Below are 68,014 nucleotides of genomic sequence, written 5' to 3' on the forward strand. Positions count from 1 at the left end.
TCTAGGGCTCTGGAACCCTTTGCAAGTGGCTTCTCAGTTTCAGAGTCCTCTGAGTTCTGTCTCAAGACACCTTGCACAGGATCCTTTTGGTCTTCAGGAGAAGCAGCTGTTGCAGGGTCCAGTGAAGCCTTTGGATTGGAAGTATCCTGTTGTTCCTGAGGTGCAGAGAGAGTTGGCAGTGGACTTCCAGTTGAGGCAACCTGTGACTCCCAGCAGTGTCGCTGTTCAATGCAGTGAGAACCGGGTACTTGTAGAGGTCCAGCAGGACTTGTTCAGCAATGGTCAGTTGATCCAGCCAACTGGTCTGTCTCTAGGTGGATGTCCTGTTGTTGGTCAGGACACTGCATCTAGGGTGCTCATCTTTGAGTATGAACTACAGGACTGCAACAGCGTGCAGATGGTAAGAACTTTTTAATCCTAATGGGTTGTTTGTGGCAGAGGATAGCCAAAGTCTTTCAAGGAAAGTCTGTTCAATTGTTGCAGTATCAGCAGTGCCAGGGCAGCAGAGACGAAGTCCTATCAGTGCACCATCTTTGGGGTGATCTTGGTAACCCCAACTTTTTTTTTCTCTTTTACAGATGACTGAGGACGAGCTTGTCTACACCTTCTCTCTCACCTACACCCCTGAGGCACTTGCTGGTACTCCAATCACCCGGGCTGATGGTGCAGTTGTTGGCATTCAATGCCATTATCAAAGGTAAGCAGTCTTTTGACTTTCTGCATGCTGCTTGTGCAGCTTTGAGACCATTTAATGGGTACTTTCATGAACCACAGACTTCAAAATGTAAGCAGTGATGCCTTGAGGCCAACATGGGTCCCTTATGCCTCAGCGGAGGTTGGTGAAGAAGTCTTGCTGTTCTCCCTGAAGCTCATGATGGGTTAGTACAGGTTTATATCTCTAACCTTGTGATTGTGGCTCTGCCTAAAATGTTCCCCTTTTTTTTTTTTTTTTTGTAGATGACTGGTCCTATCAGAGGCCTTCAAACTCTTACTTTCTGGGTGGCGTTATTAACGTTGAGGCGTCTGTGAAGGTGTACAATCATGTGCCTCTGCGCGTGTTTGTGGACAGCTGTGTGGCCACTCAAGGACCAGATGTGAACTCCCTTCCGAGATATTCCTTCATTGAGAATCACGGGTAAGGTCATGGCACTTGATTCTATAGGACTCTTTTGTAACGCTGTCAGTCATGGGTTAGGTCAAGTTGCTTGATACAGTTTATATTCATGAGTTCTTTGTAACCACTTCTCAGGTGTTTTGTGGATGCCAAGGCTACAGCTTCCAGCTCCCGCTTCATGCCTCGGTCCCAGGAAGACAAGATCCAGTTCCAGCTGGAGGCGTTTGTGTTCCAGGAGAGCTCCAGTCCTTCTGTATGTACTAAGAATATGAGTGAGATTGACTTCTCTTCCAAGCTTTTTTTTGTGACTTCTGTCATCCCTTGCAGATCTACATAACCTGTATTCTGAAGGCCACTATTGCTTCTGTACCAAGTGATGCTCAGCGCAAATCCTGTTCCTTCGCTAATGGGTAAATTTCACCCTCTTAACTTTTGACTTTAGGTCTTTGACTTCGAAGTTGACTTTGCTCATGTTGAAGCTGGCATGTCTACTGTTACAGGTGGTTTGCTGCTGATGGAAACAACCAAGTTTGTGGTTGCTGTGACTCTACATGTGGTCCTGATGGTGGATTTGCTGCTTCTCCCTATGGAGGTTGGTAGCTTCTGCACTTCCACTTGCTCTTGACTTTCAAGTCCTCAAACTTGTTTTGGTTTTCTTCTAGGCATTCAGTGGGAAGGCAAGGCATCACTTGGTCCTGTAATGGTTCAAGAGCAAAAGGCTGTTTCTCAATAAATCTGACATTGATCCTTGCATGTACCTGACTAGTCATTTTGCTTCATGTCTGGGTTAACTGCTTTTGACTCAACTGTTTCCTCATTCTGCCAATGTGAAACTCTCCTACTGAACCTTTGCAGGTCAGGAGTTTAAACTACTCTATAGGCATCTTTAAGATATTGTTCTTTAAACAACTTCCACTGAAGCTTGATCACATTGAGCCCTAGTGGCTGTACAAAACCAACTTGTTTCTGATCTGTAGTCATAAATATTTATGACTGGACTATAATTTGCTCTCAGGGGCTTTGTAGATGACAGCTTGTCCATGATAGAAGCTGTCAGTTTCTTGATGGGGGAAATTGGGAAAGAACATGGATTAAAGCATTCTAGTGAGTTCTCACTTGCTAATGCAGAGGTTTTCAGTCCTGGTATATCCTTGTATTTCTCACTTAACACTGATTCAGATAATCGGCTCATTAGGTGAGTGCTCCATTAACTGAACTAATCATGGGTCTCATTCAGCTCCCTAGTTCAGTAGTCGGGGCACTGATAAGGGGGCTAGCCACATTAATTTACACTATACTGATTTGTGTCCTAGTGGAAAAGTGAATTTTTGAATCAGTTAATTTAATAAAAAAACTAGGTAAGGCAGTTTGGCACGTGTGTGTACATTGTGAAACTGTTTTTGTCAAGTTGAGCAAAGGCTTTACTCATTGAAAAACACCATTATAAAACCCTCTAGGAAAACAAGCAGCGAATTAGTCTTACAGGTTCTGACGTAATGCACATGTCACCACTTTCTGAAATAAATACTTTGTTGCGATCCTGTCAGACTTATGATAGCAACCTGATTGTAACAAAGCACTGTTCACCAGAGGAGAACTGGCCCCCTGACTAAGCCTGGTTTCTCCAAAGGTTTTTTTTTTTCTCTCCATTTTAACACCTATTTGCCACTTGTTTGGAGTTTGGGTTCTTTGCCGCTGTCGCCTTTGGCTTGCATAGTTGGGGACACTTGACATTTGATATTCAATAGTATTCTTGACATTTATTCAACAGTGCTTCTGATCTGCCTGCATTGACACTATTAAGAGCTGCTGAGCAGCCAAATTATGTATCAGTTATCAATGTAAAGCTGCTTTGACACAATCTGCATTGTAAAAAGCTATGATTGATGTTACATTCCACCATAATGGTGCTGTTCTTAAACCCAAACGTACCTGCAGTGTCCCATTCAAACATTCACTATGGCAGTTTATTGAAAGTATCCAGTGTTTCTGTGCAGAAATTTCGCCATGGGTGAATTTCACAAAAAAAAGTTATCCAGGTCATATTTCGCTTAAAAAAAAAAAAAAACATGCAAAAAAATAACCCTTGTGCATCAATTAAAAAAAGTTACACAAGGTCCATAGTGGACAAAAATGTCCGTGTCAAAAAACGGTCATCAAAATTTGAAGCTTGGGAGCACAGACTTAAGCTTGGTCTCATTTTAAAGGAGACCCATGGCAGATTATTGTTGATGTAAAAAAAATAAAATAAGTTTCTGAAAATGATTTATGAACATTATTTTATATAAAATACATTTTATGAAACATATTGAACTCTAAAACTGCTAGAAAATCAAAGCCATAAATCTAAACAAGTTGTGTTCCAAATTTGAGGATATCATCTCTTTCAATAAGATTTTGTTCGGGCGCAGTATCACATTTTCCCCATTAGATACCAGCAAAACTCCACTTGTGCACACAAGCAGTAGAGTTTTTCTCTCTCAAATATTACACACACACACAGTTTTTTTTTTTTTTTTATTACACACATTTAAATATTGCATAATTTAAAACTGCATAATTTATCCAACTGGCTCTGTGATATGCAGAAGCAGAAAACAGGAATAAAGCGAGAAACCTGAGAAAATCTGGTAATTAAAAATGTAAATTTTGAAGCCTTGCCAACAGAATTAAAGCCTGTTAACAAAGACTGCTTCATTTTATAGTTAAATGACCCTGGGGTTAAAAATTGCAGTTTCAGTGGAGACATTTTTGTCCTTAAGGTCCCGAGAGGAATTATTTTGTGTTACTAGTGTAAAATAGATTTATTAAAGGAAATGAGGGTGCAATAGTAAAATTCCAATAAAAATACACACCTGTGCCAAATTTTATGCAGTTGGCATTAACACATGAAAAATTAAAAAAAAAAAAAAAAAAAAAAACAACTGAAAAAAAACAGGGTTAAGTGCACTGAATTGGATGTTTTACCGGATAAGATTTTTTCACATGAATATGCGTGATTATAAAAATGTTGCAGAAACTTTTAATTGTCCCAAAATATACTTTATATATTAAATAATTATAATATTATATTTTTCCTTTTGATTTTGGGCTGAAATATGACCGGAAATTCACTCTAAAGCTCTGAATGGTGCATAAAACAATAGCAATTTCCTTGTTTTTGCTGTTTTTTTGTTTTTTTGTTTTTTGTTTGTTTGTTTGTGAAGGACAATCACTTTGTTTCACCATTATATTGAGCATCTGAATTCTGAATATCACTTCATAAATGAACTAAAACCTCTAAAGCTTAAATTGATCTGAACATATCTACTAGTCGAGTTCCTCCATCAACACGATGGCTTGAAATCGACATTTATCCGTCAGTACTCTATGAGGTAAAAGTCATTTAAGTGTTTTGGAGTAAATGGTTGTAAAAGCACAATGTCCTTTTCATAATTCATGTTGAGTTTTATTGCTCTAGATTTAGGCAAACTGCTGCGAGGTTTGCTCATGTTACTATGCGAGCGGACCGGGATCAGTGTTCATCTGAACTGGAAAACGGAAATTCAAGACAATTTATGAACAAAGCTAAAAACTGGACTGTTAAAGCCCTTCCCAGAGCTGCTTTTTTGGAATACATGTATATTAATAGCAGATACTGTTTATATTGCTGATTTTAAGTGTTATTAACTTTTAACCACATTAAATTTGCCGCCGTCGTCATGAGTGCGTGTTCTGATGATGTACAGCTGTCAGAAGAGCTAAATTATATCCCATTGTAAACAACTATATTTTTCATTCAGAAAATAAATATTTGAAGTTGTTAAAGTTGTTTGAAGTTGTTGTCTCTCTATTTCATTTTACATTGGTGGAAGGAGTTGTTGATATGCATAAATTGTTTTGCTCTAAGGAGTACAGATATGAAGGCATTGACGAACTTCCCTTATAGTAACACAATGTTATTTATTTTCATATTATTTATATGCATTATAGTTTATAATAATTTTATGTTTTTATATATTCAGTTTTCACTTTAATTGGTTAAGTTTTAGTAATTTTATTATGTGCTCATTTTTACTTTTGTTGTTGTTGTTGTTGTTGTTTGAAATTTATTATATATTGCTTTATTTTTATTCAAGTTTTTGTAATTTTAGTACTTAAATGAAAATTAGAAATGTTGCCTTATTATTATTATTTATTAATGAATAACACTGCAGTAAAATACTGTGGTATTACCATCTATTCCATCACTTTACTACAGAAATTTATATTTTATAAGGGAAGTTTGTCAATGCATTAATGTCAAGTTAAGTTGATGTTTGTTGTTGACAATTCTTGTATTATTAAAATGTGACTACATATGCAGGTAAATGTTTCTATAAAGTCCTGGGGGTTAAAATTGGCTGATTCTGGCAATTATCACATGTTACTGTGTGAATGTGAAACAGTAAATTATACATGTATGTACAATGTATCCCATCAGCCACAAGATGGCTCCATGTTACATGTGATGCATTAAAATAACCTTGTTGGGAAAAAAACATGGAAAGATATTAAGTGAATTGCAATGTTGTCTCAGTATTTCTAAAATGGTTTCGGTCATAAAATGTTTAGACTTTACCTGTGATCAATGCTACAAACCTGATCCTTTCCACCTCTTAACACTAATAAAATGTTTTAGCAATATGTTGATTAATTACTCTCACTGTGGAATTATATTAGAAGTCAAGTAATACAGTGTTTTTTACGCAGCCAATGAATTAAAAAATACACAGGCGTTTATCATTTAGGATCACTTATTGTACCAATTAGAAATAACATTCTGCTTAGTTTAAGGTGCCAATTTAATGATTTTTTTCCTTACGACTCATATGTTGCATCAGTCTATATGCATAAGATGTTCACAATGAGCTAGTAGTGATTATACTAAACTAACAACTTGTCTATGTAATCTGTTTTTTAAAGATGTTGAATGAATTAATTAATCTCTATTTGTGTGAGTTCAGGTGCTTTTTAGATTATATAAAGTTTCTATAATAGGCTTGTTTGAGATGCGCCTAGCCTCGCCTGAAGTTCAGCCGAGAGTAGGCGGCTGCAGTAAGGGGAGGAGTGAAAAAAGTGCAGGCAAGACGGACAGTTCTCTGTTCTCGTAGTGGATCAAGAGGATCACACACCTACGAGATCAAAGGCGGATATCGCGGGATTCACACTCGCGCTTTTTTGCTGATAAACTTGATGTAATTTAAGTTCTGTTTCTTTTTATGTATAAACATAATGAACAATACACCCAAAGTACTTGTTATTTATTTCCATTCGAAAGATGTGTGGATCAATCATTTTTATTTTAATTACAGACATGTTTTTATATATTTTTATAAATCTGATAACTATCACATAATACCCACAGAGAGATCGCACTGTCAGAGACTTTAGGACTATTCACACATAAGTTATACACATAAAAACATGATATTATTGTTTTAAAATCAAACATTTTAAAACAGATCAATACATCACGGTTGTTTAAACCAATAAGCTTTAAGCTGTGTCGTCATCAAGTCGTTTCCCATCGTGCTTTTGGTCAGCGCAGTCGGTGGAGAGCAACTGCGCTCGACTGCAGAATCCGACACGTCCGCCTCGCCCTCGCGAGAGGTTTTTGACACACGTCAGCATGACATCAGAGCACGGCGGCCCACCCTCGGACACATTTCTAACCGGCATGCATCTCGCGGTGATCACCGGTGATCGGTTCTGCGCAGAATTTGCTCATCTCAAACAAGCCTATGGACAAACTCGGTTTCTTAATTGTCAAATTACTTTAGATTAGGCTTGTTTGAGATGCGCCTAGCCTCGCCTGAAGTTCAGCCGAGAGTAGGCGGCTGCAGAAAGGGGAGGAGTGAAAAAAGTGCAGGCAAGACGAACAGTTCTCTGTTCTCGTAGTGGATCAGAACCTACGAGATCAAAGGCGGATATCGCGGGATTCACACTCGTGCGCTGTGTTGCTGATAAACTGGATGTAATTTAAGTTCTGTTGCTTTTATATGAAAATAAACATAATGAACAATAAACCCAAAGTACTTGTTATTTATTTCCATTCGAAAAATGTGTGTATCAATCATTTTTACTTTAATTATAGACATGTTTTTATATATATTTTTTTTTATAAATGACAATGTTCGCATAACCCATAAAGAGATCACTGTGTCAGAAAGTTTGGGAATATTCACACATTATTTTTACACATAAAAACATGATATTAGAGTTTTAAAATCAAACATTTAAAATCAGATCAATACATCACGGTTGTTTAAACCAATAAGCTTTAAGCTGTGTCGTCAGCAAGTCGTTTCCCACCGTGCTTTTGGTCAGCGCAGTCGGTGGAGAGCAACTGCGCTCGACTGCAGAATCCGACACGTCCGCCTCGCCCTCGCGAGAGGTTTTTGACACACGTCAGCATGACATCAGAGCACGGCGGCCCACCCTCGGACACATTTCTAACCGGCATGCATCTCGCGGTGATCACCGGTGATCGGTTCTGCGCAGAATTTGCTCATCTCAAACAAGCCTATTAAAACCTCAAGCCTTCAATTGGCTAGTGACATTAGGCTTGTTTGAGATGAGCAAATTTTGCGCAGAACCGATCACCGGTGATCACCGCGAGATGCATGCCGGTTAGAAATGTGTCCGACGGTGGGCCGCCTTGCTCTGATGTCATGCTGACGTGTGTCAAAAACCTCTCGCGAGGGCGAGGCGGACGTGTCGGATTCTGCAATCGAGCGCAGTTGCTCTCCACCGACTGCGCTGACCAAAAGCACGATGGGAAACGACTTGATGACGACACAGCTTAAAGCTTATTGGTTTAAACAACCGTGATGTATTGATCTCTTTTAAAATGTTTGATTTTGAAACACTAATACCATGATTTTATGCGTATACATTATGTGTGAATATTCCAAAAGTCTCTGACAGTGCGATCTCTCTGGGGGTTATGTGATTGTTATCATATTTATAAAAATATATAAAAACATGTCTGTAATTAAAATAAAAATGATTGATACACACATCCTTCGAATGGAAATAAATATCAAGTACTTTGGGTGTCTTGTTCATTATGTTTATTTTCATATAAAAGCAACAGAATGTAAATTACATCCAGTTTATCAGCAACACAGCGCACAAGTGTGAATCCCGCGATATCCGCCTTAATCTCGCAGGTGTCTGATGCACTACGAGAAAGGAGAATTGTCCGTCTTGCCTGCACTGTTTTCACTCCTCCCCTCACTGCAGCCGCCTACTCTCGTCTGAACTTCAGGCGAGGCCAGGCGCATCTCAAACAAGCCTATTATAGAACGTTCTCATTTGCTAATGCATAAACTCTACAGGTCTAGGGGAGAATCAAAGGTAATCAATTAAGCTAAAAGGGGAGGAGCCACCTTTATTCAAAGCTGTACAAAATGGCCAAGCCAAGCACTGGTGTGTGTTGTGGCATTTGTGTTAATGTTTACTAGAATGGAGCTTCTGCAAGGTGTGTTAGTGGTGGTTGTGCTTGTTGCATTTGATTTGTCTGATGCATGGGGAAGTTTGAGGTACAGTCAAAGTCCAAGAAGCATGAGGCCAAAATCAGATCCAGCTTCCAACAGTCCTGCCCGTTCTCCTCTAGGGCTCTGGAACCCTTTGCAAGTGGCTTCTCAGTTTCAGAGTCCTCTGAGTTCTGTCTCAAGACACCTTGCACAGGATCCTTTTGGTCTTCAGGAGAAGCAGCTGTTGGAGGGTCCAGTGAAGCCTTTGGATTGGAAGTATCCCATTGTTCCTGAGGTGCAGAGAGAGTTGGCAGTGGACTTCCAGTTGAGGCAACCTGTGACTCCCAGCAGTGTCGCTGTTCAATGCAATGAGAACCGGGTACTTGTAGAGGTCCAGCAGGACTTGTTCAGCAATGGTCAGTTGATCCAGCCAACTGGTCTGTCTTTAGGTGGATGTCCTGTTGTTGGTCAGGACACTGCATCTAGGGTGCTCATCTTTGAGTATGAACTACAGGACTGCAACAGCGTGCAGATGGTAAGAACTTTTTAATCCTAATGGGTTGTTTGTGGCAGAGGATAGCCAAAGTCTTTCAAGGAAAGTCTGTTCAATTGTTGCAGTGCCAGGGCAGCTGAGACGAAGTCCTATCAGTGCACCATCTTTGGGGTGATCTTGGTAACCCCAACTTTTTTTTTTTTACAGATTAATGAGGATGAGCTTGTCTACACCTTCTCGCTTACCTACACCCCTGAGGCACTTGCTGGTACTCCAATCACCCGGGCTGATGGTGCAGTTGTTGGCATTCAATGCCATTATCAAAGGTAAGCAGTCTTTTGACTTTCTGCATGCTGCTTGTGCTGCTGAGACCATTTAATGGGTACCTTCATGAACCACAGACTTCAAAATGTAAGCAGTGATGCCTTGAGGCCAACATGGGTCCCTTATGCCTCAACGGAGGTTGGTGAAGAAGTCTTGCTGTTCTCCCTGAAGCTCATGATGGGTTAGTACAGGTTTATATCTCTAACCTTGTGATTGTGGCTCTGCCTAAAATGATGTTGTTGTTTTTTTTTGTTTTTTTTTTTGTAGATGACTGGTCCTATCAGAGGCCTTCAAACTCTTACTTTCTGGGTGGCGTTATTAACGTTGAGGCGTCTGTGAAGGTGTACAATCATGTGCCTCTGCGTGTGTTTGTGGACAGCTGTGTGGCCACTCAAGGACCAGATGTGAACTCACTTCCTAGATATTCCTTCATTGAGAATCACGGGTAAGGTCATGGCACTTGATTCTATAGGACTCTTTTGTAATGCTGTCAGTCATGGGTTAGGTCAAGTTGCTTGATACAGTTTATATTCATGACTTCTTTGTAACAACTTCTCAGGTGTTTTGTGGATGCCAAGGCTACAGCTTCCAGCTCCCGCTTCATGCCTCGGTCCCAGGAAGACAAGATCCAGTTCCAGCTGGAGGCGTTTGTGTTCCAGGAGGGCTCCAGTCCTTCTGTATGTACTAAGAATATGAGTGAGATCGACTTCTTCTCTTCCAAGCTTTTTTTGTGACTTCTGTCATCCCTTGCAGATCTACATAACCTGTATTCTGAAGGCCACTATTGCTTCTGTACCAAGTGATGCTCAGCGCAAATCCTGTTCCTTCGCTAATGGGTACATTTTCACCCTCTTAACTTTTGACTTTAGGTCTTTGACTTCGAAGTTGACTTTGCTCATGTTGACGCTGGCATGTCTACTGTTACAGGTGGTTTGCTGCTGATGGAAACAGCCAAGTTTGTGGTTGCTGTGACTCCACATGTGGTCCTGATGGTGGATTTGCTGCTTCTCCCTATGGAGGTTGGTAGCTTCTGCACTTCCTAAGGTTGCTCTTGACTTTCAAGTCCTCAAACTTGTTTTGGTTTTCTTCTAGGCATTCAGTGGGAAGGCAAGGCATCACTTGGTCCCGTAATGGTTCAAGAGCAAAAGGCTGTTTCTCAATAAATCTGACATTGATCCTTGCATGTATCTGACTAGTCATTTTGCTTCATGTCTGGGTTAACTGCTTTTGACTCAACTGTTTCCTCATTCTGCCAATGTGAAACTGTCCTACTGAACCTTCAAGTCCCATATAGGATGCTGTTGCATTACAGGAGTTACTTTCTCTATAGGCATCTTTAAGATATTGTTCTTTAAACAACTTCCACTGAAGCTTGATCACATTGAGCCCTAGTGGCTGTACAAAACCAACTTGTTTCTGATCTGTAGTCATAAATATTTATGACTGGACTATAATTTGTTTGCTCTCAGGGGCTTTGTAGATGACAGCTTGTCCATGATAGAAACTGTCAGTTTCTTGATGGGGGGGGGGAAATTGGGAAAGACCATGGATTAAAGCATTCTAGTGAGTTCTCACTTGCTAATGCAGAGGTTTTCAGTCCTGGCATATCCCTTGTATTTCTCACTTAACACGGATTCAGATTATCAGCTCATTAGGTGAGTGCTCCATTAACTGAACTAAGCATGGGTCTCATTCAGCTCCCTAGTTCAGTAGTCAGGGCACTGATAAGGGGGCTAGCCACATTAATTTACAATATACTGATTTGTGTCCTAGTGGAAAAGTGAATTTTGAAGCAGTTTTAAAAAAAAAAAAACAGGTAAGGCGGTTTGGCACATGAGTGTGTACGTTGTAAAACAGTTTTGTCAAGTTGCTTAGCAAAGGCTTTTTTTTACTCCTTGAGAAACCCCATTATAAAACCCTATAGGGAAAACAAACAGCAAATTAGTCTTACAGGTTCTGACATAATGCACATCACCACTTTCTGAAATACTTTGTTGTGATCCTATCAGACTTATGATAGCAACCTGATTGTAACAAAGCACTGTTCACCAGAGGAGAACTGGCCCCCCGACTAAGCCTGGTTTCTCCCAAGGTTTTTTTTTCTCTCCATTTTAACACCTATTTGCCACTTGTTTAGAGTTTGGGTTCTTTGCCGCTTTTGCCTTTGGCTTGCATAGTTGGGACATTTGATATTCAATAGTATTCTTGACATTTATTCAACAGTGCTTCTGATCTGCCTGCATTGACACTTATTTAAGAGCTGCTGTGCAGCCAAAATTATGTACCAGCTATCAATGTAAAGCTGCTTTGACACAATCTGCATTGTAAAAAGCGCTATATAAATAAAGGTGACTTGACTTTCACTAATTCATGTTTTTATAGTTTACATGGAGACAATAATTGTATTGTTTTCAAAAACGTGCACTTTGAAACCCATTTTCAAAAATTTGTGTTATTAGATCCCCAAAACACTGCTGTTCTGTAAATGAATGACCAGAATGCATAAAGAGTGTTCAGTTTAGTCATGTAAATGCCCTCTCAATGTATCAGATAATGCTGGGTACACTAAAAGATTTTTGAAAATGTATAAGATTTTCAAAATTTGAGACCACAAATATAAGGACAAAAAAAAAAAAAAAAAAAAAAAAAAATTCCTAGATTTAACAGTTTTGCTCCTACAGTGTGTGGTGTGACAAAGACAGCACACCACATGAACAGATTTTCAACCAGAGTCCTGACTGTGGACAAGGGAAGTCTTGCAAAATCTATCAAGAATTCAGAGTAAACATGACATATAAGCAGGAATAAATTGCATTGATAGTGTTTGGAATGATTTTGGTATGTTTTACGGGACACGTTGTATAAACACTCATGCTGTTGCCACATATCAACAAGCTGATCCTCCATATTTGCTGTCCAAATCCATTTAACTTTGTGCTGCGCCATGACTGTGTTTGTTATGCTTCTGTCAGCTCGCTTTCTGATTGGATATCGTTTCATTTCATGTGATAATCCCTAGAGCGTGCATGCGTTTGTCCTCGGGATTTTCCCCAAACGCATCAGGATTTCTGATTGAGTATTTATGATTTGTGATCAGGGCCTATGCGTCTATTCGTCAACGTGCTTTTTACATTATACAATGTTTCTATAATGGTCAAACTCAGTTTCTTAAATGTCAAATTACTTTAGATTAAAACCTCAAGTGTTCTGTTGGCTAGTGACATTATAGAACATTCTCAGTTGCTAATGCATAAACTCTACAGGTCCAGGGGAGAATCAAAGGTAATCAATTAAGCTAAAAGGGGAGGAGCCACCTTAACTCAAAGCTGTAAAAAATGGACAAGCCAAGAACTCTGGTGTTTGTTGTGGCATTTGTGTTCATGTTTGTTAGCATGGAGCTTCTGCAAGGTGTGTTAGTGGTGGTTGTGCTTGTTGCGTTTGATCTGCCTGATGCATGGGGAAGTTTGAGGTACAGTCAAAGTCCAAGAAGCATGAGGCTGAAATCAGATCCAGCTTCCAGAAGTCCTGGTCTTTCTCCTCTAGGGCTCTGGAACCCTTTGCAAGTGGCTTCTCAGTTTCAGAGTCCTCTGAGTTCTGTCTCAAGAAACCTTGCACAGGATCCTTTTGGTCTTCAGGAGAAGCAGCTGTTGGAGGGTCCAGTGAAGCCTTTGGATTGGAAGTATCCCATTGTTCCTGAGGTGCAGAGAGAGTTGGGGGTGAACTTCCAGTTGAGGCAACCTGTGACTCCCAGCAGTGTAGCGGTTCAATGCAATGAGAACCGGGTACTTGTAGAGGTCCAGCAGGACTTGTTCAGCAATGGTCAGTTGATCCAGCCAACTGGTCTGTCTCTAGGTGGATGTCCTGTTGTTGGTCAGGACACTGAGTCTAGGGTGCTAATCTTTGAGTATGAACTACAGGACTGCAACAGCGTGCAGATGGTAAGAACTCTTTAATCTTAATGGTTTGTTTGTGGCAGAGGATAGCCAAAGTCTTTCAAGGAAAGTCTGTTCAATTGTTGCAGTATCTGCAATGCCAGGGCAGCTGAGACCGTCCTATCTGTTTGACTGTGTAAACCTTGATTTCTTAAACCGCTTTCCTTTTTAAATAACTCCTCAAACCAAAAACAATCTGACATGACCTATCCCATAAATGTTATGAATGGTGCTTAAACAATAACTTGTTCTAGTAGTGTCTAAAGCAGGTTTTAAACCTGGAACAGCAAATTTTTGATCCCAAGTTTGAGATGTGCACTGCTCTATAGCAACCCCAACGCTTCTAAGGGCAGGGTTTTTTTTTTTTTTTTTTAAATGACCAACTGGCTCTTGAGTTATTCCAACATGTTGCACAATGCACTTTCTCCCAAAGTAAGATTAGTGCACTGTCTTTGGGATGATCTTCATGGTAACCAATCTCTTCCAGATGAATGAGGATGAGCTTGTCTACACCTTCTCTCTTACCTACACCCCTGAGGCACTTGCTGGAACTCCAATTACCCAGGCAGATGGTGCAGTTGTTGGCATTCAATGCCATTATCAAAGGTAAGTGGACTCTGACTTTCTGCATGCTGCTTGTGCAGCTTTGAGACCATCTAATTGGTACCTTCATGAACCACAGACTTCAAAACGTAAGCAGTGATGCCTTGAGGCCAACATGGGTCCCTTATGCCTCAACGGAGGTTGGTGAAGAAGTCTTGCTGTTCTCCCTGAAGCTCATGATGGGTTAGTACAGGTTTATATCTTTAACCTTATAATTGTGGCTGTGCCTAATTTTTTTTTTTTTTTTTTTTTTTTTTTTGTGTAGATGACTGGTCCTATCAGAGGCCTTCAAACTCTTACTATCTGGGTGGCTTTATTAACATCGAGGCATCTGTGAAGGTGTACAATCACGTACCTCTGCGTGTGTTTGTGGACAGCTGTGTGGCCACTCAAGGACCAGATGTGAACTCTCTCCCGAGATATTCCTTCATTGAGAATCACGGGTAAGGTCATGGCACTTGGTTTTTATAGGACTCTTTTGTAACTCTGTCAGAGTCATGGGTTAGGTCAAGTTGCTTGATAGTTGATATTCATGAGTTCTTTGTAACCACTTCTCAGGTGCTTTGTGGATGCCAAGGCTACAGCTTCCAGCTCCCGCTTCATGCCTCGGTCCCAGGAGGACAAGATCCAGTTCCAGCTGGAGGCGTTTATGTTCCAGGAGGGCTCCAGTCCTTATGTATGTACTAAGAATATCATGTGTTAACTACCAATCTGTGTATGTGACTTGTCATCCCTTGCAGATCTATATAACCTGTATTCTGAAGGCCACTATTGCTTCTGTACCAAGTGATGCTCAGCGCAAATCCTGTTCCTTCGCTAATGGGTACATTTCACCCTCTTAACTTTTGACTTTAGGTCTTTGACTTCGAAGTTGACTTTGCTCATGTTGAAGCTGGCATGTCTACGGTTACAGGTGGTTTGCTGCTGATGGAAACAACCAAGTTTGTGGTTGCTGTGACTCAACATGTGGTCCTGATGGTGGATTTGCTGCTGCTCCCTTTGGAGGTTGGTAGTTTTTGTGCTTCCTAAGGTTGCTCTTGACTTTCAAGTGCTCGAATTTGTTTTGGTTTTCTTCTAGGTGTTCAGTGGGAAGGCAAGGCATCACTTGGTCCCGTAATGGTTCAAGAGCGAAAGGCTGTTTCTCAATAAATTTAACTTCATTGATCCTTGCATGTATCTGACTAGTCATTTTGCTTCGTGTCTGGTTTAACTGCTTTTGACCCTGAAACAGTGACTCATTCTGCCAATGTGGCGAAATTGTCATACTGAACCTCTGCAAGTCCCATATATCATGCAACCGTAGCATTACTGAATTTTAAATATTTCTCTATAGGTTCTTTTTTTTTTTTTTTTTTTTTTTTCCCTCTCCTCCACTGAAGCTCATATTGAGCCCTAGTGGTTGTACAAAACTAGATTCCTTCTGATCTGTACTCTGTACTTTATGAATATCTAGACTAGTGGTTTCAAACTCAATTCCTGGAGGGCCACAGCTTTGCACAGTTTAGCTCCAGCTCACCACTTGGAAGTTTCTCGTAATCTTGAAGACCTTGATTAGCTGGATCAGGTGTTTTGATTTAGGGTTGGCGCAGAGCTGTGGCCTTCCAGAATTTGAGTTTGAGACCACTGCTCTAGACTATCATACTTGAGCTTTGGTGCTTTAGAGTTTCTATCATGGACAAGCTGTCAGTTTCTAGATTGGGGAAAGAACCTGGATTAAAGCACTTCTAGTGACTTCTCATTTGCTAGTGTAGTGGTTTTCAGTCCTGGCATATCCCTTGTATTTCTCACTTAACTCCTTATTCAGATCATAAGCTCACTAGGTGAGTGCTCCATTACGTGTGGGTCTCAGTCAGCTCCCTGGTTCAGTAGTCAAGGCACTAATAAGGGAGCTGGCCACATTAATTTACACTATACTGACCTAGGGTGTGGATTGAGACGCAGGGTAAGTGTTTACACAAATGTACTACAATGGACTTTCTTTTTTTTTACCTCCTTTTGAAGTGTTTCATGTCCAGACAACATTGTCAAACACTGTTCACATCTGTGAAAATGACTGTTTTCTGCTGCCAAGCCAGTAGTTGGCAATGACGTGTAAAACACTGTGTGCCTATAGAGTGGTGCAGGTATGACATCAGAACCCAGGAGACTAATTCCCTGCTGTTTCCTTTGAGTTTTTTCCTGTGGGGGTTTTTGTGTAAAAGCTTGTGGTAAACGCAACTTGACAATACTTTGACAATTTGTTCTACAATGTAGATTACACACCCATTGTGAGGTGAATTTTGAAGCAGTTCATTTTTTAAAACATTTTAGTAAGTAATTAGGCAGTTTGGCACGTTGTAAAACAATGTTTTGTCAAGTTGTTTAGCACAGGCTTTATTTTTACTCATTGAAAAACCCTGTTATAAAACCCTACAGGAAAACAAGGAGTGAATGAGTCTTACAGGTTCTAAAGTAATGTGCATGATGTTACCACTTTCACTAATTCATGTTTTTATAGGTTAGAGACAATAATTGTACTGTTTTCAAAAACTTGCACCTAAACCCATTTTGAAAAGTTTGCATTATTGGCCCCCCAAAAGGCTGCTGTTCTGTAAATGAATGACCAGAATGCATAGAGCATTCGTTTTTCAGTTGTGTAAATGCCCTCTCAGTGTGTCAGCAGAGGTGTCAAGTGACAAAGTACAAACACTTTATTACCTTAAGTAGAAATTTTGGGTATCTATACTTTACTGGAGTAATTTTTCAGCTGACTTTTTACTTCTACTACTTACATTTTCATGCAATACTTTCTACTCCTTACATTTTAAAAATAGCATTGTTACCCCCATTTCATTTCAGCTTGTTTTCATTCCAGCTTGTCATTTAAATAATAAAAAAAAAACTATCCAGATAAATCGTGCCATCTGGATAGAGTGAATTTTATTGTGGTTAGATGAGAAGTAAAAACATATACCATTCCGGCACCCTATTGGTTTGTACACTATCCATCACACCTGCACATGACACAAATCACATCACACTCCAGCAAGGAGGACATAGCCAGTGTTGGGGTTAATCAAAGATTATTTCTTTAAAAGTTATTTCTCCACTACTGGCTCATATATCAAACGGGTGCTTTCTCTTCATCCTCCACAAATTAAGCTACAGTACGCAGTTCAGTAGAGAGATGTTTGAATAAATTAGTGTTTGCGATTGACAACATTGTGATAAGTAGGCTATACTAACTTTGTAACTCGTTACCCCCAACACTGGTCATAGCAGATATCTGTGTTTGCGTGTATTTGACTATTCAGGTGCAAAGAGAACTGATCACGTGAGAGGGCGCTTTTGTTGTGTGCCATTCAGCGCAATTCCGGCTATCCCGCCTTTAATCGATTAAAAAAATTGTAATTGAATTGTAATATTGTGATACAACGATCTTCAAAGATCATTTGGCTGTAAGCTGAAATTAAATTCCTCACAGAATTCTTGCAGCTAAGTTTGACTTTTTGCACTATTACAATACTTACAGGCATGTAGACGTCAAATCTTCTGCTCCATGAAACACATGTTAATGCTTAGTAGTACACATATATTGTTCTTTAATGTATTTGCATTGTAATAAAATGCATTCATTTTCAATGGGCATATATGCGGCTGAAACAGGTAGCCTAGTGCTTCCCAAATTTTTCAACATTAACATTTTAAAGGAACACTCCACTTTTTTTGAAAATAGGCTCATTTTCCAACTCCCCTAGAGTTAAACAGTTGAGTTTAACCGTTTTCGAATCCATTCAGCCGATCTCCGGTTCTGGCGGTACAACTTTTAGCATAGCTTAGCATAGTTCATTGAATCTGATTAGACCGTTAGCATCGCGTTTAAAAATGACCAAAGACTTTTGATATTTTTCCTATTTAAAACTTGACTCTTCTGTAGTTAAATCGTGTACTAAGACCGACGGAAAATAAAAAGTTGTGATTTTCTAGGCTGATATGGCTAGGAACTATACTCTCATTCAGGCGTAATAATCAAGGAACTTTGCTGCCGTTCCATGGCTGCAGCAGTGCAATGATATTACGCAGCACCTGTGAGCCCCTGCTTGCACAGGGAACGTGCCTTGCAACCATGGAGACGTTTGTGAGAGACGCTGCGTGATATCATTGCGAGAACGCGAAAACGGTAAAACTCAACTGTTTAACTCTAGGGGAGTTGGAAAATGAGCCTATTTTCAAAAAAGTGGAGTGTTCCTTTAATAACATTATAGTCATTTAAGCCTTTAATTTTTTTTTTTTTTTTTTTTTTTTTGAGGAGGTGGGATTGTTCTCAGATTATGCTGGGTACACACTAAAAGATTATTGAAAACTTATACGATTTTCAAAATGTGCGAGACCACAAATATGAGGACAAAAAAAAACACCTACAGTGTGTGGTGTGACAAAGACAGCACACCACATGAACAGATTTTCAACCAGAGTCCTGACTGTGAACAAAGGAAGTCTTGCAAAATCTCTTGAGACTTCAGAGTAAACATGACGGACGATAGGCAGGAAGAAATTGCATTGATAGTGTTTGGAATGATTTTGGTATGTTTTACGGGACACGTTGTATAAACACTCATGCTGTTGCCACAAATCAACAAGCTGATCCTCCATCCAGGGGGCGCATGCGCAAGTGCTGACCCCAGACACTGGTGTGCTCGTGTGTTTGCTTGCTTGTTTGTTTTAAATTGTTTAAACAGTCCACGTTTTAAAAGCAATATGCTTTTTAAGATAATCGTTGTGTTCTGGATTCTAAAATGCGCTATAGACTGTGTGTCTGCGTTGGAAGATGGAGTGGATTTGGGAAATCTAAGGAACAATGGATTAATGAGGACAATGTTTTACAGCCGCGAAGATCTGTTGAGATTCCGACACAATGTTAGAACCCCACCAAAGTTCTTTCATGAACCTTCCGAAATAGTTTGTTCCATCCACACAACAAACAGAAAGAAGAAAACAAAACGGAAGGGCTCTAGAGGCGGAATCCGAAACAGACTTAAATCTCGCGGCAGTCGGTTTCCTCTTCCTACAATAACTTTAACTAATGCTCGCTCGCTTCAAAATAAAATGCTTGAACTTACAGCATTGGTGAAATACAACAGAGATTTTAAAAGAGCTAACCTGATCTGCATTACGGAGACATGGTTGACGGAGGCGATTGACAACATACACTTGGAAGGATACTCATTAATCCGTCTGGACCGCGACAGTGCCAAGTCAACTAAAACAATCGGAGGAGGACTGTGTATGTTTGTTAGTAGCAGGTGGGCGAATAATATTACGGTACGTGAAACACATTGCTCTGCTCACGACTGTGTCTTTCAGGCCATACTACTTGCCTCGCGAATTCGGACAAATAACAATTATCTTAGTCTATGTGCCAGGACCAAACTTTGCACTTGCTGCTGAATGCATAGCTGCTAGTTACAACAGAGCGCTTTGCAATTCTGCCGATGACCCAGTCTTCTTGCTTGGAGATTTTAATAAATGCAATGTATCTACGCTGTTGCCAAATCTTGAGCAATATGTAACCTGTCCGACAAGACTGGTTAAGACTCTGGACAAATGCTTTGGTAACGTGGAAGGTGCATATGTGCCAAAGCTATATCCACCTCTGGGACGTTCGGATCACAACGTTATTCATCTGTTACCAAAATACAGGCAGCTTTTAAAGAGGATCAAGCCTGCCGTTCAGCAGGTTCAAACGTGGTCCAGGGACGAAATAGAAAAGCTAAGAGGCTCTTTTGAGTGCACTGAATGGGACTTATTTTTTAACGATGATGACTGTTGTAGTAATCATGAATTTTTGAATGATACAATAACCTGTTATGTTAATTTCTGTGTAAATTCAGTGGTTCAAACAAAGAATATTAGAGTCTATCCAAATAATAAGCCGTGGATTAACAAAGATCTGAAACATTACCTAAACATGAAGAAAATTGCCTTCTTGCAGAATGATCAGCAGAAAGTAAAAGAGTTAAACAAAGCAGTAAAACGTAAGATAAAAGATGCACAGAATGAATATAAAGAGAATGTTGAAGAGAAATTAAAAACGGGAAATGTAAGAGATGCATGGAAGGGTTTAAATACAATGATGGGTAGACAAAAGAAAAGAGTTCAAAAACATGAAGACCCTCATGTTCTTGCAAATAATTTTAATATTTTTTATTCACGATTTGATAATGATTTTAATGATGATGATTTGTCTGTTAGTAATGAATTAATGATGATCATGACTCAATCACAGCCTATGATTATACAGGAGAGGGAGGTTGTCACAGTGCTTCGTAAAGTTAAATCGTATAAGGCATCTGGCCCAGATGGCCTGAAGGGGAAAGTCCTGAAAGAATGTGCAGCACAACTTGGACATGTGTGTACAAGGTTATTTCAAATCTTCCTGAACAATGGTTTTGTACCATTAGCCTGGAAGAATTCCATTGTCATCCCGGTGCCGAAAATACCTAATGCTAAATCTCTCAAAGACTTTCGCCCAATCGTACTCCCATCTATTCTGTGTAAATGTATGGTGCGCATAGTATGTAAGGAAGTGTTATCCCAAATCGAGACATGCATAGACCCCATGCAATTTGCCTATCGGGCAAATAGGAGCACTGTGGATGCCTCTCTTACTCTTTTAAATAAGGTTCAAAATCATCTAGATAATTCAAATTCCTATGTTCGAATACTCTTCATGGATTTCTCATCCGCTTTCAATACTGTCCAACCTCATCTTCTTTTAAAGCGCCTCTATGAGTCAGGTGCTAGTAGTTGGATGATTATATGGATTAAGGAGTTTTTAAAAGGTCGCCCTCAGCGAGTTTGTGTTAATAATGTTATGTCGGATTGCTTGGTTTTAGATACTGGGGTACCGCAGGGATGTGTACTGTCTCCAATACTTTTTTCCGTATACATAAATGAACTGAAGTGCAATGACGATAACCTTACCCTTATAAAATATGCCGATGATATGGCATTGGTTTCATGTCAGAAAGAAATGAACTGCACCTCATATTTTCAGTATATTGACAGTATTATTTGTTGGTTTGAGAGTAGTTTTTTATATCTTAATATTGAAAAGACAAAGGAGCTATGTTTGAGAAATCAGTTGAGAAGAGTAGATACCGTATCTGAATATAAACCAGTTGTTATAAAGGAAAAAACTGTAGAGCAGGTCTCGAATTTTAAATATTTGGGTACAATTATAGATGAGAAACTTAATTTTGAAAATAATGTGGAGTACATTCATAAAAAAGCACGACAACGCTTGGGTCTCCTCAGGAAACTGAGAAGCTTTAATATCGGTCAGCAGACCCTAACCATGTTATATCGATCAATGATAGAGAGTATTCTCACATATAATATTGTTTCATGGTACGGCAATCTAACATTAAAACAAAAGAACAAACTCTCACAAATAATTAATCAAGCAAATAAGATTACTGGACAAAAACAACAGCCACTTCAGAGCTTGTTCGATCATTTCATGGGTAAAATGGCAATTGCGATTTTTAAAGATAACACACATCCTCTTCACTCTGCTTTTGAATTGCTCCCATCTGGACGTAGAAAAAATGTCTATAAAAGATCTTTTTTTTCCATTGGCAGTGATTATCTTGAATCGTACAGTATTTTAATTGAAATGATAGAATGGCTGTTGATATTTTTAATTTTTCTTTCTTAGTGTTTAATTATAGAATTGTGTTGTTGATGTGTGATGTCATTTCTAAGTAGTGAATGTATGTTACAGTGTCAAAGAAAAATTTCCTCTCTGTGAAAACAGACTGGACAATAAAGTTCAATCCAATCCATCATTGCTGTCCAAATCCATTTAACTTTGTGCTGCGCCATGACTGTGTTTGTTATGCTTCTGTTTTCTGTCAGCTCGCTTTCTGATTGGATATTGTTTCACGCTCCTCTGGGTCCTCTGGGTTTCCCCCAGTGCATCAGGGTTTCTGATCGTAAATATTCAACATGTTGAATATTTGCGATTCATGGTCGGGGTGCTTCCGATATTCTTCAAAGCAGATACAGTCACTCTTAAAGGTGCCCTAAAACCTTTTTTTTTAAAAGATGTAATATAAGTCTAAGGTGTCCCCTCAATGTGTCTGCGAAGTTTCAGCTCAAAATACCCCATAGATTTTTTTTTTTTAATTCATTTTTTTAACTGCCTATTTTGGGGCATCATTATAAATGAGCTGATTCAGGGCTACTGGCCCTTTTATTCTCCTGCTCCACACCCACAGAGCTCGCGCTTGCCTTGAACAGTGCATAAACAAAGTTTACACAGCTAATATAACCCTCAAATGGATCTTTACAAAGTGTTCGTCATGTATGCTGCATGTATGCGTCAGATTATGTGAGTATTGTATGCTGTTATATTGTTTACATTTGATTCTGAATGAATTTGAGGCTGTGCTCCGTGGATAACGGCTAATGCTACACTGTTGGAGAGATTTATAAAGAATTTATAAAGAAATCTTTTTATAAAGACATTTATAAAGTCTTTTACACAAATGAGATTTATATAAGACGGAGGAAACAATGGTGTTTGAGACTCACTGTATGTCATTTCCATGTACTGAATCCTTGTTATTTGACTATGCCTAGATAAATCCAACTTTTCATTCAAGGGCACCTTTAACACTCCTGAAGAAAATCTGTAGAACCATCAAGATAATCGGCACATACCTAGGATTGACAGAAGGAGAGAAATCAGCCCAAAATAATCCTGATTATCTTGTGGTGTGTATCTAGCAATTAACTAACAACTTTTGTATGTGATCTGTTTTTTAAAGATGTTGAATGAATGAATAATCTCCATTTGTGTGAGTTCAGGTGCTTTTTAGATTATAGAAGTTTCTGTAATGGACAAACTCAGTTTCTTAATTGTCAAATTACTTTAGATTAAAACCTCAAGCCTTCAATTGTTCTTTTTGTTTTTAATAATACTTGTATAGTTATTTCATGTGCTATGCAAATGCATAGACTCTACAGGTCCAGAGGAGAATCAAAGCTAATCAATTAAGCTAAAAGGGGAGGAGCCACCATAATTCAAAGCTGTACAAAATGGCCAAGCCAAGCACTGGTGTGTGTTGTGGCATTTGTGTTAATGTTTACTAGAATGGAGCTTCTGCAAGGTGTGTTAGTGCTGGTTATGATTGTTGCATTTGATCTGCCTGATGCATGGGGAAGTTTGAGGTACAGTCAAAGTCCAAGAAGCATGAGGCTGAAATCAGATCCAGCTTCCAGAAGTCCTGGTCTTTCTCCTCTAGGGGTCTGGAACCCTTTGCAAGTGGCTTCTCAGTTTCAGAGTCCTTTGAGTCCAGTCTCCACAAGCCTTTCACAGGATCCTTTTGGTCTTCAGGAGAAGCAGCTGTTGCAGGGTCCAGTGAAGCCTTTGGATTGGAAGTATCCCATTGTTCCTGAGGTCCAGAGCGAGTTGGCAATGAACTTCCAGTTGAGGCAACCTGTGACTCCCAGCAGTGTAGCGGTTCAATGTAATGAGAACCGGGTACTTGTAGAGGTCCAGCAGGACTTGTTCAGCAATGGTCAGTTGATCCAGCCAACTGGTCTGTCTCTAGGTGGATGTCCTGTTGTTGGTCAGGACACTGCATCTAGGGTGCTCATCTTTGAGTATGAACTACAGGACTGCAACAGCGTGCTGATGGTAAGAACTTTTTAATCCTAATGGGTTGTTTGTGGCAGAGGATAGCCAAAATCTTTCAAGGAAAGTCTGTTCACTTGTTGCAGTATCAGCAATGCCAGGACAGCTGAGACAGTCCTGGTTGAATGTGTAACCCTGATTTCTCAAACCGTTTGCCTTTTAACAACTCTCCAAACCAAAAATCTGACATGAACTATCCCATAAATGGTATGAATGGTGCTTAAACAAGAATGACTAGTGTTAAAGCTAGTTTTTAACCTGGAACGGCACATTTAATCCGGAGTCTGAGACCTGCACTTCAATGGGAACACCAAAGCTTCTAAAGGCAGTGTTTTTATACCAATTGGCTCTTATTTAGGAGTTGCCCCATATTGCACAATGCACTTCTCCCATTGGTAGTAATAAGAGTGCACTGTCTTTGGGATGACCTTCATGGTAACCACAATCTCTTACAGATGACCGAGGATGAGCTTGTCTACACCTTCTCTCTCACCTACACCCCTGAGGCACTTGCTGGTACTCCAATTACCCGGGCCGATGATTCAGTTGTTGGTATTCAATGCCATTATCAAAGGTAAGCAGTCTTTTGACTTTCTGCATGCTGCTTGTGCAGCTTTGAGACCATTTTAATGGGTACCTTCATGAACCACAGGCTTCACAATGTAAGCAGTGGTGCCTTGAGGCCAACATGGGTCCCTTATGCCTCAACGGAGGTTGGTGAAGAAGTCTTGCTGTTCTCCCTGAAGCTCATGATGGGTTAGTACAGGTTTATGTCTTTAACATTGAGATTGTGGCTGTGCCTAAAAGTTCCCTTTTTTGGTAGATGACTGGTCCTATCAGAGGCCTTCAAACTCTTACTATCTGGGTGGCTTTATTAACATCGAGGCATCTGTGAAGGTGTACAATCACGTACCTCTGCGTGTGTTTGTGGACAGCTGTGTGGCCACTCCAGGACCTGATGTGAACTCCCTTCCAAGATATTCCTTCATTGAGAATCATGGGTAAGGTCATGGAACTTCATGCTATAGGACTCCTTTTGTAACACTTTGTCACAGAGTTATGGGTAAGGTCTAGTTTCATTGTATCTTATACATATTCTCTTTATTCTTTTAATTGCTCCTGTATTTTTATGTATTATCTTATGTATCTTATTTCTGACTTTTAATGTATCTTAAATATTGCTGCCTGGTTGAAAGAGCTGGGAGAATTAGGACTAAAGCCTGTGATTAGGTTAAAATTTGGTAAACTTTGATAAGTGGACAAACCATTTGGAAATTTGAATTGCATAGATATGCCTGGAAGAGTGATTTAGGGCTGTATGGTGCAGTATGAGGTGTCTTGGCAAAAGGGGAGATTGAAACTTGATCAGTATGAAGTGCCTTAACGGGTAGCAGTCGTGTGATGAAGATCCGTTTAGAGTCACTCTGATGGACAATAAAAAAACTCCCTAAGACTTCCTAGCTCTTCCATCCAGATGGCAAAACTGTTTTTTTTGTTATTTCTATTCCTTGTTCTATTCTTTATGTAAAGCACTTTGAATTACCATTGTGTATGACATGTGCTATACAAATTGCCTTGCCTTGACGCTATAGTTGAGACTGTTCTTTGTAACCACTTCTCAGGTGCTTTGTGGATGCCAAGGCTACAGCTTCCAGCTCCCGCTTCATGCCTCGGTCCCAGGAGGACAAGATCCAGTTCCAGCTGGAGGCGTTTATGTTCCAGGAGAGCTCCAGTCCTTCTGTATGTTCTTGGAATATGAGTGAGACTGACTTCTCTTCACATATATAATGTATACATTTGACTTCTGTAATCCCTTGCAGTTCTACATAACATGTATTCTGAAGGCAACTATTGCTTCTGTACCAAGTGATGCTCAGAGCAAATCCTGTTCCTTCGCCAATGGGTATGTTTCTCCCTTTTTTTTTTTTTTTTTTTTTTTGAGACCAAGTCTTTGACTTCAAAGATGAGTCTGCTCATGCTGGAGTTGCTGTGTATCTTAACACAGGTGGTTTGCTGCTGATGGAAACAACCAAGTTTGTGGTTGCTGTGACTCTACATGTGGTCCTTTTGGTGAACTTGCCGCTTCTCCCTATGGAGGTTGGTAGCTTTTGTGCTTCCTAAGGTTGCTCTTGACTTTCAAGTGCTTGAATTTTATTTTTTTTTTCTCCAGGTGTTCAGTGGGAAGGCAAGGCATCGCTTGGTCCCGTAATGGTTCAAGAGCGAAAGGCTGTTTCTCAATAAATCTGACATCATTGATCCTTGCACGTATGACTTGTCATTTTTTTTCTTCATGTCTGGGTGACAATTGCACTAGTCCCCCTTTCATATTCCTGTGCTCTTAGTCCCCTTTTCATATTCCTGTGCTCTCAAAGAGCCTATGACTTTATAAAAGGGGAAACGACTTCAACTGACACTTGATCACATCGATCCCTAGTGGTTGTACAAAACTAACTCGTTTTGTTCTGATCTGTACTCAAATAATCTCTAGACTATTGTTTGAGCTCGTCCATTTATAGAATCTTATTAGATAAGTTTCTATAATGGACAAGCTTTTAGTTTCTAGATTGTAAAATTTGGGGAAAGAACCTAGATTAAAGCTTTCTAGTGAGTTCATTTGTTAATTCAGTGGTTTTCAGTCCTGGTATGTCCCTTGTATTTCTCACTTAACACCCAGTTCTGCTCATTAGATGAGCACTCCATTAAAAGGTCATGAAAGCCCTGTTTTACCCTGGTCATTCACACCTCTGTGGAGAGAACAACCAATGAAGCACAGACATAGAACACACTCATACAGAATGAATATGAGCATGGAGAAAATGACAACTCCCTAGCACAAGGGAGAAATGAGAGATTATATAATAGGCCACTTTAATTACATTTACAAGCACTGCAGTCTCAAAATCAGTCTTGTCAACTACAATAATCGGGTCCTTGTGTTCAGAGGCTACACCAATGTGTCCAGTTTGCACAATTCATATGAAGATTTGATGAAATGTGTGCATAACTACACCGTGCTGGTTAATGTTTGGTGCAGGAGAATGTGTGATAGCTCATACTGAAAGTATCCATGTTGAAAGTTATGTGCCACGTGGCTATTGTTAAACAACGCAAAGCTCTGCGCTGAAACCGATCATATGCGCGCTCTGCATGTATAGCATGTCCTATTTTTCATATGTTTGTATTCAAACTTCAGTTCTGACCGCATCGCAAGCAAAATACAAACATGTGCTGCTGTGCTGAAGGAAACAGCCTATGGCTCGTGTGTTTGAACGCTACTAGAGCAGGCAGAGGTGAATGAGCTGCACTTTTGTGACATTTGAATTCTCTGCTGTAATGTGATCTCACGCGAACATATTTTCCATTTGTGCCTGTAGATTACAGCAAAACAATCCACATGCACACAAACCTCTGCTCTGGTCACGTCTCAGGAAAACACATTGTGTTGTAGCACTGAGGAAACGAACACCAAAGATATGGAGCGAAGGATTGTGGTACCATCACAGAGAGGCACGAAATCACTTTCCAGAACATTCTCATTCACTGTCCCTTGCTGGTGGAATGATCTTCCTGCCTTCATCCGGAATGCGGAATCCCTGGCAATATTCAAAAGACAGCTGAAAACCCATCTCTTTCGTGAGCACTTAACCTCATCTTAAAAAAAAAAAAAACGTCTTATTTCTATCCTTTCACTTCCTCTAATCCCTCTCTATTGTAGCTTAGGATAATCTGAGCACTGCCTATAACTTGTATTATGAGCACTTCTTGTCTATTTGCCTCGTCATGACGACTCGCTTGTTGTATTTCCTCACTTGTAAGTCGCTTTGGATAAAAGCGTCTGCCAAATGAATAAATGTAAATGTAATGTCTCTGAATGACAAGAGACCGAGGCGAGAAAAGTGATACTTCCTCATGCATAATACCGCAATTATAATATTATGCATACTACACCGCAGTGATTGGATTAAATGAGCTTTATGTCATGAATATATGTCGAGAATCGCTCAAAACGGTCTGTCAGCATGTTCAACCATGCCCATACTTGGGCCGAAAGTACACGATGACGTCAGAATTTGTGACATTGCTCCGACTCAGTTTTTTTTTCAAACCGGAAGACAGAAATCGCTCTGAAAAATGCAAAAATAACTATTTTTCACTTATGAATAACATTGAGTACCTTTAGTGTTTTCAATGACGTGCAGCCTATACATATCTGTTTACATCTCAAAAAACGTGTTTTGGGGTTTCATGACCTTTTAACTGAACTAAGCGTGGGTCTCAGTCAGCTCCCTAGTTCAGTAGTCAGGGCACTGATAAGGGAGTTGGCCACAATAGTTTAGACAGACTCATGACCTAGGGGGCATTTGAGATGCAGGGTATGTATGTTTACACAACAAAAGTACTACAAGGGAAGTTTTCCTTTGCATTTTTGAAAAGTTCCACATCCAGACAACGTTGTCAAACGATCCCCGTTCACACGGATCTGTGAATGACTAAATGTATTCTGCTGCCAAGCCAGTAGTTTAGGATGACACGTAAAGAAACACTGTGCCTATAGAGTGGTGCAGGTATGACATCAGGACCCAGAAGACTGATTCACTGCTGTTTCCTTTGAGATTTTCCTGTGGGTTCTTTTGTGTAAAATAAAGCCTGTGGTAAACATATCTTGACAATACTTTGACAATTTTTTCTACAATGTATATTACTTACACGCATGAAATATATTGTGAAGCAGTTATGTTCATTTTTTTAAAAGACATTTTTAGAAGTAGAGGCAGTTTGGCACGTGTATATTGTGAAACAAAACATCAAAGTTTTGACAAGTTATGTTTAGCACAGGCTTTATTTTACTCAAATGGAAAAACTCCATTATAAAACCCTATATGAAATCAAGCAGCAAATTGGTCTTGCAAAATCTCTCAAATCTTCAGAGTAAAGATCACTGACGATAGACTGGAAGAAATTGCGTTGATAGTGGTTGGATTGACTTTGGTATGTTTTACAGGACACATTTAAACACTCATGCTGTTGCCACAAATCAACAAGCTGATCCTCCATCTTTACTGTCCAAATTTAACTTTGTACTGCGCCATGACAGTGTTTATGCTTCTGTCAGCTCGCTTTCTGATTGGACATAGTTTTGTTTCACGTGATAATCTCCAGAGCGTGCACACATTTGTCCTCTGGGTTTCCCCCAACGCATCAGGATTTCTTATTGTAAATATTCAACATGTTTACGATTCGTGATCGGGGCACCTCTGACGTTCTTCTGAGTAGATTCAGTCACTCTTAAGCCGAGTTCAGACTGCACGGTTATCAAAGTAGTCGGGTCACTGTTCTTTTCACACTGCCTGACTATCTTGGCCAGCATTCAGTCGCTGCTGTGTTCATACTGCATGATGGATCGGCGACAGAAGGTTTCACACTGCATGACTTTACAATAGGAAGAATTGCTGACAACTCTGTCTGGCACGCAAACTACGTTTCACAACCAAACACACGCGAGATGTGACAAGGAAACAACGCGATATCACGCAAGACCGGAGTTATTATTATTATTAAAAACGATATGTAATATGAAATGCTGGTGCGCTGATTTGTAGTGAAAACAAGAAAAAGAAAAAAAGAATATGGAGGAGGAAATGGTTGAGGAGACTGTGGATTTTGTGTTCTGCAACGAGAGTTGGAGGTAAATACATCACTTTTCAATGTGCTGCTGTTGCGGATGGTCAAGCAAATGTTTGTGCTTTGTTTCTGTTTGATAGAATTGTAATGTTTATCTGAAATTAAGCCATGCTTGCTGATGTTGTGGTCTATAACTCCTCCCCGAACTCCCCGCTGCTCTGTATCTTGCTCTCTCATTGGCCGTCGGTCACCGCCGATGTAGTTTTCAGTTAGAACACTTTTCACAAAGTAGGATTTTGAATTTCGCTCAGATCGCGTCTTTGCTCGTTCACACTGCGTGATTGTCGCTCGCATGAACGAGCTCCGATTTGCTTGTGATTTCGGGCATTTGTCAGTGATTTCTCAAAACCTGTCAGCGAGCCAAAATCGGGGCTAAAATCGTGCAGTCTGAACTCGGCATTAACACACCTCACACCACAAAAAAATCTGATAAGACAATTTGTAGAACCATCAAGATAATTGGGACATACCTAGGATTGTCAGAAGAGGAGAAATCAGCCCAATTATTTTGTGGTGTGTAACTAGCATAAACTAACAACTTTTGTCTGTGATCTGTTCTTTAAAGATGTTGAATGAATGAATAATCTCTATTTGTGTGAGTTCAGGTGCTTTTTAGATTAAATGAAGTTTCTATAATGGTCAAATTCAGTTTTTTAAATTGTCAAATTACTTTAGATTAACCTCAAGCCTTCAATTGGCTAGTGACATTAAAGAACGTTCTCATTTGCTAATGCATAAACTCTACAGGTCTAGGGGAGAATCAAAGGTAATCAATTAAGCTAAAAGGGGAGGAGCCACCTTAATTCAAAGCTGTACAAAATGGCCAAGCCAAGCACTGGTGTGTGTTGTGGCATTTGTGTTAATGTTTGTTAGAATGGAGTTTCTGCAAGGTGTGTTAGTGGTGGTTGTTGCGTTTGATTTGTCTGATGCATGGGGAAGTTTGAGGTACAGTCAAAGTCCAAGAAGCATGAGGCCAAAATCAGATCCAGCTTCCAACAGTCCTGCCCTTTCTCCTCTAGGGGTCTGGAACCCTTTGCAAGTGGCTTCTCAGTTTCAGAGTCCTTTGAGTCCAGTCTCCAGAAATCTTGCACAGGATCCCTTTGGCCTTCAAGAGAAGCAGCTGTTGCAGGGTCCAGTGAAGCCTTTGGATTGGAAGTATCCCATTGTTCCTGAGGTCCAGAGCGAGTTGGCGGTGAACTTCCAGTTGAGGCAACCTGTGACTCCCAGCAGTGTAGCGGTTCAATGTAATGAGAACCGGGTACTTGTAGAGGTCCAGCAGGACTTGTTCAGCAATGGTCAGTTGATCCAGCCAACTGGTCTGTCTCTAGGTGGATGTCCTGTTGTTGGTCAGGACACTGCATCTAGGGTGCTCATCTTTGAGTATGAACTACAGGACTGCAACAGCGTGCTGATGGTAAGAACTTTTTAATCCTAATGGGGGGGGTTTGTGGCAGAGGATAGCCAAAATCTTTAAGGAAAGTCTGTTCACTTGTTGCAGCATCAGCAATGCCAGGACAGCTGAAACAAAGTCCTGGTTGAATGTGTAACCCTGATTTCTCAAACCGTTTGCCTTTTAACAACTCTCCAAACCAAAAATCTGACATGAACTATCCCATAAATGGTATGAATGGTGCTTAAACAATGACTAGTGTTAAAGCTAGTTTTTAACCTGGAACGGCACATTTAATCCAGAGTCTGAGACCTGCACTTCAATGGGAACACAAGCTTCTAAAGGCAGAGTTTTTTTTTACCAATTGGCTCTTATTTAGGAGTTGCCCCATATTGCACAATGCACTTCTCCCATTGGTAGTAATAAGAGTGCACTGTCTTTGGGATGACCTTCATGGTAACCACAATCTCTTACAGATGACCGAGGATGAGCTTGTCTACATCTTCTCTCTCACCTACACCCCTGAGGCACTTGCTGGTACTCCAATTACCCGGGCTGATGATGCAGTTGTTGGCATTCAATGCCATTATCAAAGGTAAGCGGTCTTTTGACTTTCTGCATGCTGCTTGTGCAGCTTTGAGACCATTTTAATGGGTACCTTCATGAACCGCAGGCTTCAAAATGTAAGCAGTGATGCCTTGAGGCCAACATGGGTCCCTTATGCCTCAAAGGAGGTTGGTGAAGAAGTCTTGCTGTTCTCCCTGAAGCTCATGACGGGTTAGTACAGGTTTATGTCTTTAACATTGAGATTGTGGCTGTGCCTAAAAGTTCCCTTTTTTGGTAGATGATTGGTCCTATCAGAGGCCTTCAAACTCTTACTATCTGGGTGGCTTTATTAACATCGAGGCATCTGTGAAGGTGTACAATCACGTACCTCTGCGTGTGTTTGTGGACAGCTGTGTGGCCACTCAAGGACCTGATGTGAACTCCCTTCCGAGATATTCCTTCATTGAGAATCATGGGTAAGGTCATGGAACTTCATGCTATAGGACTCCTTTTGTAACACTTTGTCACAGAGTTATGGGTAAGGTCTAGTTGCATTGTATCTTATACATATTCTCTTTATTCTTTTAATTGCTCCTGTATTTTTATGTATTATCTTATGTATCTTATTTCTGACTTTTAATGTATCTTAAATATTGCTGCCTGGTTGAAAGAGCTGGGAGAATTAGGACTAAAGCCTGTGATTAGGTTAAAATTTGGTAAACTTTGATAAGTGGACAAACCATTTGGAAATTTGAACTGCATAGAGAAGCCTGGAAGAGTGATTTAGGGCTGTATGGTGCAGTATGAGGTGTCTTGGCAAAAGGGGAGATTGAAACTTGATCAGTATGAAGTGCCTTAACGGGTAGCAGTCGTGTGATGAAGATCCATTTAGAGTCACTCTGATGGACAACAAAAAAACTCCCTAAGACTTCCTAGCTCTTCCATCCAGATGGCAAAACTGTTTTTTCTGTTATTTCTATTCCTTGTTCTATTCTTTATGTAAAGCACTTTGAATTACCATTGTGTATGACATGTGCTATACAAATTGCCTTGCCTTGACGCTATAGTTGAGACTGTTCTTTGTAACCACTTCTCAGGTGCTTTGTGGATGCCAAGGCTACAGCTTCCAGCTCCCGCTTCATGCCTCGGTCCCAGGAGGACAAGATCCAGTTCCAGCTGGAGGCGTTTATGTTCCAGGAGAGCTCCAGTCCTTCTGTATGTACTTGGAATATGAGTGAGACTTCTCTTCACATATAATGTATACATTTGACTTCTGTAATCCCTTGCAGTTCTACATAACATGTATTCTGAAGGCAACTATTGCTTCTGTACCAAGTGATGCTCAGCGCAAATCCTGTTCCTTCGCCAATGGGTATGTTTCTTTTCTTTTTTTTTTTTTTTTTTTTTTTTGGGGGGACCAAGTCTTTGACTTCAAAGATGAGTCTGCTCATGCTGGAGTTGCTGTGTATCTAAACACAGGTGGTTTGCTGCTGATGGAAACAACCAAGTTTGTGGTTGCTGTGACTCTACATGTGGTCCTGCTGGTGAACTTGCCGCTTCTCCCTATGGAGGTTGGTAGGTTTTGTGCTTTCTAAGGTTGCTCTTGACTTTCAAGTGCTTGAATTGATTTATTTCTCCAGGTGTTCAGTGGGAAGGCAAGGCATCACTTGGTCCCGTAATGGTTCAAGAGCGAAAGGCTGTTTCTCAATAAATCTGACATCATTGATCCTTGCATGTATCTGCCTTGTCATTTTTGCTTCATGTCTGGGTGACAATTGCACTAGTCCCCCTTCCACTGAAGCTTGATCACATCGATCCCTAGTGATTGTACAAAACTAACTCATTTCGTTCTGATCTGTACTCAAATATCTCTAGACTATTGTTTGAGCTCAGGTACTCTTTACATATTCCTATAATAGACAAGCTTTTGGCTTCTAGATTGTAAAATTGGGGAAAACCTGGATTAAAGCCTTGTGAGTTCATTTAATGCAGTGGTTTTCAGTCCTGGTATGTCCCTTGTATTTCTCACTTAACACCCAATTCAGCTCATTAGATGAGCACCCCATTAAAGGGTCATGAAACCCCTGTTTTACCCTGGTCATTCACACCTCTGAGCTTCAAAAACTCTGTAAAGGTGCATAAAGCTCTGGAAAATGAGTGTAGAGGGGGGGAGAACAACCAATGAAGCACAGACATAGAACACACTCATACAGAATAATGAATATATGAGCATGGAGAAAATGACAACTCCCAAGCACAAGGGAGAAAGAATATATAATAGGCCACTTTAATTACGTTTACAAGCACTGCAGTCTCAATCGGTCTTTTGTCAATTAGAATAATCATGTCATCGTGTTCAGATAGGCTACACCACTGTGTGTCCAGTTTGCACATATAATTCATATGAAGACTTGATGAAATGTGTGCATAACTACACCGTGCTGGAGAATGTGTGATAACTTTCAACACGGATACTTTCTGTATGAGCTATGTGCCATGTGGCTAGAGCTGTTAAACAACGCAAAGCTCTGCGCTGAAACCGATCATATGCGCGCTCCGTGTGTATAGCATGTCGTATTTTTCATGTGTTTGTATTCAAACTCCAGTTCTGACCGCATCGCAAGCAAAATACAAACATGTGCTGCTGTGCTGAAGGAAACCGCCTATGGCTCGTGTGTTTGAACGCTGCTAGAGCAGGCAGAGGTGAATGAGCTGCACTTTTGTGACATTTCAATTCTCTGCTGTAATGTGATCTCACGCGAACATATTTTCCATTTGTGCCTGTAGATTACAGCAAAACAATCCACATGCACACAAACCTCTGCTCTGGTCACATACAGGAAAACACATTGTGTTGTAGCACTGAGGAAACGAACACCAAAGATATGTCTCTGAATGACAAGAGACCGAGGCGAGAAAAGTGATACTTCCTCATGCATAATACCGCAATTATAATATTATGCATACTACGCCGCAGTGATTGGATTAAATGAGCTTTATGTCATGAATATATGTCGAGAATCGCTCAAAACGGTCTGTCAGCATGTTCAACCATGCCCATACTTGGGCCGAAAGTACACGATGATGTCAGATTTTGTGACATTGCTCCGACTCAGTTTTTCAAACCGGAAGACAGAAATCGCTCTGAAAAATGCAAAAATAACCATTTTTCACTTATGAATAACATTGAGTACCTTTACTGTTTTCAATGACGTGCAGCCTATACATATCTGTTTACATCTCAAAAAATGCGTTTTGGGGTTTCATGACCTTTTAACTGAACTAAGCGTGGGTCTCAATCAGCTCCCTAGTTCAGTAGTCAGGGCACTGATAAGGGAGTTGGCCACAATAGTTTAGACAGACTCATGACCTAGGGGGCATTTGAGATGCACGGTATGTATGTTTACACAACATAAGTACTACAAGGGAAGTTTTCCTTTGCATTTTTGAAAAGTTACACATCCAGACAACGTTGTCAAACGATCCCCGTTCACACGGATCTGTGAATGACTAAATGTATTCTGCTGCCAAGCCAGTAGTTTAGGATGACACGTAAAGAAACACTGTGCCTATAGAGTGGTGCAGGTATGACATCAGGACCCAGAAGACTGATTCACTGCTGTTTCCTTTGAGATTTTCCTGTGGGTTCTTTTGTGTAAAATAAAGCCTGTGGTAAACATTACTTGACAATACTTTGACAATTTTTTCTACAATGTAAATTACTTACATGCATGAAATATATTTTGAAGCAGTTATGTTCATTTTTTTAAAAGACATTTTTAGAAGTAGAGGCAGTTTGGCACGTGTATATTGTGAAACAAAACATCAAAGTTTTGACAAGTTATGTTTAGCACGGGCTTTATTTTACTCAAATGGAAAAACTCCATTATAAAACCCTATAGGAAATCAAGCAGCAAATTGGTCTTGCAAAATCTCTCAAATCTTCAGAGTAAAGATCACTGACGATAGACTGGAAGAAATTGCGTTGATAGTGGTTGGATTGACTTTGGTATGTTTTACAGGACACATTTAAACACTCATGCTGTTGCCACAAATCAACAAGCTGATCCTCCATCTTTGCTGTCCAAATTTAACTTTGTTCTGCGCCATGACAGTGTTTATGCTTCTGTCAGCTCACTTTCTGATTGGATATTGTTTTGTTTCACGTGATAATCTCCAGAGCGTGCACACATTTGTCCTCTGGTTTTCCCCCAACGCATCAGGATTTCTTATTGTAAATATTCAACATGTTTACGATTCGTGATCGGGGCACCTCTGACGTTCTTCTGAGCAGATTCAGTCACTCTTAAGCCGAGTTCAGACTGCACGGTTATCAAAGTAGTCGGGTCACTGTTCTTTTCACACTGCCTGACTATCTTGGCCAGAATTCAGTCGCTGCTGTGTTCATACTGCACGATGGATCGGCGACAGGAGGTTTCACACTGCATGACTTTACAATAGGAAGAATTGCTGACAACTCTGTCTGGCACGCATACTACATTTCACAACCAAACACACGCGAGATGTGACAAGGAAACAACGCGATATCACGCAAGACCGGAGTTATTATTATTATTAAAAATGATATGTAATATGAGTTGCTGGTGCGCTGATTTGTAGTGAAAACAAGAAAAAGAAAAAAAGAATATGGAGGAGGAAATGGTTGAAGAGACTGTGGATTTTGTGTTCTGCAACGAGAGTTGGAGGTAAATACATAACTTTTCAATGTGCTGCTGTTGCGGATGGTCAAGCAGATGTTTGTGCTTTGTTTCTGTTTGATAGAATTGTAATGTTTCTCTGAAATTAAGCCATGCTTGCTGATGTTGTGGTCTATAACTCTTCCCCGAACTCCCCGCTGCTCTGTATCTTGCTCTCTCATTGGCCGTCGGTCACCGCCGATGTAGTTTTCAGTTAGAACACTTTTCACAAAGCAGGATTTTGAATCGCCGACAGGTCCAGATATTTAGCATGCCAAATATTTCACGGGTGTCGGCGATTTCGCTCAGATCGCGTCTTTGCTCGTTCACACTGCGTGATTGTCGCTCGCGTGAACGAGCTCCGATTTGCTTGTGATTTCGGGCATTTGTCAGTGATTTCTCAAAACCTGTCAGCGAGCCAAAATCGGGGCTAAAATCGTGCAGTCTGAACTCGGCATTAACACACCTCACACCACAAAAAAATCTGATAAGACAATCTGTAGAACCGTCAAGATAATTGGGACATACCTAGGATTGTCAGAAGGGGAGAAATCAGCCCAATTATTTTGTGGTGTGTAACTAGCATAAACTAACAACTTTTGTCTGTGATCTGTTCTTTAAAGATGTTGAATGAATGAATAATCTCTATTTGTGTGAGTTCAGGTGCTTTTTAGATTAAATGAAGTTTCTATAATGGTCAAATTCAGTTTTTTAAATTGTCAAATTACTTTAGATTAACCTCAAGCCTTCAATTGGCTAGTGACATTATAGAACGTTCTCATTTGCTAATGCATAAACTCTACAGGTCTAGGGGAGAATCAAAGGTAATCAATTAAGCTAAAAGGGGAGGAGCCACCTTAATTCAAAAATGTACAAAATGGCCAAGCCAAGCACTGGTGTTTGTTGTGGCATTTGTGTTAATGTTTACTAGAATGGAGCTTCTGCAAGGTGTGTTAGTGGTGGTTGTGCTTGTTGTGTTTGATTTGTCTGATGCATGGGGAAGTTTGAGGTACAGTCAAAGTCCAAGAAGCATGAGGCCAAAATCAGATCCAGCTTCCAACAGTCCTGACCGTTCTTCTCTAGGGGTCTGGAACCCTTTGCAAGTGGCTTCTCAGTTTCAGAGTCCTTTGAGTCCAGTCTCTACAAGCCTTTCACAGGATCCCTTTGGCCTTCAAGAGAAGCAGCTGTTGCAGGGTCCAGTGAAGCCTTTGGATTGGAAGTATCCCATTGTTCCTGAGGTCCAGAGCGAGTTGGCGGTGAACTTCCAGTTGAGGCAACCTGTGACTCCCAGCAGTGTAGCGGTTCAATGTAATGAGAACCGGGTACTTGTAGAGGTCCAGCAGGACTTGTTCAGCAATGGTCAGTTGATCCAGCCAACTGGTCTGTCTCTAGGTGGATGTCCTGTTGTTGGTCAGGACACTGCATTTAGGGTGCTCATCTTTGAGTATGAACTACAGGACTGCAACAGCGTGCTGATGGTAAGAACTTTTTAATCCTAATGGGGGGGGTTTGTGGCAGATTATAGCCAAAATCTTTAAGGAAAGTCTGTTCACTTGTTGCAGCATCAGCAATGCCAGGACAGCTGAAACAAAGTCCTGGTTGAATGTGTAACCCTGATTTCTCAAACCGTTTGCCTTTTAACAACTCTCCAAACCAAAAATCTGACATGAACTATCCCATAAATGGTATGAATGGTGCTTAAACAAGAATGACTAGTGTTAAAGCTAGTTTTTAACCTGGAACGGCACATTTAATCCAGAGTCTGAGACCTGCACTTCAATGGGAACACAAGCTTCTAAAGGCAGAGTTTTTTTTTTTACCAATTGGCTCTTATTTAGGAGTTGCCCCATATTGCACAGTGCACTTCTCCCATTTGTAGTAATAAGAGTGCACTGTCTTTGGGATGACCTTCATGGTAACCACAATCTCTTACAGATGACCGAGGATGAGCTTGTCTACACCTTCTCTCTCACCTACACCCCTGAGGCACTTGCTGGTACTCCAATTACCCGGGCTGATGATGCAGTTGTTGGCATTCAATGCCATTATCAAAGGTAAGCGGTCTTTTGACTTTCTGCATGCTGCTTGTGCAGCTTTGAGACCATTTTAATGGGTACCTTCATGAACCGCAGGCTTCAAAATGTAAGCAGTGATGCCTTGAGGCCAACATGGGTCCCTTATGCCTCAAAGGAGGTTGGTGAAGAAGTCTTGCTGTTCTCCCTGAAGCTCATGACTGGTTAGTACAGGTTTATGTCTTTAACATTGAGATTGTGGCTGTGCCTAAAAGTTCCCTTTTTTGGTAGATGATTGGTCCTATCAGAGGCCTTCAAACTCTTACTATCTGGGTGGCTTTATTAACATCGAGGCATCTGTGAAGGTGTACAATCACGTACCTCTGCGTGTGTTTGTGGACAGCTGTGTGGCCACTCCAGGACCTGATGTGAACGCCCTTCCGAGATATTCCTTCATTGAGAATCATGGGTAAGGTCATGGAACTTCATGCTATAGGACTCCTTTTGTAACACTTTGTCACAGAGTTATGGGTAAGGTCTAGTTGCATTGTATCTTATACATATTCTCTTCTTTTAATTGCTCCTGTATTTTTATGTATTATCTTATGTATCTTATTTCTGACTTTTAATGTATCTTAAATATTGCTGCCTGGTTGAAAGAGCTGGGAGAATTAGGACTAAAGCCTGTGATTAGGTTAAAATTTGGTAAACTTTGATAAGTGGACAAACCATTTGGAAATTTGAACTGCATAGATATGCCTGGAAGAGTGATTTAGGGCTGTATGGTGCAGTATGAGGTGTCTTGGCAAAAGGGGAGATTGACACTTGATCAGTATGAAGTGCCTTAACGGGTAGCAGTCGTGTGATGAAGATCCATTTAGAGTCACTCTGATGGACAACAAAAAAACTCCCTAAGACTTCCTAGCTCTTCCATCCAGATGGCAAAACTGTTTTTACTGTTCTTTCTATTCCTTGTTCTATTCTTTACATAAAGCACTTTGACTTACCATTGTGTATTAAATGTGCTATACAAATTGCCTTGCCTTGACGCTATAGTTGAGACTGTTCTTTGTAACCACTTCTCAGGTGCTTTGTGGATGCCAAGGCTACAGCTTCCAGCTCCCGCTTCATGCCTCGGTCCCAGGAGGACAAGATCCAGTTCCAGCTGGAGGCGTTTATGTTCCAGGAGAGCTCCAGTCCTTCTGTATGTTCTTGGAATATGAGTGAGACTGACTTCTCTTCACATATATAATGTATACATTTGACTTCTGTAATCCCTTGCAGTTCTACATAACATGTATTCTGAAGGCAACTATTGCTTCTGTACCAAGTGATGCTCAGAGCAAATCCTGTTCCTTCGCCAATGGGTATGTTTCTCCCTTTTTTTTTTTTTTTTTTTTTTTTTGAGACCAAGTCTTTGACTTCAAAGATGAGTCTGCTCATGCTGGAGTTGCTGTGTATCTTAACACAGGTGGTTTGCTGCTGATGGAAACAACCAAGTTTGTGGTTGCTGTGACTCTACATGTGGTCCTGCTGGTGAACTTACCACTTCTCCCTATGGAGGTTGGTAGTTTTTGTGCTTCCTAAGGTTGCTTTTGACTTTCAAGTGCTTGAATTTATTTATTTCTCCAGGTGTTCAGTGGGAAGGCAAGGCATCACTTGGTCCCGTAATGGTTCAAGAGCGAAAGGCTGTTTCTCAATAAATCTGACATCATTGATCCTTGCACGTATGACTTGTCACTTTTGCTTCATGTCTGGGTGACAATTGCACTAGTCCCCCTTTCATATTCCTGTGCTCTCAAAGAGCCTATGACTTTATAAAGGGGAAACTTCCACAGATGCTTGATCACATCAATCCCTAGTGATTGTACAAAACTAACTCCTTTCGTTCTGATCTGTACTCAAATATCTCTAGACTATTGTTTGAGCTCAGGTACTCTTTACATATTCCTATAATAGACAAGCTTTTGGCTTCTAGATTGTAAAATTGGGGAAAGCCTTCTAGTGAGTTCATTTGTTAATGCAGTGGTTTTCAGTCCTGGTATGTCCCTTGTATTTCTCACTTAACACCCGATTCAGCTCATTAGATGAGCACTCCATCCTGTTTTACCCTGGTCATTCACACCTCTGAGCTTCAAAAACTCTGTAAAGGTGCATAAAGCTCTGGAAAATGAGTGTAGAGGGGGAGAGAACAACCAATGAAGCACAGACATAGAACACACTCATACAGAATAATGAATATATGAGCATGGAGAAAATGACAACTCCCAAGCACAAGGGAGAAAGAATATATAATAGGCCACTTTAATTACGTTTACAAGCACTACAGTCTCAAAATCAGTCTTTTGTCAATTAGAATAATCATGTCATCGTGTTCAGACAGGCTACACGACTGTGTCCAGTTTGCACAGAATTCATATGAAGACTTGATGAAATGTGTGCATAACTACACCGTGCTGGTTAATGTTTGGTGCTGGAGAATGTGTGATAACTTTCAACATGGATACTTTCTGTATGAGCTATGTGCCACGTGGCTATTGTTAAACAATGCAAATCTCCGCGCTGAAATCGATCATATGCGCGCTCTGCGTGTATAGCATGTCATATTTTTCATGTGTTTGTATTCAAACTTCAGTTCTGACCGCATCGCAAGCAAAATACAAACATGTGCTGCTGTGCTGAAGGAAACAGCCTATGGCTTGTGTGTTTGAACGCTGCTAGAGCAGGCAGAGGTGAATGAGCTGCACTTTTGTGACATTTGAATTCTCTGCTGTAATGTGATCTCACGCGAACATATTTTCCATTTGTGCCTGTAGATTACAGCAAAACAATCCACATGCACACAAACCTCTGCTCTGGTCACGTCTCAGGAAAACACATTGTGTTGTAGCACTGAGGAAACGAACACCAAAGATATGGAGCTTAGGATTGTGGTACCATCACAGAGAGGCACGAAATCACTTTCCAGAACATTCTCATTCACTGTCCCTTGCTGGTGGAATGATCTTCCTGCCTTCATCCGGAATGCGGAATCCCTGGCAATATTCAAAAGACAGCTGAAAACCCATCTCTTTCGTGAGCACTTAACCTCATCTTAAAAAAAACAAAAACTTCTTATTCCTATCCTTTCACTTCCTCTAATCCCTCTCTATTGTAGCTTAGGATAATCTGAGCACTGCCTATAACTTGTATTATGAGCACTTCTTGTCTATTTGCCTCGTCATGACGACTCGCTTGTTGTATTTCCTCACTTGTAAGTCGCTTTGGATAAAAGCGTCTGCCAAATGAATAAATGTAAATGTAATGTCTCTGAATGACAAGAGACCGAGGCGAGAAAAGTGATACTTCCTCATGCATAATACCGCAATTATAATATTATGCATACTACACCGCAGTGATTGGATTAAATGAGCTTTATGTCACGAATATATGTCGAGAATCGCTCAAAACGGTCTGTCAGCATGTTCAACCATGCTGTTGTATTTTTTACTTCCTTCGATTAATAATCAACTAGATAACACATTCCCCAATAAAAGCTGATCAATGAACAGCCCTTACCTGCAGAATGTCCGGGGTCGATGATAGAACCAGCTGATCAGTAATGCCTAAGGAAGGTCCAGCCACACTCAGTCTGGATTCGTATCTTGGAGCTCGCAAGGAATTAATATATATTTGCATATATATCTTATATATGATATATATATTTATATTCAGGTTCAAGTTAATAGGTTTATATAAGAATAATTCACTCTGAGACTTGCTTAAAAGAGTTTACAAATTACCAATTATACTGGTATCTTTTAATGACAAAGTTCAGAATAAAAATCTTCATACAAACAGAGGAGTGGAGTCTTCACCAATCGGTGCACTTCTGATACAGGTTTCACACTTTATAATCATCAGAAAGAGGAGGATCTCAATCGTCTCCTTATTTGGTAAAAGAAGAGAAAACATACATTGCACAAAGAAAAAACAAAAATTAGGCTATAGTATAAGTGCACACCTAGGCCCCCCCAGTTTCCTGTTAACCTTCAAAATCCTATACTAAGCATAAGTGAGAAGGTATAGATAACACCTTTCTTCGGCATTCAACCGTTGGTGTTTTTCACACCTTCTCAATCTTCAAAGCATAGACTACATATTGGTTGCAACAGGTGCAACGCATAGCATAGCAAAAGCGAGTAACCTTTATTCTATTAAACTAATAACCTTTTTCAACCTAAGCATGGCCCCAATTTCCAAAACCACAACAGGAAAACATTTGTTCATTCAGTCAGACACAGGAGAATTTGCAGGCGCCTTGCTTGTCAAGAGCGTTGCAAGTCCTCCTGTGATGCAAGTTAGATCAGCATGAAAGTTATTCAAAGCAAAAGATTTTTTAATCAATGAAATCAATTTAATATTAATTCTCTGTTGTTGTCTGAGCAACTTAATTATTTCCTTGGCTGTAGGGCTGATACGATGTTGTCCAAGGGTTGCAGCTGTTCGCTTGCGACGCCTTTTTCTCCATCTTGCGGCAGAGCTTGACTTGTTGGCGTTGGATTCCTTGTTGAATCAAAGCATTCATATCAATTCTAAGTTCATTCGGTCTGCATAAGGGTCTGTCAGCAGAACACGTTTTATTTGGATTTGGGCTATCAGGATTTTGATCCTGATAGGCCGATTGCAAAACAATGCCCATACTTGGGCCGAAAGTACACGATGACGTCAGATTTTGTGACATTGCTCCGACTCAGTTTTTCAAACCGGAAGACAGAAATCGCTCTGAAAAATGCAAAAATAACCATTTTTCACTTATGAATAACATTGAGTACCTTTAGTGTTTTCAATGACATGCAGCCTATACATATCTGTTTACATCTCAAAAAATGCGTTTTGGGGTTTCATGACCTTTTAACTGAACTAAGCGTGGGTCTCAATCAGCTCCCTAGTTCAGTAGTCAGGGCACTGATAAGGGAGTTGGCCACAATAGTTTAGACAGACTCATGACCTAGGGGGCATTTGAGATGCACGGTATGTATGTTTACACAACAAAAGTACTACAAGGGAAGTTTTCCTTTGCATTTTTGAAAAGTTACACATCCAGACAACGTTGTCAAACGATCCCCGTTCACACGGATCTGTGAATGACTAAATGTATTCTGCTGCCAAGCCAGTAGTTTAGGATGACACGTAAAGAAACACTGTGCCTATAGAGTGGTGCAGGTATGACATCAGGACCCAGAAGACTGATTCACTGCTGTTTCCTTTGAGATTTTCCTGTGGGTTCTTTTGTGTAAAATAAAGCCTGTGGTAAACATTACTTGACAATACTTTGACAATTTTTTCTACAATGTAAATTACTTACATGCATGAAATATATTGTGAAGCAGTTATGTTCATTTTTTTAAAAGACATTTTTAGAAGTAGAGGCAGTTTGGCACGTGTATATTGTGAAACAAAACATCAAAGTTTTGACAAGTTATGTTTAGCACAGGCTTTATTTTACTCAAATGGAAAAACTCCATTATAAAACCCTATAGGAAATCAAGCAGCAAATTGGTCTTGCAAAATCTCTCAAATCTTCAGAGTAAAGATCACTGACGATAGACTGGAAGAAATTGCGTTGATAGTGGTTGGATTGACTTTGGTATGTTTTACAGGACACATTTAAACACTCATGCTGTTGCCACAAATCAACAAGCTGATCCTCCATCTTTACTGTCCAAATTTAACTTTGTCCTGCGCCATGACAGTGTTTATGCTTCTGTCAGCTCACTTTCTGATTGGATATTGTTTTATTTCACGTGATAATCTCCAGAGCGTGCACACATTTGTCCTCCGCATCAGGATTTCTTATTGTAAATATTCAACATGTTTACGATTCGTGATCGGGGCACCTCTGACGTTCTTCTGAGTAGATTCAGTCACTCTTAAGCCGAGTTCAGACTGCACGGTTATCAAAGTAGTCGGGTCACTGTTCTTTTCACACTGCATGACTATCTTGGCCAGCATTCAGTCGCTGCTGTGTTCATACTGCACGATGGATCGGCGACAGAAGGTTTCACACTGCATGACTTTACAATAGGAAGAATCGCTGACAACTCTGTCTGGCACGCAAACTACATTTCACAACCAAACACACGCGAGATGTGACAAGGAAACAACGCGATATCACGCAAGACCGGAGTTATTATTATTATTAAAAACGATATGTAATATGAATTGCTGGTGCGCTGATTTGTAGCGAAAACAAGAAGAAGAAAAAAAGAATATGGAGGAGGAAATGGTTGAGGAGACTGTGGATTGTGTGTTCTGCAACGAGAGTTGGAGGTAAATACATAACTTTTCAATGTGCTGCTGTTGCGGAGGGTCAAGCAAATGTTTGTGCTTTGTTTCTGTTTGATAGAATTGTAATGTTTATCTGAAATGAAGCCATGCTTGCTGATGTTGTGGTCTATAACTCCTCCCCGAACTCCCCGCTGCTCTGTATCTTGCTCTCTCATTGGCCGTCGGTCACCGCCGATGTAGTTTTCAGTTAGAACACTTTTCACAAAGCAGGATTTTGAATCGCCGACAGGTCCAGATATTTAGCATGCCAAATATTTCACGATTCTCTCAGATCGCGTCTTTGCTCGTTCACACTGCGTGATTGTCGCTCGCGTGAACGAGCTCTGATTTGCTTGTGATTTCGGCCATTTGTCAGTGATTTCTCAAAACCTGTCAGCGAGCCAAAATCGGGGCTAAAATCGTGCAGTCTGAACTCGGCATTAACACACCTCACACCACAAAAAAATCTGATAAGACAATTTGTAGAACCATCAAGATAATTGGGACATACCTAGGATTGTCAGAAGAGGAGAAATCAGCCCAATTATCTTGTGGTGTACCTAGCATAAACTAACAACTTTTGTCAAGTCAAGTCAAGTCAAATTTATTTATATAGCGCTTTTACAATTGGTAATTGTTTCAAAGTAGCTTTACATATTAGAAGCACAGAAAAAAGGGAAGTGGTTAAAAATAAGCTGTACATACAAGCGTGGTAATATGTAACATATACAAGATGGTGCTACATTAAGCCAATGTCGGCTGACTTCCAGGGGTGGAAAAAACCCCCTAGGAGAAAAACCCAGCGTGCTAGCACTGGGAAAAAAGTCCTAGGAGGGAAAAAACCCCTTGGAAGATATATATATAATATATGTAAATGGATATGGATTTGTCTGTGATCTGTTTTTTAAAGATGTTGAATGAATGAATAATCTCTATTTGTGTGAGTTCAGGTGCTTTTTAGATTAAATGAAGTTTCTATAATGGTCAAATTCAGTTTTTTTAATTGTCAAATTACTTTAGATTAACCTCAAGCCTTCAATTGGCTAGTGACATTATAGAACGTAACTCTACAGGTCCAGGAAAGAATCAAAGGTAATCAATTAAGCTAAAAGGGGAGGAGCCACCTTAATTCAAAAATGTACAAAATGGCCAAGCCAAGCACTGGTGTTTGTTGTGGCATTTGTGTTAATGTTTGTTAGAATGGAGCGTCTGCAAGGTGTGTTAGTGGTGGTTGTGCTTGTTGCATTTGATTTGTCTGATGCATGGGGAAGTTTGAGGTACAGTCAAAGTCCAAGAAGCATGAGGCCAAAATCAGATCCAGCTTCCAACAGTCCTGCCCGTTCTCCTCTAGGGGTCTGGAACCCTTTGCAAGTGGCTTCTCAGTTTCAGAGTCCTTTGAGTCCAGTCTCTACAAGCCTTTCACAGGATCCCTTTGGCCTTCAAGAGAAGCAGCTGTTGCAGGGTCCAGTGAAGCCTTTGGATTGGAAGTATCCCATTGTTCCTGAGGTCCAGAGCGAGTTGGCGGTGAACTTCCAGTTGAGGCAACCTGTGACTCCCAGCAGTGTAGCGGTTCAATGCAGTGAGAACCGGGTACTTGTAGAGGTCCAGCAGGACTTGTTCAGCAATGGTCAGTTGATCCAGCCAACTGGTCTGTCTCTAGGTGGATGTCCTGTTGTTGGTCAGGACACTGCATCTAGGGTGCTCATCTTTGAGTATGAACTACAGGACTGCAACAGCGTGCTGATGGTAAGAACTTTTTAATCCTAATGGGGGGTTTGTGGCAGAGGATAGCCAAAATCTTTAAGTCTGTTCACTTGTTGCAGCATCAGCAATGCCAGGACAGCTGAGACAAAGTCCTGGTTGAATGTGTAACCCTGATTTCTCAAACCGTTTGCCTTTTAACAACTCTCCAAACCAAAAATCTGACATGACCTATCCCATAAATGGTATGAATGGTGCTTAAACAAGAATGACTAGTGTTAAAGCTAGTTTTTAACCTGGAATGGCACATTTAATCCGGAGTCTGAGACCTGCACTTCAATGGGAACACCAAAGCTTCTAAAGGCAGTGTCTTTTTTTACCAATTGGCTCTTATTTAGGAGTTGCCCCATATTGCACAATGCACTTCTCCCATTGGTAGTAAGAGTGCACTGTCTTTGGGATGACCTTCATGGTAACCACAATCTCTTACAGATGACCGAGGATGAGCTTGTCTACACCTTCTCTCTCACCTACACCCCTGAGGCACTTGCTGGTACTCCAATTACCCGGGCTGATGATGCAGTTGTTGGCATTCAATGCCATTATCAAAGGTAAGCAGTCTTTTGACTTTCTGCATGCTGCTTGTGCAGCTTTGAGACCATTTTAATGGGTACCTTCATGAACCGCAGGCTTCAAAATGTAAGCAGTGATGCCTTGAGGCCAACATGGGTCCCTTATGCCTCAAAGGAGGTTGGTGAAGAAGTCTTGCTGTTCTCCCTGAAGCTCATGATGGGTTAGTACAGGTTTATGTCTTTAACATTGAGATTGTGGCTGTGCCTAAAAGTTCCCTTTTTTGGTAGATGATTGGTCCTATCAGAGGCCTTCAAACTCTTACTATCTGGGTGGCTTTATTAACATCGAGGCATCTGTGAAGGTGTACAATCACGTACCTCTGCGTGTGTTTGTGGACAGCTGTGTGGCCACTCCAGGACCTGATGTGAACTCCCTTCCAAGATATTCCTTCATTGAGAATCATGGGTAAGGTCATGGAACTTCATGCTATAGGACTCCTTTGTAACACTTTGTCACAGAGTTATGGGTAACGTCTAGTTGCATTGTATCTTATACATATTCTCCTTTTAATTGCTCCTGTATCTTTATGCGTTTTATCTTGTGTATCTTATTTCTGACTTAATGCATCTTAAATATTGCTGTCTGGTTGAAAGAGCTGGGAGAATTAGGACTAAAGCCTGTGATTAGGTTAAAATTTGGTAAACTTGGATAAGTGGACAAACCATTTGGAAATTTGAACTGCATAGATATGCCTGGAAGAGTGATTTAGGGCTGTATGGTGCAGTATGAGGTGTCTTGGCAAAAGGGGAGATTGACACTTGATCAGTATGAAGTGCCTTAACGGGTAGCAGTCGTGTGATGAAGATCCATTTAGAGTCACTCTGATGGACAACAAAAAAACTCCCTAAGACTTCCTAGCTCTTCCATCCAGATGGCAAAACTGTTTTTACTGTTCTTTCTATTCCTTGTTCTATTCTTTACATAAAGCACTTTGAATTACCATTGTGTATGACATGTGCTATACAAATTGCCTTGCCTTGATGCTATAATTGAGACCGTTCTTTGTAACCACTTCTCAGGTGCTTTGTGGATGCCAAGGCTACAGCTTCCAGCTCCCGCTTCATGCCTCGGTCCCAGGAGGACAAGATCCAGTTCCAGCTGGAGGCGTTTATGTTCCAGGAGAGCTCCAGTCCTTCTGTATGTACTTGGAATATGAGTGAGACTGACTTCTCTTCACATATATAATGTATACATTTGACTTCTGTAATCCCTTGCAGTTCTACATAACATGTATTCTGAAGGCAACTATTGCTTCTGTACCAAGTGATGCTCAGAGCAAATCCTGTTCCTTCGCCAATGGGTATGTTTCTCCCTTTTTTTTTTTTTTTTTTTTTTTTTTTTTTTTTGGGGACCAAGTCTTTGACTTCAAAGATGAGTCTGCTCATGCTGGAGTTGCTGTGTATCTTAACACAGGTGGTTTGCTGCTGATGGAAACAACCAAGTTTGTGGTTGCTGTGACTCTACATGTGGTCCTGCTGGTGAACTTGCCGCTTCTCCCTATGGAGGTTGGTAGCTTTTGTGCTAAGGTTGCTCTTGACTTTCAAGTGCTTGAATTTATTTATTTCTCCAGGTGTTCAGTGGGAAGGCAAGGCATCGCTTGGTCCCGTAATGGTTCAAGAGCGAAAGGCTGTTTCTCAATAAATCTGACATCATTGATCCTTGCACGTATGACTTGTCATTTTTGCTTCATGTCTGGGTGACAATTGCACTAGTCCCCCTTTCATATTCCTGTGCTCTCAAAGAGCCTATGACTTTATAAAAGGGGAAACAACTTCCACTGAAGCTTGATCACATCAATCCCTAGTGATTGTACAAAACCAACTAATTTTGTTCTAATCTGTACTCCAATATCTCTAGACTATTGTTTGAGCTCAGGTACTCTTTACATATTCCTATAATAGACAAGCTTTTGGCTTCTAGATTGTAAAATTGGGGAAACCTAGATTAAAGCCTTCTAGTGAGTTCATTTGTTAATGCAGTGGTTTTCAGTCCTGGTATGTCCCTTGTATTTCTCACTTAACACCCAATTCAGCTCATTAGATGAGCACTCCATTAAAGGGTCATGAAACCCCTGTTTTACCCTGGTCATTCACACCTCTGAGCTTCAAAAACTCTGTAAAGGTGCATAAAGCTCTGGAAAATGAGTGTAGAGGGGGAGAGAACAACCAATGAAGCACAGACATAGAACACACTCATACAGAATAATGAATATATATGAGCATGGAGAAAATGACAACTCCCAAGCACAAGGGAGAAAGAATATATAATAGGCCACTTTAATTACGTTTACAAGCACTGCAGTCTCAAAATCAGTCTTTTGTCAATTAGAATAATCATGTCATCGCGTTCAGACAGGCTACACCACTGTGTCCAGTTTGCACAGAATTCATATGAAGACTTGATGAAATGTGTGCATAACTACACCGTGCTGGTGAATGTGTGATAACTTTCAACACGGATACTTTCTGTATGAGCTATGTGCCACGTGGCTAGTGTTAAACAACGCAAAGCTCCGCGCTGAAACCGATCATATGCGTGCTCCGCATGTATAGCATGTTGTATTTTTCATGTGTTTGTATTCAAACTTCAGTTCTGACGGCAGCGCAAGCAAAATACAAACCCGTGCTGCTGTGCTGAAGGAAACCGCCTATGGCTCGTGTGTTTGAACGCTGCTAGAGCAGGCAGAGGTGAATGAGCTTCACTTTTTTGTGACATTTGAATTCTCTGCTGTAATGTGATCTCACGCGAACATATTTTCCATTTGTGCCTGTAGATTACAGCAAAACAATCCACATGCACACAAACCTCTGCTCTGGTCACATACAGGAAAACACATTGTGTTGTAGCGCTGAGGAAATGAACACCAAAGATATGTCTCTGAATGACAAGAGAGCGAGGCGAAAAAAATTGATACTTCCTCATGCATAATACCGCAATTATAATATTATGCATACTACACTGCAGTGATTGGATTAAATGAGCTTTATGTCATGAATATATGTCGAGAATCGCTCAAAACGGTCTGTCAGCATGTTCAACCATGCCCATACCTGAGCCGAAAGTACACGATGACGCCAGATTTTGTGACATTGCTCCGACTTCAAACCGGAAGACAGAAATCGCTCTGAAAAAATGCAAAAATAATTATTTTTCACTTATGAATAACATTGAGTACCTTTAGTGTTTTCAATGACGTGCAGCCTATACATATCTGTTTACATCTCAAAAAACGTGTTTTGGGGTTTCATGACCTTTTAACTGAACTAAGCGTGGGTCTCGGTCAGCTCCCTAGTTCAGTAGTCAGGGCACTGATAAGGGAGTTGGCCACAATAGTTTAGACAGACTCATGACCTAAGTTGCATTTGAGATGCAGGGTATGTATGTTTACACAACAAAAGTACTACAGTGGAAGTTTTCCTTTGCATTTTTTAAAAGTTCCACATCCAGACAACGTTGTCAAATGATCCCCGTTCACACGGATCTGTGAATGACTAAATGTATTCTGCTGCCAAGCCAGTAGTTTAGGATGACACGTAAAGAAACACTGTGCCTATAGAGTGGTGCAGGTATGACATCAGGACCCAGAAGACTGATTCACTGCTGTTTCCTTTGAGATTTTCCTGTGGGTTCTTTTGTGTAAAATAAAGCCTGTGGTAAACATAACTTGGCAATACTTTGACAATTTTTTCTACAATGTAAATTACTTACATGCATGAAATATATTTTGAAGCAGTTATGTTCATTTTTTTAAAAGACATTTTTAGAAGTAGAGGCAGTTTGGCACGTGTATATTGTGAAACAAAATGTCAAAGTTTTGACAAATTATGTTTAGCACAGGCTTTATTTTACTCAAATGGAAAAACTCCATTATAAAACCCTATATGAAATCAAGCAGTAAATTGCTCTTGCAAAATCTCTCAAATCTTCAGAGTAAAGAGGACTGACAATAAACAGGAAGAAATTGCGTTGATAGTGGTTGGATTGACTTTGGTATGTTTTACAGGACACATTTAAACACTCATGCTGTTGCCACAAATCAACAAGCTGATCCTCCATCTTTGCTGTCCAAATTTAACTTTGTCCTGCGCCATGACAGTGTTTATGCTTCTGTCAGCTCACTTTCTGATAGTTTTGTTTCACGTGATAATCTCCAGAGCGTGCACACATTTGTCCTCTGGGTTTCCCCCAACGCATCAGGATTTCTTATTGTAAATATTCAACATGTTTACGATTCGTGATCGGGGCACCTTTGACGTTCTTCTGAGTAGATTCAGTCACTCTTAAGCCGAGTTCAGACTGCACGGTTATCAAAGTAGTCGGGTCACTGTTCTTTTCACACTGCCTGACTATCTTGGCCAGCATTCAGTTGCTGCTGTGTTCATACTGCACGATGGATCGGCGACAGAAGGTTTCACACTGCATGACTTTACAATAGGAAGAATTGCTGACAACTCTGTCTGGCACGCAAACTACATTTCACAACCAAACACACGCGAGATGTGACAAGGAAACAACTCGATATCAAGCAAGACCGGAGTTATTAGGCTTGTTTGAGATGCGCCTAGCCTCGCCTGAAGTTCAGCCGAGAGTAGGCGGCTGCAGTTAGGGGAGGACTGAAAAAAGTGCAGGCAAGACTAACAGTTCTCTGTTCTCGTAGTGGATCAGAACCTACGAGATCAAAGGCGGATATCGCGGGATTCCCACTCGTGCGCTGTGTTGCTGATAAACTGGATGTAATTTAAGTTCTGTTGCTTTTATATGAAAATAAACATAATGAACAATAAACCCAAAGTACTTGTTATTTATTTACATTCGAAATATGTGTGTATCAATCATTTTTACTTTAATTATAGACATGTTTTTATATATTTTTTTTCATAAATGACAACGTTCGCATAACCCATAGAGAGATCACTGTGTCAGAGAGTTTGGGAATATTCACACATTATTTTTACACATAAAAACATGATATTAGAGTTTTAAAATCAAACATTTTAATTCAGATCAATACATCACGGTTGTTTAAACCAATAAGCTTTAAACTGTGTCGTCAGCAAGTCGTTTCCCATCGTGCTTTTGGTCAGCGCAGTCGGTGGAGAGCAACTGCGCTCGACTGCAGAATCCGACACGTCCGCCTCGCCCTCGCGAGAGGTTTTTGACACACGCCGGCATGACATCAGAGCAAGGCGGCCCACCCTCGGACACATTTCTAACCGGCATGCATCTCGCGGTGATCACCGGTGATCGGTTCTGCGCAGAATTTGCTCATCTCAAACAAGCCTAGTATTATTATTAAAAACCGTAGCCGGCAAGAAGCTTGCAATATGAATTGCTGGTGCGCTGATTTGTAGCGAAAACAAGAAATAGAAAAAAGAATATGGAGGAGGAAATGGTTGAGGAGACTGTGGATTTTGTGTTCTGCAACGAGAGCTGGAGGTAAATACATAACTTTTCAATGTGCTGCTATTGCGGAGGGTCAAGCAGATGTTTGTGCTTTGTTTCTGTTTGATAGAATTGTAATGTTTATCTGAAATTAAGCCATGCTTGCTGATGTTGTGGTCTATAACTCCTCCCCGAACTCCCCGCTGCTCTGTATCTTGCTCTCTCATTGGCCGTCGGTCACCGCCGATGTAGTTTTCAGTTAGAACGCTTTTCACAAAGCAGGATTTTGAATCGCCGACAGGTCCAGGTATTTAGCATGCCAAATATCTCACGGGTGTCGGCGATTCTCTCAGATCGCGTCTTTGCTCGTTCACACTGCGTGATTGTCGCTCGCGTGAACGAGCTCCGATTTGCTTGTGATTTCGGGCATTTGTCAGTGATTTCTCAAAACCTGTCAGCGAGCCAAAATCGGGGCTAAAATCGTGCAGTCTGAACTCGGCATTAACACACCTCACACCACAAAACAATCTGATAAGATAATCTGTAGAACCATCAAGATAATTGGAATATACCTAGGATTGTCAGAAGGGGAGAAATCAGCCCAATTATCTTGTGGTGTGTAACTAGCATAAACTAACAACTTTTGTCTGTGATCTGTTTTTTAAAGATGTTGAATGAATGAATAATCTCTATTTGTGTGAGTTCAGGTGCTTTTTAGATTAAATGAAGTTTCTATAATGGTCAAATTCAGTTTTTTTAATTGTCAAATTACTTTAGATTAACCTCAAGCCTTCAATTGGCTAGTGACATTATAGAACGTTCTCATTTGCTAATGCATAAACTCTACAGGTCTAGGGGAGAATCAAAGGTAATCAATTAAGCTAAAAGGGGAGGAGCCACCTTAATTCAAAAATGTACAAAATGGCCAAGCCAAGCACTGGTGTTTGTTGTGGCATTTGTGTTAATGTTTACTAGAATGGAGCTTCTGCAAGGTGTGTTAGTGGTGGTTGTGCTTGTGTTTGATTTGTCTGATGCATGGGGAAGTTTGAGGTACAGTCAAAGTCCAAGAAGCATGAGGCCAAACTCAGATCCAGCTTCCAACAGTCCTGACCGTTCTTCTCTAGGGGTCTGGAACCCTTTGCAAGTGGCTTCTCAGTTTCAGAGTCCTTTGAGTCCAGTCTCTACAAGCCTTTCACAGGATCCCTTTGGCCTTCAAGAGAAGCAGCTGTTGCAGGGTCCAGTGAAGCCTTTGGATTGGAAGTATCCCATTGTTCCTGAGGTCCAGAGCGAGTTGGCAGTGGACTTCCAGTTGAGGCAACCTGTGACTCCCAGCAGTGTAGCGGTTCAATGTAATGAGAACCGGGTACTTGTAGAGGTCCAGCAGGACTTGTTCAGCAATGGTCAGTTGATCCAGCCAACTGGTCTGTCTCTAGGTGGATGTCCTGTTGTTGGTCAGGACACTGCATCTAGGGTGCTCATCTTTGAGTATGAACTACAGGACTGCAACAGCGTGCTGATGGTAAGAACTTTTTAATCCTAATGGGGGGGTTTGTGGCAGAGGATAGCCAAAATCTCCTAAGGAAAGTCTGTTCACTTGTTGCAGCGTTAGCAATGCCAGGACAGCTGAGACAAAGTCCTGGTTGAATGTGTAACCCTGATTTCTCAAACCGTTTGCCTTTTAACAACTCTCCAAACCAAAAATCTGACATGAACTATCCCATAAATGGTATGAATGGTGCTTAAACAAGAATGACTAGTGTTAAAGCTAGTTTTTTAACCTGGAACGGCACATTTAATCCGGAGTCTGAGACCTGCACTTCAATGGGAACACCAAAGCTTCTAAAGGCAGAGTGTTTTTTTTTTTTTACCAATTGGCTCTTATTTAGGAGTTGCCCCATATTGCACAATGCACTTCTCCCATTGGTAGTAATAAGAGTGCACTGTCTTTGGGATGACCTTCATGGTAACCACAATCTCTTACAGATGACCGAGGATGAGCTTGTCTACACCTTCTCTCTCACCTACACCCCTGAGGCACTTGCTGGTACTCCAATTACCCGGGCTGATGATGCAGTTGTTGGCATTCAATGCCATTATCAAAGGTAAGCAGTCTTTTGACTTTCTGCATGCTGCTTGTGCAGCTTTGAGACCATTTTAATGGGTACCTTCATGAACCGCAGGCTTCAAAATGTAAGCAGTGATGCCTTGAGGCCAACATGGGTCCCTTATGCCTCAACGGAGGTTGGTGAAGAAGTCTTGCTGTTCTCCCTGAAGCTCATGATGGGTAAGTACAGGTTTATGTCTTTAACATTGAGATTGTGGCTGTGCCTAGAAGTTCTCTTTTTTTGGTAGATGATTGGTCCTATCAGAGGCCTTCAAACTCTTACTATCTGGGTGGCTTTATTAACATCGAGGCATCTGTGAAGGTGTACAATCACGTACCTCTGCGTGTGTTTGTGGACAGCTGTGTGGCCACTCAAGGACCTGATGTGAACTCCCTTCCGAGATATTCCTTCATTGAGAATCATGGGTAAGGTCATGGAGCTTCATGTTATAGGACTCCTTTTGTAACCCTTTGTCACAGAGTTATGGGTAAGGTATAGTTGCATTGTATCTTATACATATTCTCTTTATTCTTTTAATTGCACTTTTTTTTTTTATGTATTATCTATCTTCTGACTTTTAATGCATCTTAAATATTGCTGTCTGGTTGAAAGAGCTGGGAGAATTGGGACTAAAGCCTGTGATTGGGTTAAATTTGGTAAACTTGGATAATTGGACAAACCATTTGGAAACTTGAACTGCATAGATATCCCTGGAAGAGGGATTTAGGGCTGCGTGGTGCAGTTTGAGGTGTCTTGGCAAAAGGGGAGATTGACACTTGATCAGTATGAAGTGCCTTAACGGGTAGCAGTCGTGTGCGGAAGATCCGTTTAGATCCACTCTGGACCACAAACTCCCTAAGACTTCCTAGCTCTTCCCTCCAGATGGCAAAACTGTTTTTACTGTGCTTTCTATTTATGTAAAGCACTTTGACTTACCATTGTGTATTAAATGTGCTATACAAATTGCCTTGCCTTGATGCTATAGTTGAGACTGTTCTTTGTAACCACTTCTCAGGTGCTTTGTGGATGCCAAGGCTACAGCTTCCAGCTCCCGCTTCATGCCTCGGTCCCAGGAGGACAAGATCCAGTTCCAGCTGGAGGCGTTTATGTTCCAGGAGAGCTCCAGTCCTTCTGTATGTTCTTGGAATATGAGTGAGACTGACTTCTCTTCACATATATAATGTATACATTTGACTTCTGTAATCCCTTGCAGTTCTACATAACATGTATTCTGAAGGCAACTATTGCTTCTGTACCAAGTGATGCTCAGAGCAAATCCTGTTCCTTCGCCAATGGGTATGTTTCTCCCTTTTTTTTTTTTTTTTTTTTTTTTTTTTTGAGACCAAGTCTTTGACTTCAAAGATGAGTCTGCTCATGCTGGAGTTGCTGTGTATCTTAACACAGGTGGTTTGCTGCTGATGGAAACAACCAAGTTTGTGGTTGCTGTGACTCTACATGTGGTCCTGCTGGTGAACTTGCCGCTTCTCCCTATGGAGGTTGGTAGCTTTTGTGCTTCCTAAGGTTGCTTTTGACTTTCAAGTGCTTGAATTTATTTATTTCTCCAGGTGTTCAGTGGGAAGGCAAGGCATCACTTGGTCCCGTAATGGTTCAAGAGCGAAAGGCTGTTTCTCAATAAATCTGACATCATTGATCCTTGCACGTATGACTTGTCATTTTTTGCTTCATGTCTGGGTGACAATTGCACTAGTCCCCCTTTCATATTCCTGTGCTCTCAAAGAGCCTATGACTTTATAAAAGGGGAAACAACTTCCACTGAAGCTTGATCACATCGATCCCTAGTGATTGTACAAAACTAACTCCTTTCGTTCTGATCCGTACTCAAATATCTCTAGACTATTGTTTGAGCTCAGGTACTCTTTACATATTCCTATAATAGACACGCTTTTGGCTTCTAGATTGTAAAATTGGGGAAACCTAGATTAAAGCCTTCTAGTGAGTTCAATTGTTAATGCAGTGGTTTTCAGTCCTGGTATGTCCCTTGTATTTCTCACTTAACACCCGATTCAGCTCATTAGATGAGCACTCCATTAAAGGGTCATGAAACCCCTGTTTTACCCTGGTCATTCACACCTGAGCTTCAAAAACTCTGTAAAGGTGCATAAAGCTCTGGAAAATGAGTGTAGAGGGGGGGAGAACAACCAATGAAGAACAGACATAGAACACACTCATACAGAATAATGAATATATATGAGCATGGAGAAAATGACAACTCCCAAGCACAAGGGAGAAAGAATATATAATAGGCCACTTTAATTACGTTTACAAGCACTGCAGTCTCAAAATCATTTTTTTGTCAATTAGAATCATGCCATTGTGTTCAGACAGGCTGCACCACTGTGTGTCCAGTTTGCACAGAATTCATATGAAGACTTGATGAAATATGTGTGCATAACTACACAGTGCTGGTTAATGTTTGGTGCTGGAGAATGTGTGATAACTTTCAACATGGATACTTTCTGTATGAGCTATGTGCCATGTGGCTAGAGCTGTTAAACAATGCAAAGCTCTGCGCTGAAACCGATCATATGTGCGCTCTGCGTGTATAGCATGTCATATTTTTCATGTGTTTGTATTCAAACTTCAGTTCTGACCGCATCGCAAGCAAAATACAAACATGTGCTGCTGTGCTGAAGGAAACAGCCTATGGCTTGTGTGTTTGAACGCTGCTAGAGCAGGCAGAGGTGAATGAGCTGCACTTTTGTGACATTTGAATTCTCTGCTGTAATGTGATCTCACGCAAACATATTTTCCATTTGTGCCTGTAGATTACAGCAAAACAATCCACATGCACACAATCCTCTGCTCTGGTCACATACAGGAAAACACATTGTGTTGTAGCACTGAGGAAACGAACACCAAAGATATGTCTCTGAATGACAAGAGAGCGAGGCGAGAAAAGTGATACTTCCTCATGCATAATACCGCAATTATAATATTATGCATACTACACCGCAGTGATTGGATTAAATGAGCTTTATGTCATGAATATATGTCGTGAATCGCTCAAAACGGTCTGTCAGCATGTTCAACCATGCCCATACTTGGGCCGAAAGTACACGATGATGTCAGATTTTGTGACATTGCTCCGACTCAGTTTTTCAAACCGGAAGACAGAAATCACTCTGAAAAATGCAAAAATAACCATTTTTCACTTATGAATAACATTGAGTACCTTTAGTGTTTTCAATGACGTGCAGCCTATACATATCTGTTTACATCTCAAAAAATGCGTTTTGGGGTTTCATGACCTTTTAACTGAACTAAGCGTGGGTCTCAGTCAGCTCCCTAGTTCAGTAGTCAGGGCACTGATAAGGGAGTTGGCCACAATAGTTTAGACAGACTCATGACCTAGGTTGCATTGGAGATGCAGGGTATGTATGTTTACACAACAAAAGTACTACAAGGGAAGTTTTCCTTTGCATTTTTGAAAAGTTCCAAATCCAGACAACGTTGTCAAACGATCAGTTTGAGTGGTGCAGGTATGACATCAGGACCCAGAAGACTGATTCACTGCTGTTTCCTTTGAGATTTTCCTGTGGGTTCTTTTGTGTAAAATAAAGCCTGTGGTAAACATAACTTGACAATACTTAGGGGCCAAGCCCCGAAGGGGCTGTAGCCCCTATTGTAATTGTACGTTTTCCCTTTTATTATTATTATTCTTCCTCCCGAATGGGAGTCTATGGCAGCCCTATCAACGGAGCATGAGAAAATGATGAAATTTGGCACAGTTGTAGAGATGCTCATGAATAGTGATTGGACCAAATTTGGAGTCTCTAGAACCAACTCTATAGCGCCACCACCAGTTCAAAATTTCAACATTCTAACGGTTTTAACATTTGAACTGTTTGTCATAGAAAATTTAAATTTAGTTCATCTGATTCGTCTCTTCATGCTGATGCTATTCAACTTCTTACATTAAGTCTCCACCCATTACAGTAGCGGCCATTTTGAAAAGTACAGTATTTGTTTTTTTCGCTTCTCCTCCTTCAAAATTTGTCCAATTTTGTCCAATCTTTGATCAGATTATCTTTGGACTGAGCCGCACAGAAATGACTGAACAGATTTTTTTTATTCATCTTTGTTCAAAGGTTATGATGTCACGAAGTTAACGAGGTCGACCCGAAATTAGTATAGAGGCTGTATCTCGGCCAAACTTTGAGCAATCGAAACAAAAATTGGTACGCTTCATCAGAATCATGGTCTGAGGGTCTATGCCAAACTTGGGAACAGCGCCACCTACAGGTCATGAGATATGAAAAATGGCTATTTTGGCCAATAACTTTTGAACAGTTTGTCAGAAAATCAAGATCTTGGTGTCTATGGATTCCTTGGATCATGCCGAATCCGACGATACCGATTCTGTCAATATTGGATGTATCACGTGTCCGCCATTTTGAATTTTGTCATAAATTGCGATATCTTTTAAACAATTTGACATATCTTCACAAAAATTGGTATGTATGACCTTTAGAAGGTCGTGAAGGTACCTGAGAAGTTTCAGCACAGCGCCACCTACTGTTCCACAGATGTAATGATTATTTCAAAAACGCTTATAACTTTTGAAAACACTTTCCAAAATGTGTATGCTTCATGTCATTTTATTCCCTGGCTTATGCCGATTCCGACAATGTATCTTTTGCCATTTTCCTTAAATGTACCTGTCTGCCATATTGAAGTAAATGAAAAACAGTTTTTTCGCTACTCCTCCTACAAATTTTGGTCAATTTTGTCCAAAATCAGCTCAGATGATCTTTGGACCGAGCCGCACAGAAATGACTGAACAGATTTTTGATATTCACTACCATTTCCGAGATATTCATCTCTGAATGTGACCTTGCTTGTGTTTGTTGTCTTATGCTAGTTAGCTTAGCACAGTAATTGCTTAGCATGCTAAACTATTGCTATTCTTTCTAATGTGGTCTTCAGTCAACAGGTTAACCAAAACTTAGTTGGCATTAAATAACTTTGCATACTAATATGGTTAACATGCTATGAAGCTTTTTTTTTTTGTGAACTCTTTCTCACACTGAAACCTCTGCTTAGCATACTGATGAACTTGCATGGCTGATTAGCTCAATGTGTTACGCCACGGATCCCGAATGCTCTGCATCGTGGGTTCGAAACTCAGTGTGACACATGCCCAGACCGCATGAGGTACTGTGGCAGGAAAAGATGCAGAACTTGTGTCTGTTCTAGGCATTCTGCCTAAAACTGGTCTAATCTGAAGCTATCACATGCAATTCCTTTATGTCCAAATTCGTAGTTATTCTTCTTCCCCCTGTATGGTAATCAATGAACCATAAGAAGGAAAATTATCAAATTTGGCATGCTTGTAGTGATAGTAATTAAAAGTAATTTGACCAACTTTGGAGTATCTAGGACTAAGTCTATAGCGCCACCACCAGTTCAAATATTCACTTTTGTAAAGGTTATAACTTTTGAACCCTTTGTTCCAGAAAAATGAATGTCAATACAACTGATTCCTCTCTTCATACTGATCACATTCAATATCTTACATTAAGACTCCACCCAGTACAGTAGTGGCCATTTTGAAAAGTACAGTATTCCATTTTTTCACTACTCCTCCTACAATTTTTGTCCAATTTTGTCCAAAATCAGCTCAGGTGATCTTTGGACCGAGCCGCACAGAAATGACTGAATGGATTTTTGATATTCGCTACCATTCCCAAGATATTCATCTCTGAATGTGACCTTGCTTGTGTTTGTTGTCTTATGCTAGTTAGCTTAGCATGCTAATTGCTTAGCATGCTAACCAGTTGTCATTCTCTTTAATGTGGCTCTTCAGCTATCAAGTTAACCATGAGCTTCATTAGCATTAAGTTAGCTTAGCATGCTAATATGGTTAGCATGCTAAGTAATGCTTTTTTGTAAATTCTTTCTTACACTAAAAGTTCTCTTCCACAGATTGTTGAATGTGCATCCTCAAGTAGCTCAATGTGTAAAGCCAGTTACCTGATGAGCTCTGCACCCCAAGATAGTGGGTTTGAATCCCAGGTGGAGCGGTTTTATGAAATAGTGTGTTTTGATTCCTTTACTGCCTCTTGGATTAGAAATAAATGCTTTTTGTTTCATGCTGTGTTCATTTTCATCTAAGCTTATGTACATAAGTTCTGAGTTCATTTTCGCCCGTAATTCTGAACCAGCTGTTTCATGTTTGTTCATTTTCTGCTGTTTTTCCTCTTCCTGCTCTGTATTGCTACAACGTAGCCCAGGATCCCCGTATCCGCTTACATATATTTATATATAATCGATTTTTAATCTCTATAATAAAAATGTACAATTCAGATTTTGATCTCCATATACATTTACATATATATATCTTCCAAGGGGTTTTTTCCCTCCTAGGACTTTTTTCCCAGTGCTAGCACGCTGGGTTTTTCTCCTAGGGGGTTTTTTCCACCCCTGGAAGTCAGCCGACATTGGCTTAATGTAGCACCATCTTGTATATGTTACATATTACCACGCTTGTTTGTACAGTTTTAACCACTTCCCTTTTTTTTTCTGTGCTTCTAATATGTAAAGCTGCTTTGAAACGATTACCAATTGTAAAAGCGCTATATAAATAAATTTGACTTGACTTGACTTGACTATTGCGCTACAGCATGATGAGCTGCAGAATGATCTAAAGTAGTTATTAAATATAACATTCAGTGCAGTTTTATAAAAATTCTTCATTTTGAGTTCATTTTCACATGAACTAATGAACTTCGGCAGGTGTGCCAACATTCACCTGCACAGTGGCGCAATGAGTTGAGAAATGGACATTGGACCCGGAGGTTGTGGGTTTGAATCCTGTGTGGGGTGCCTTTATACAATTGTGTGTAATGAGTCATTTTGATACCTTTTTTATCCAAATAAGCATTGTACTAATCTTTATTCCTCTTGAATGAGAAACAAGTGTTTTTAGTTCATTCCGTGTTCATTCTCTGAACTTTATTAATTTTCATTTCATTTCCACCTGTCCTTCTGAACGAGCTGTTTAGCATGCACATTCAATTTCTGCTGTTTTTGCTCTTCCTGCTCCGTATTGCGCTACTGCCCCTTCTGGGGCTTGGCCCCGAATTGCTGCTTGCAGCTATATTTTAACAATTGTTTCTACAATGTATATTACTTACATGCATGAAATATATTTTGAAGCAGTTATGTTCATTTTTTTAAAAGACATTTTTAGAAGTAGAGGCAGTTTGGCACGTGTATATTGTGAAACAAAACATCAAAGTTTTGACAAGTTATGTTTAGCACAGGCTTTATTTTACTCAAATGGAAAAACTCCATTATAAAACCCTATAGGAAATCAAGCAGCAAATTGGTCTTGCAAAATCTCTCAAATCTTCAGAGTAAAGATCACTGACGATAGACTGGAAGAAATTGCGTTGATAGTGGTTGGAATGACTTTGGTATGTTTTACAGGACACATTTAAACACTCATGCTGTTGCCACAAATCAACAAGCTGATCCTCCATCTTTGCTGTCCAAATTTAACTTTGTTCTGCGCCATGACAGTGTTTATGCTTCTGTCAGCTCACTTTCTGATTGGATATTGTTTTGTTTCACGTGATAATCTCCAGAGCGTGCACACATTTGTCCTCTGGGTTTCCCCCAACGCATCAGGATTTCTTATTGTAAATATTCAACATGTTTACGATTCGTGATCGGGGCATCTCTGACGTTCTTCTGAGTAGATTCAGTCACTCTTAAGTCGAGTTCAGACTGCACAGTAGATTATCACAGTAGTCGGGTCACTGTTCTTTTCACACTGCATGACTATCTTGGCCAGCATTTAGCGTGCGTCGACCGGGGCGAACTGTCCTCAGTCCGCCTCCGAACGCACCGCGCCGCTGGGGCGGGGACCGGCCCTCGTACAGCAGGCGCCCGAGGTCCGCGGTGAGGTCGGCCACCCACCCGACCCGTCTTGAAACACGGACCAAGGAGTCTAACGCGCGCGCGAGTCAGAGGGTGGCTGGCGATCCCCCACCTGAAGGTGAAGGCCGGCGCCCGCCGATCCAGGTGGGATCCCCGCTCCCCGGAGCTATGTTCATACTGCACGATGGATCGGCGACAGAAGGTTTCACACTGCATGACTTTACAATAGGAAGAATCGCTGACAACTCTGTCTGGCACGCAAACTACGTTTCACAACCAAACACACGCGAGATGTGACAAGGAAACAACGCGATATCACGCAAGACCGGAGTTATTATTATTATTAAAAACGGTAGCCGGCAAGAAGCTTGCAATATGAATTGCTGGTGCGCTGATTTGTAGCGAAAACAAGAAAAAGAAAAAAAGAATATGGAGGAGGATTGTGGATTGTGTGTTCTGCAACGAGAGTTGGAGGTAAATACATAACTTTTCAATGTGCTGCTGTTGCGGATGGTCAAGCAAATGTTTGTGCTTTGTTTCTGTTTGACAGAATTGTAATATTTATCTGAAATGAAGCCATGCTTGCTGATGTTGTGGTCTATAACTCCTCCCCGAACTCCCCACTGCTCTGTATCTTGCTCTCTCATTGGCCGTCGGTCATCGCCGATGTAGTTTTCAGTTCGAACACTTTTCACACAGCAGGATTTTGAATCGCCGACAGGTCCAGATATATAGCATGCCAAATATCTCACGGGTGTCGGTGATACGTCGGCGATTCTCTCAGAACGTGTCTTTGCTCGTTCACACTGCGTGATTGTCCCTCGCGTGAACGAGCTCCAACTTTTGTCTGTGATCTGTTTTTTAAAGATGTTGAATGAATGAATAATCTCTATTTGTGTGAGTTCAGGTGCTTTTTAGATTAAATGAAGTTTCTATAATGGTCAAATTCAGTTTTTTAAATTGTCAAATTACTTTAGATTAACCTCAAGCCTTCAATTGGCTAGTGACATTATAGAACGTTCTCAATTGCTAATGCATAAACTCTACAGGTCTAGGGGAGAATCAAAGGTAATCAATTAAGCTAAAAGGGGAGGAGCCACCTTAATTCAAAAATGTACAAAATGGCCAAGCCAAGCACTGGTGTGTGTTGTGGCATTTGTGTTAATGTTTGTTAGAATGGAGCTTCTGCAAGGTGTGTTAGTGGTGGTTGTGCTTGTTGCATTTGATTTGTCTGATGCATGGGGAAGTTTGAGGTACAGTCAAAGTCCAAGAAGCATGAGGCCAAAATCAGATCCAACTTCCAAAAGTCCTGCCCATTCTCCTCTAGGGGTCTGGAACCCTTTGCAAGTGGCTTCTCAGTTTCAGAGTCCTTTGAGTCCAGTCTCCACAAGCCTTTCACGGGATCCTTTTGGTCTTCAGGAGAAGCAGCTGTTGCAGGGTCCAGTGAAGCCTTTGGATTGGAAGTATCCCATTGTTCCTGTGGTCCAGTGCGAGTTGGCGGTGAACTTCCAGTTGAGGCAACCTGTGACTCCCAGCAGTGTAGCGGTTCAATGTAATGAGAACCGGGTACTTGTAGAGGTCCAGCAGGACTTGTTCAGCAATGGTCAGTTGATCCAGCCAACTGGTCTGTCTCTAGGTGGATGTCCTGTTGTTGGTCAGGACAAGAACTTTTAATCCTAATGGGGGGTTTGTGGCAGATGATAGCCAAAATCTCTTTTTAGGAAAGTCTGTTCACTTTTTGCAGCATCAGCAATGCCAGGACAGCTGAGACAGTCCTGTTTGAATGTGTAACCCTGATATCTCAAACTGTTTGCCTTTTTTAAACCACTCTCCAAACCAAAAATCTGACCTGAACTATCCCATAAATGGTATGAATGGTGCTTAAACAAGAATGACTAGTGTTAAAGCTAGTTTTTAACCTGGAACAGCACATTTAATCCGGAGTCTGAGACCTGCACTTCAATGGGAACACCAAAGCTTCTAAAGGCAGTGTTTTTTACCAATTGGCTCTTATTTAGGAGTTGCCCCATATTACACAATGCACTTCTCCCATTGGTAGTAATAAGAGTGCACTGTCTTTGGGATGACCTTCATGGTAACCACAATCTCTTACAGATGACCGAGGATGAGCTTGTCTACACCTTCTCTCTCACCTACACCCCTGAGGCACTTGCTGGTACTCCAATTACCCGGGCCGATGATGCAGTTGTTGGTATTCAATGCCATTATCAAAGGTAAGCAGTCTTTTGACTTTCTGCATGCTGCTTGTGCAGCTTTGAGACTATTTTAATGGGTACCTTCATGAACCGCAGGCTTCAAAATGTAAGCAGTAATGCCTTGAGGCCAACATGGGTCCCTTATGCCTCAAAGGAGGTTGGTGAAGAAGTCTTGCTGTTCTCCCTGAAGCTCATGGTGGGTTGGTACATGTTTATATTTAACCTTGTGATTTTTGTGGCAGTGCCTAAAATGTTCCCTTTTTTGTAGATGATTGGTCCTATCAGAGGCCTTTAAACTCTTACTATCTGGGTGGCATTATTAACCTCGAGGCATCTGTGAAGGTGTACAATCACGTACCTCTGCGTGTGTTTGTGGACAGCTGTGTGGCCACTCAAGGACCTGATGTGAACTCCCTTCCAAGATATTCCTTCATTGAGAATCATGGGTAAGGTCATGGAACTTCATGCTATAGGACTCCTTTTGTAACACTTTGTCACAGAGTTATGGGTAAGGTCTAGTTGCATTGTATCTTATACATATTCTCTTTATTCTTTTAATTGCTTTTCCTGTTTTTTTTTTTTTTGTGTATTTTTATATCTTTATCTTCTGACTTATTTAAAATGCATTAAAATCGCTGTCTGGTTGAAAGAGCTGGGAGAATTAGGACGAAAGCCTATGTGATTAGGTTAAAATTTGGTAAACTTGGATAAGTGGAAAAACCATATGGAAATTTGAACTGCGTTGCATAGATGTCTCCGGAAGAGAGATTTAGGGCTGTGGTGCAGTATAAGGTGTCTTGGCAAAAGGGGAGATTGAAACTTTATCAGTATGAAGTGCCTTAACTGGTAGCAGTCCAGTCGTGTGAGGAAGATCTGTGTAGATTCACTCTGATGGACCACAAAAAAAAACTCCCTAAGACTTCCTAGCTCTTCCATCCAGATGGCAAAACCGTTTTTACTGTTATTTCTATTCCTTGCTCTATTTATATAAAGCACTTTGACTTACCATTGTGTATGACATGTGCTATACAAATTGCCTTGCCTTGATGCTATAGTTGAGACCGTTCTTTGTAACCACTTCTCAGGTGCTTTGTGGATGCCAAGGCTACAGCTTCCAGCTCCCGCTTCATGCCTCGGTCCCAGGAGGACAAGATCCAGTTCCAGCTGGAGGCGTTTATGTTCCAGGAGAGCTCCAGTCCTTCTGTATGTACTTGGAATATGAGTGAGACTGACTTCTCTTCACACATAATGTATACATTTTGACTTCTGTAATCCCTTGCAGTTCTACATAACCTGTATTCTGAAGGCAACTATTGCTTCTGTACCAAGTGATGCTCAGAGCAAATCCTGTTCCTTCGCCAATGGGTAGGTTTCTTTTTTTTTTTTTTCTTTTGGACCAAGTCTTTGACTTCAAAGATGAGTCTGCTCATGCTGGAGTTGCTGTGTATCTTAACACAGGTGGTTTGCTGCTGATGGAAACAACCAAGTTTGTGGTTGCTGTGACTCTACATGTGGTCCTGCTGGTGAACTTGCCACTTCTCCCTATGGAGGTTGGTAGCTTTTGTGCTTCCTAAGGTTGCTCTTGACTTTCAAGTGCTTTAATTTTTTTTTTTTTTTTTTTTTTTTTTTTTTTCTCTCCAGGTGTTCAGTGGGAAGGCAAGGCATCACTTGGTCCTGTAATGGTTCAAGAGCGAAAGGCTGTTTCTCAATAAATCTGACATCATTGATCCTTGCATGTATCTTGTCATTTTTGCTTCATGTCTGGGTGACAATTGCACTAGTCCCCCTTTCATATTCCTGTGCTCTCAAAGAGCCTATGCCTATCCTTTTATAAAAGGGAAATAGTAATCTTCCACTGAAGCTTGATCACATCGATCCCTAGTGATTGTACAAAACACGTTTTGTTCTGATCTGTACTCAAATATTTAATCTCTAGACTATTGTTTGAGCTCGGGTACTTATCTAATTTTCTATAATGGCCAAGCTTTTAGTTTCTAGATTGCTTTAATCTAGGTTCTTTCCCCAAATTTTACATTCTAGTGAGTTTTCATTTGTTAATGCAGTGGTTTTCAGGGGGAACAACCAATGAAGCACAGACATAGAACACATTATACAGAATAAATGAGCATGGAGAAAATGACAACTCCCTAGCACAAGGGAGAAATGAGAATATATAATAGGCCACTTTAATTAAGTTTCACAAGCACTGCAGTCTCAAAAAGTCTTGTCTTAGAATAATGTCGCGTTCAGATGACATGTGTGCATAACTACACCATGCTGGTTAATGTTTGGTGTAGGAGAATGTGTGAATTAACTTTCAACAAGGATACTTTCTGTATGAGCTATGTGCCACGTGGCTAGTGTTAAACAACGCAAAGCTCCGTGCTGAAACAGATTATATGCGCGCTCCGCGTGTATAGCATTTTACGAGTTCACATATCCATATAATTAAATGGAGTAAAGTTTTGCGTATTTGGCGTGCTGTCCGGGGAGAGGGCTCCGAGCTCGGAATTTTGGCCCGAACCTAGAGTACTCCCCCCCCAAAAAAAAGCAAAAGAGCAAAAAGGACAGCCGCCAGACTAAAGACCCCCAAAAGACGCCGAGAATTGGCGGACTGGCATTTCAAGAAGCCTGGTCACTTGACCAGGAGAGCCCATGTTGCCACTGACAGGAGTGCATCTCTGTACAAGGCGGATGGGCCCTACTAGCCGACAAACGATGGGTAGCTGAAATTTGGAACGACCAATCGGGAGGGCTCGTGACATCTGATGGGAGACCAAGGCTCATTGTATCAGATGCGTAAAGCCCTACCGGCCGATAAATGAGGAGCAGTATGAGTTAAACCATCTGAGCGGGGGGGTCCGTGCTGCCTCTGACGGGATTGTGCATCGCCAGGTAGACGGGCCCTACCGACCAATTGACGGGGAGCGCGTGATTTGGAGCGGCCGATCGGGAGGGCTCTGGTTACGTCTGACAGGAGACCAATGCTCAGTGTCAAACTGGTGAGCCCTACCAACCGAAAGACGAGGGGCGACATGGTTTAAGAATGACCAGCCAACAGGGGCCCACTCAGCCTCTGCCGGGAGCGGCCCCCGGCAACAGGTGAGTGGGTTCCATTGGCTGATGGCGGGATGAAAGAAATTTGAATGCCTGGCCAGGAGAGCTCTCGCAGCATCCGATGGGAGACCAAGGCTCCAGGAGACCAATGCTCCTGGCATCGGATGGGTAAACCTCGCTAGCACACTGGCGGAAAGTAAAGAGCAGAGGCTCGACCAGGAGGCTCTCGCGGCGTCCGACGGGAGACCAAGGCTCCAGGAGACCAATGCTCAAGGCCTCGGAGGGGTAAGCCTCGCTGGACAAGGAAAGCAGCACGGACCAGGAGGCTCTCGCAGCATCAGATGGGAGACCAAGGCTCATGACATCAGATGGGTAAGCCTCGCTGGGAGACGAGCAGAGAGTAAAGCACAGAAGAACGACCGGGAGGCTCTCGCGGCATCCGACGGGAGACCAAGGCTCCAGGAGACCAATGCTCAAGACCTCGGACGGGTAAGCCTCGCCGGACGAGGAAGGAAGCACTGACCGGGAGGCTCTCGCGGCGTCAGATGGGAGACCAAGGCTCCAGAAAAGCAATGCTTGTGGCATCAGACGGGTAAGCCTCGCCAGACAGAGAAGGATAGCATGATGGAAGCTGACAGGGAGGGCTCTCGCTGCATCCGATGGGAGATCAAGACTCACTGTGTCGGACGGGTAAGCCTCACTGGATGGAAAAAGTTAAAAAGTTGGAAACTG

The 68,014-nt window shown here is 41.0% G+C and overlaps 8 protein-coding genes and 1 pseudogene across 8 annotated transcripts in view; all 9 read left to right on the forward strand.

Moving 5' to 3' along the window:
* Positions 1-1,847, forward strand: part of LOC137006540 (zona pellucida sperm-binding protein 3-like) — a 1,997-nt gene extending 150 nt beyond the window's left edge. Inside the window, exons 1-8 of the mRNA XM_067367386.1 lie at positions 1-400; positions 579-697; positions 775-878; positions 958-1,135; positions 1,250-1,367; positions 1,442-1,524; positions 1,615-1,706; positions 1,777-1,847. The exon at positions 1-400 is cut by the window's left edge and continues 150 nt beyond it. Coding sequence (XP_067223487.1) covers positions 1-400; positions 579-697; positions 775-878; positions 958-1,135; positions 1,250-1,367; positions 1,442-1,524; positions 1,615-1,706; positions 1,777-1,847 — 1,165 coding nt within the window. The remainder of the gene's footprint in view (positions 401-578; positions 698-774; positions 879-957; positions 1,136-1,249; positions 1,368-1,441; positions 1,525-1,614; positions 1,707-1,776) is intronic.
* A 6,751-nt stretch (positions 1,848-8,598) lies between these two features.
* On the forward strand, positions 8,599-10,612 carry LOC137006693 (zona pellucida sperm-binding protein 3-like). The gene is made up of 8 exons (XM_067367658.1): positions 8,599-9,148; positions 9,314-9,432; positions 9,508-9,611; positions 9,698-9,875; positions 9,990-10,107; positions 10,184-10,266; positions 10,358-10,449; positions 10,523-10,612. Exons 1-8 carry the CDS (start codon positions 8,603-8,605, stop codon positions 10,591-10,593), a joined length of 1,311 nt encoding a protein of 436 aa, XP_067223759.1. The 5' UTR covers positions 8,599-8,602; the 3' UTR covers positions 10,594-10,612.
* Positions 10,613-12,806: 2,194 nt separating this feature from the next.
* Positions 12,807-15,114, forward strand: LOC137006436 (zona pellucida sperm-binding protein 3-like). Its single transcript, XM_067367203.1, has 8 exons — positions 12,807-13,368; positions 13,850-13,968; positions 14,045-14,148; positions 14,231-14,408; positions 14,524-14,641; positions 14,706-14,788; positions 14,879-14,970; positions 15,044-15,114. Exons 1-8 carry the CDS (start codon positions 12,811-12,813, stop codon positions 15,112-15,114), a joined length of 1,323 nt encoding a protein of 440 aa, XP_067223304.1. The 5' UTR covers positions 12,807-12,810.
* Positions 15,115-23,092: 7,978 nt separating this feature from the next.
* Positions 23,093-25,888, forward strand: LOC137006460 (zona pellucida sperm-binding protein 3-like). The gene is made up of 8 exons (XM_067367244.1): positions 23,093-23,650; positions 24,103-24,221; positions 24,300-24,403; positions 24,471-24,648; positions 25,270-25,387; positions 25,468-25,550; positions 25,653-25,744; positions 25,818-25,888. The coding sequence occupies exons 1-8, from the start codon at positions 23,093-23,095 to the stop codon at positions 25,886-25,888; spliced, it is 1,323 nt and encodes a 440-aa protein (XP_067223345.1).
* Positions 25,889-30,199: 4,311 nt separating this feature from the next.
* Positions 30,200-32,976, forward strand: LOC137006585 (zona pellucida sperm-binding protein 3-like). The gene is made up of 8 exons (XM_067367461.1): positions 30,200-30,743; positions 31,196-31,314; positions 31,393-31,496; positions 31,564-31,741; positions 32,363-32,480; positions 32,555-32,637; positions 32,745-32,836; positions 32,906-32,976. The coding sequence occupies exons 1-8, from the start codon at positions 30,204-30,206 to the stop codon at positions 32,974-32,976; spliced, it is 1,305 nt and encodes a 434-aa protein (XP_067223562.1). The 5' UTR covers positions 30,200-30,203.
* A 3,908-nt stretch (positions 32,977-36,884) lies between these two features.
* Positions 36,885-39,677, forward strand: LOC137006591 (zona pellucida sperm-binding protein 3-like). Its single transcript, XM_067367485.1, has 8 exons — positions 36,885-37,440; positions 37,898-38,016; positions 38,095-38,198; positions 38,266-38,443; positions 39,061-39,178; positions 39,259-39,341; positions 39,446-39,537; positions 39,607-39,677. The coding sequence occupies exons 1-8, from the start codon at positions 36,895-36,897 to the stop codon at positions 39,675-39,677; spliced, it is 1,311 nt and encodes a 436-aa protein (XP_067223586.1). The 5' UTR covers positions 36,885-36,894.
* Positions 39,678-45,483: 5,806 nt separating this feature from the next.
* On the forward strand, positions 45,484-48,258 carry LOC137006435 (zona pellucida sperm-binding protein 3-like). Its single transcript, XM_067367202.1, has 8 exons — positions 45,484-46,029; positions 46,477-46,595; positions 46,674-46,777; positions 46,845-47,022; positions 47,637-47,754; positions 47,835-47,917; positions 48,031-48,122; positions 48,188-48,258. The coding sequence occupies exons 1-8, from the start codon at positions 45,484-45,486 to the stop codon at positions 48,256-48,258; spliced, it is 1,311 nt and encodes a 436-aa protein (XP_067223303.1).
* Positions 48,259-52,970: 4,712 nt separating this feature from the next.
* On the forward strand, positions 52,971-55,740 carry LOC137006562 (zona pellucida sperm-binding protein 3-like). Its single transcript, XM_067367418.1, has 8 exons — positions 52,971-53,518; positions 53,983-54,101; positions 54,180-54,283; positions 54,352-54,529; positions 55,120-55,237; positions 55,318-55,400; positions 55,509-55,600; positions 55,670-55,740. The coding sequence occupies exons 1-8, from the start codon at positions 52,976-52,978 to the stop codon at positions 55,738-55,740; spliced, it is 1,308 nt and encodes a 435-aa protein (XP_067223519.1). The 5' UTR covers positions 52,971-52,975.
* Positions 55,741-63,185: 7,445 nt separating this feature from the next.
* LOC137006757 (zona pellucida sperm-binding protein 3-like) lies at positions 63,186-65,937 on the forward strand (annotated as a pseudogene).
* Positions 65,938-68,014: the final 2,077 nt, after the last annotated feature.

This window comes from Chanodichthys erythropterus, chromosome 18, assembly GCF_024489055.1.
Source record: "Chanodichthys erythropterus isolate Z2021 chromosome 18, ASM2448905v1, whole genome shotgun sequence".
In the NCBI taxonomy this organism is placed as follows: Eukaryota; Metazoa; Chordata; class Actinopteri; order Cypriniformes; family Xenocyprididae; genus Chanodichthys; species Chanodichthys erythropterus.

What these genes read in the sequence shown, in the direction of transcription:
- LOC137006693 (XM_067367658.1), top strand. Translation starts at nt 8,603, where the DNA reads ATGGAGCTTCTGCAAGGTGTGTTAGTGGTGGTTGTGCTTGTTGCATTT. An exon ending in AGGAGGGCTCCAGTCCTTCT is followed by an intron (nt 10,108 to 10,183) that starts GTATGTACTAAG and finishes CATCCCTTGCAG; the next exon opens with ATCTACATAACCTGTATTCT. An exon ending in TCCTGTTCCTTCGCTAATGG is followed by an intron (nt 10,267 to 10,357) that starts GTACATTTTCAC and finishes CTACTGTTACAG; the next exon opens with GTGGTTTGCTGCTGATGGAA.
- LOC137006436 (XM_067367203.1), top strand. Translation starts at nt 12,811, where the DNA reads ATGTTTGTTAGCATGGAGCTTCTGCAAGGTGTGTTAGTGGTGGTTGTG. An exon ending in ACTGCAACAGCGTGCAGATG is followed by an intron (nt 13,369 to 13,849) that starts GTAAGAACTCTT and finishes AATCTCTTCCAG; the next exon opens with ATGAATGAGGATGAGCTTGT. An exon ending in TCCTTCATTGAGAATCACGG is followed by an intron (nt 14,409 to 14,523) that starts GTAAGGTCATGG and finishes ACCACTTCTCAG; the next exon opens with GTGCTTTGTGGATGCCAAGG.
- LOC137006460 (XM_067367244.1), top strand. Translation starts at nt 23,093, where the DNA reads ATGTTTACTAGAATGGAGCTTCTGCAAGGTGTGTTAGTGCTGGTTATG. An exon ending in ATTCAATGCCATTATCAAAG is followed by an intron (nt 24,222 to 24,299) that starts GTAAGCAGTCTT and finishes CATGAACCACAG; the next exon opens with GCTTCACAATGTAAGCAGTG. An exon ending in TGCCGCTTCTCCCTATGGAG is followed by an intron (nt 25,745 to 25,817) that starts GTTGGTAGCTTT and finishes TTTTTTCTCCAG; the next exon opens with GTGTTCAGTGGGAAGGCAAG.
- LOC137006585 (XM_067367461.1), top strand. Translation starts at nt 30,204, where the DNA reads ATGGAGTTTCTGCAAGGTGTGTTAGTGGTGGTTGTTGCGTTTGATTTG. An exon ending in ATTCAATGCCATTATCAAAG is followed by an intron (nt 31,315 to 31,392) that starts GTAAGCGGTCTT and finishes CATGAACCGCAG; the next exon opens with GCTTCAAAATGTAAGCAGTG. An exon ending in AGGAGAGCTCCAGTCCTTCT is followed by an intron (nt 32,481 to 32,554) that starts GTATGTACTTGG and finishes AATCCCTTGCAG; the next exon opens with TTCTACATAACATGTATTCT.
- LOC137006591 (XM_067367485.1), top strand. Translation starts at nt 36,895, where the DNA reads ATGGAGCTTCTGCAAGGTGTGTTAGTGGTGGTTGTGCTTGTTGTGTTT. An exon ending in ATTCAATGCCATTATCAAAG is followed by an intron (nt 38,017 to 38,094) that starts GTAAGCGGTCTT and finishes CATGAACCGCAG; the next exon opens with GCTTCAAAATGTAAGCAGTG. An exon ending in CTCCCTGAAGCTCATGACTG is followed by an intron (nt 38,199 to 38,265) that starts GTTAGTACAGGT and finishes CTTTTTTGGTAG; the next exon opens with ATGATTGGTCCTATCAGAGG.
- LOC137006435 (XM_067367202.1), top strand. Translation starts at nt 45,484, where the DNA reads ATGGAGCGTCTGCAAGGTGTGTTAGTGGTGGTTGTGCTTGTTGCATTT. An exon ending in CTCCCTGAAGCTCATGATGG is followed by an intron (nt 46,778 to 46,844) that starts GTTAGTACAGGT and finishes CTTTTTTGGTAG; the next exon opens with ATGATTGGTCCTATCAGAGG. An exon ending in AGGAGAGCTCCAGTCCTTCT is followed by an intron (nt 47,755 to 47,834) that starts GTATGTACTTGG and finishes AATCCCTTGCAG; the next exon opens with TTCTACATAACATGTATTCT.
- LOC137006562 (XM_067367418.1), top strand. Translation starts at nt 52,976, where the DNA reads ATGGAGCTTCTGCAAGGTGTGTTAGTGGTGGTTGTGCTTGTGTTTGAT. An exon ending in ATTCAATGCCATTATCAAAG is followed by an intron (nt 54,102 to 54,179) that starts GTAAGCAGTCTT and finishes CATGAACCGCAG; the next exon opens with GCTTCAAAATGTAAGCAGTG. An exon ending in CTCCCTGAAGCTCATGATGG is followed by an intron (nt 54,284 to 54,351) that starts GTAAGTACAGGT and finishes TTTTTTTGGTAG; the next exon opens with ATGATTGGTCCTATCAGAGG.